We start from the raw sequence: 72,089 nt of genomic DNA, 5'->3' as shown, positions 1-72,089 counted from the left end.
TTCCGAAGCGAAGCGATATATATATATATATAAGTGAAATATGAATCAGATGAGGAGAAAGAACCATCCAGAGAGTTTGAGAAATCCTTCGATCGATACCGTCGTTTCGCCGCCGTTTCTCCGTTCGATGTACGAATCGAGCGATTTTCGCGGCGATTTCTTCAGAATCAAGAGCTCTATTTGTTTTAAGCTTCGTTTCAAGGTAATATCTCGAGAATCGATGCTAAAATTCGAATTTATGGCTGTTTTAGTTTAGGATTAAGAATTTAACGTTTTTAGCTCGATTTAAGCGTTTTTGGAAAAACAAAAATACGGGTTTTGGAGGAAATGAAGTTCTATAGGTGTATGGTGTGTAGGAGCACGACGGGGTGCCCGAAAAATGAGTTTCCAGGGGGCTGCCCTCGGTGTGCGATCGCACGCCGATGTGTGCGGACGCACACTACATTGTGCAGACGTACAGTACCTTTGCGCGCCCGCACAGTGGGTCCATGGGGACCAAAATGGGCTTTTAGCCCTAATAAAGTGAGATTTCAATATTTTCGAATATTAGACCTTAAAAATGATTAAGGACCCCGATAATTCAAAAAGTAAGGTTTTAGCTCGGCGTTTTACTCGAGTAATAAGAATGGAAAATGTTAAGGACGTTATACATTTCTCGAATACGAGAAGCAGAGTTCGATATATCGTGAATACGATAAAGGAACATCGAGTTCACGAATAACATTAATAATGAAACTAAACCCTAGAATTTGAAAGTAATATACGTATAACAATACGAGATTAATGTCCAACCATTAAACGTTAATTAATATGTATCAGACGTGTTAGCGAGCAGAGAGGTCAGTAGACATGGGATAGCGAGGGCATACTATCAGATCGACCACATCATTACTTGGATAGCGGTTACTGTGAGTTGCAATTTACTTTCGTGTGTTATCGAGTAAAGTTATTTTGATATCATATATAAACTGATTATACGCATCGCATTATATATATTTGAATTGCTGATATGCTATATGTTTTGATTGAATTTTGTATACAAGGACCTAGTATACGATCCAACGAAACTAGCTACCTATTGGGTGTCAATAGGCTGTGTGATCACCAGTAAAAGAGTCAGTCTAGTGTGTTTGACTATGAGGTATGATTTGATATTCATGCATGATATGATTTTGAAAGCTGAGATATGAATGCGATACGAGAGTGAACTCGGTTAGAGTGACCTGAGCCCCGTATCTAGTAGGTCGGACCTACCAATAGGTTGGACCCATAACTTTGGAATTAAAAGATATGTCACGACTGACGTGGTTGCACTCTCGGGTCGGACTATTTGGATCAGTATGATTTGAATAATAGTAAATTGAATTATACTTCAGGATTTTAGTTTCGAAAGGATCGAGTACTTGTTCATATGTATTTTTGTATTAATGTTGATTCGAATTGCGATGCTATGTTTTTATAATAATACCGTTAGTAAATGCAAACTTACTCAGTATTTTCCTAAATACTGACCCCTCACTTTTGATGTTTTTCAGGTGCTTAGTGTGTGGATTTAGCTAGAAGCCAGTTTTGAAGTCCAGAAGTCAGCTGCGTATGTATAATTTCCTGAATTCTGTGAGTGCTGCAGTAGTGGTCCCGCGTTGACAGAGTCGTAGCCTAGATAGCAGTACATTTTGAATGTACATATTACTTGCTGTCCTGTTTATATGTTTTTGATAGGCTACATGAAGTATGTTTTGTTCACGGCCCCAGATGCCGGTGATATATTTTATTACTCTAACTTTTGTATATAGTGCCGCGAGGCCAGTTCATACAGGGTACGGTAACTAGAGCCCGCGGGGTTAACAGAACAGTTAGTGTAAATAATTGTGTATAAATGCTATGTATATTTGCTTCTGTTGTGTTGTGTTATTTGTTTATTATTTGCGAAACATTAATAGTGGTTTGAGGCTTGCTACGGGTTCCGGAGCTACCAATCCCGTTCCCTAGCGCCGGTCTCGACTCAATATTTTGGGTCGTGACACTTCCCGGCACTGAAGTGCCCAACAGAACTTTTATCACATCCTTTATCTCATCATATCACAATTCAATCATTTCATCTCTAAACCATTTGATATAATCAATCCTAGGTAAGAAACTGTCAACTTCCTTAATTATTGTCAAAATTTAATTTTTAAACTGCCTCATCAAATATAACCAAATACTAGCAAACATATATTCAACATATCTATATTTCTTAATTTCACAATCACATAGCTTATTATGTATAGTACAATAAAAACAAACATACAATATTATACTCACTCAATCCACTAGCATATAATTAATCATGTACCACAATAAATGACAGTTACATAATAAAAAAAAAATCACATTTAAAAATTAATTAATATACATAAATATAATTAACTATACTTACCTCGATCGCGTAGTAATCTTACCATATGGTGCTATTCGACTATTAACTTTATCCGCGTCTCCTAAAAAAATTTATAACACATACTATTAATTAGAAAAAATAACTAAAAAAGTCAAAAACTTTTATGAAAGTTTCACAAAAGTCCAAACCTTTCCATTTTATCCAATTTGTCCTGAAATGCAGGATTTCATTTTAATTATGTCCAATTAGGCGATTTAGCTTATGTGGCGCTGATGTGTGGCATTGCCACATTAGCGCCATATAGGTGCCACATCGGTAAAATCGCGTAGTTGGACATAATTGAAATGAAATTCTGTATTTCAAGACAAATTGGATAAAAGTTTGTACTTTTGTGAAACTTTCATAAAAGGTATGGACTTTTATGAAACTTTCATAAAAGTTTTGTACCTTTTCAATTGTAAAAACAAATTGGATTATGATAGTGTGCTGAGACTGTGTGACGGCTAGAGTGAATATTGTTTTTGTTTCAACAAAAAATAGGTTACCCTCCTTTATATAAACAAATACTAAATTTAGGATTTTTGTTTATAAAACTTCCAACTTTACCCATTATCCTGTTACCATATTACCACTACCATTATTATTATTATTATGGATGTTACGCATCATTTGAGGAAAAGCTTCAAATGTTTCTGCTTATACTAGATTAACCCAAGAGATTTGACCATTTTCTTATTTTCACGTTTGATATTCACAATTCAAACATTTATCTCTGACCTGGGTTGGTTGTGAGAGATCAGAGACTTTACCAAACTGAATCAATGCACTCTCTAGTTGTCTTACACTGTCGACAACTTGCACGAACTCCATGTCTGTCTAGGTTAATAATCCTATAAATTGAGGTCATAATCCTATCACAAATTCATTTGGATTAACCTTCATATAAGCCAATATAAATCTTTATTAATACTTCTAACCCACGTTGATATTGTCTTTGTATAAATTTTCACATCATTAGCATATAGTTTCGCATATCAGTTAGTTTTGTTGCTAATTGATTAACATTAATATTGGGTTGTTACAGTACGCATGGTTCATGCACAATCCCAGCTTGATCTACTCTGGGTTCTTCTTGATCTCTACCTCGTCCAAGGCCTCTACCTTTTGGCTGGATTAGGTCATATCCACCTTCATTACCTCTAGCCTCCTCTCGAACCTCGTTTACTTGCGTACAACAATACACGCTCGAGCAGTTCTTTCCTCATTCATTTAATATGCAGGAATCTCGATGTGTTCCTTAAAACATAGCATACATAAAATTCATGTTCAAAATCAATATACGTGAGCCAAACTCTGAGAACATTCCATTCCTTTCGATCTTACTTGGCCATGTTACATATCTTAAGTCTCGAGAGTATTCTACTCATCGTAGACTTAGAAAAACTCAAAAACATCTAATCATTCAAATAAATTAATTATAAAGTACATATAGCAAGCCTCATGAGTATATAAATCTAATCAAATTCAAAAGCATATCACTCTTCTGAGTGGACATACTATAAAACATATCATGTCGTACCAAAACGCATTTACATATCCAATCAAATCATAATCATAATTTACACACGTTTTCATAAATATATGTTATGCTTAGGCATAGTGACAGATACAAAAATATTGAAGAGGGGGGCCCATTTTTAAATATTATATTATATAAAAATAAATAAAAAATTACATAAAAAAAAATTAATCTATACAATGGATCATAACATTCCTCTCCTATTTTTCATTTTTTGGAATCGTTGCATTATAGTCTCATTGGTGATGCATGCGAATATATCTTTCTCAATATAAGTTACCAAACAATCATTACATAACCCATCACCCATTCGATTACGTAGGGGACTCTTGATAATATTCATGGCAGAAAAAGCCCTTTCCACTATAGCAGTAGCAACTGGTAAAGTCAAAGACAATTTTATTAATAAATACACCAATGGAAAGACATCATCTTTTCTTGTCGCGACCATCTTTTGAGCAAGATTAGCAATTCCCACCACCTCAGAAACATTTTCATCCAAGCGCATATCAATAATGAAGGTATCCAGCTGACATTCAAGCTCAATTAGAGAAATTGGAGAAAAATCCTTTGGATAGAATCTTGCTAGGCATATCAGCTTATTTTTATCAAACGAAGAAAATCTTCCTTTTGGATCTAAGCATGCCATCGATATAAGCAAATCTGTATTCGCTTCATCAAAACGATTGTTCAACTCATGCAATTGTGTGTCAATCACTGAATAAAATAAATCGGCTTGATAATAATGAAGATTAGTAATTGCCTTAGATCTACGCCGTAACCTACCACGAATTGCATATACATCTTCCATACATAGTATATTTATGTCTTCCACACTGCAAAATTTAGAAACTGTAGATAACAAAATCTCCCAACCATTATCTCTCATCTCTTGTAAATGCAGCTTCGAAACCTTAACAAGATTAACTGCATTTATGATATCTTGATCCTTTTTCTGCAGAACTTGTGACAATTCATGTGTAATCCCTAATATTTTTCTCATAAGGTGTAGAACAAATGCAAATTCAAAACGGTTTATAATGTCTAACAAATCAACTGCTTCGGCCTTTTGTGCATCATCTTTACCATTCTCTCCAATGTATTCAAGAACCTCAATGATAGAAGAAAAAAGATGTATAATGTTCATTAGCGTACCATAATGGGAACTCCAGCGAGTATCTGACGGTCGTTTCAAAGACCGTTGTTGATTAAGACCCCTTCCAGTCTGTATTTCATCATTTTCAATTCCTTGAAGAATCTTCTCTATTTGCTTCTCTCGAAGCATATCCATACACTTACAAGAACCACCAACAACATTGTATAAACGTGCAACAGTATTAAAAAAAGAACTAACACTTACATGCTTTTTAGCAACAACAACAAGTGTAAGTTGAAGTTGGTGAGCAAAACAATGTATATAATAAGCTTGAGAGTTCTCTTTTAGTATCAAACTTTTAAGCCCATTGAATTCACCTCGCATATTACAGGCTCCATCATAGCCTTGACCTCTCAAACTAGATATGCTCAATCCATATTTGGAAAAGAAATAATAAATGCCTTTCTTAAGTGATGCAGCACTTGTATCAGTAACATGCACAAGGCCAAGAAAACGTTCAATAATACATCCACTTTTATTCACATACCGAATAACAATTCCCATTTTCTCTTTAATTGATACATCTCGACATTCATCAACTAGAATCGAAAAAACAATTATTCCCAATGTCTTCAATTATAGCATTTGTTGTCTCAACTGCGGCTGCATTGATGATATCTTTTTGAATATAAGGAGCTGTAAGTTTAAGATTCTCATGAGCATTACTTAAAAAAACTTTATTAATATCCTCATTGCATGAAGCAATAACTTTTAGAAGTTCAATAAAATTCCCTTGATTTAATGAGGTTTCTGTTTCATCATTTCCTCGAAAAGCCAATCCTTGCATCATAAGATAGCGCAAACAAATAATCGAGGCATTCAATCTACAACAATAATCAATCTTTGTTTGTTCAGATTGCTTAGAAAAAGATACCTCAATGTGCTGAGCTTGATTCATTAAATTTTGACAAGTCAACCTACATTTATTGTGATCGCTATCGCAACCTTTCTTTTTTGCGCCAGGAACTGAAACCTTCAGTTACAAAGGCATCATGACCTCTTTCAGTGCGGCCAGCTGAAAAAAGATAGCAATATAAACAAAACGCAGCATCTTTTGCGATACTATATTCCAACCAAGGCCTGAATTCATCAAACCAAGTGACAATAAATTTACGCTTTCGATTTCCATCCGTCTTTTGAGGAAAAATATGTTGTCGCGGTTGACACGATCCTTTTAATAAATATGCTCTACGAACTTGTTTTCTCACGTCAGATGGATAAGCCATTATATTAGGCCGTAATCCAGGATCACTAGGAAGATTATCTAAATCAATATTCATATCAATTTGTATTGGTGAAACAGGAATAGTAGGTTGGTCGTTTGATTCAACTTCAACATTTGATTGCTCTGACTGATTGCTTGATGAAATTGTTTGCTTAACAACAGTTGCTATTCTTCGCTCCATATCTGAAAAATAAAAAATTAGTCAAATAGTTGAGTAAAAAATTAATTTTGTACTAATTAAAATCTAAATACAATAAAATTATATAAGTTTAATTTTGAATAAAATAAAAATTATAAGGTTAATGGTTGATTGAGGTTTTTTTATTAATATTTGTGACTTAGATAAATCTTAGTAAGAAAATAATACAGAATTTCATCTTGTTTTTACCTAATAATAATAATTTTTTAATTTACTACTAGTTCTTAGATAAACAGTATAATTTAAATAAAAAAAATTAGCATACCTGTGCAAGATTCGAAATTGTCCGCTATATATATATATATAGGGATAGTAATATAATACAAATAGGAAAAAGAGGAATTGGCTTGTACCCCACTTAAAATAAATAAAAGAGGAATCGACTTGAACCCCATTTAAAGTAAATAAGTTATAATCAAATAGAAAAATGAGTTTTAGAATTCCGTATTTGATTTTGGAAAGCAATTTTGCTTGGTTCCCACTTTATTTAGATAAGGACAAATTAGGTAAGGATTATTTTTCTTTCAAAATTATTTTTAGGGGTCTCTAGAGATTTTTTGAGGGGGGTCCAATATCCCCCATTGTCTCTAAGGTCCATCTGTCACTGTTTAGGCACACATATAACTCATATCCTAATACCACATATGTAGGAGAGGACGTTTTGTAAAATGTTTGAAAATATGCTTAAAAGACTTGATTGGAAATTCTTGTATCCGCAATAGTTCCTAGGTACTTATCAACTCTTATTTCTATACTCCAATCACAAAAGAACAATGGTCTGGGACACTAAACCATTTTTCTAATACCAACTTTGTCACGATCCAAATTCTTGATTCGAAACTAGGGGTGTGCGTCGGTTCGGTTCGGTTCGAAAGTCAGGATTCAATCACTGACGCACTAATTCATTTGAAAGTTGTAAGCCAAATTACCAAATTTTTAAATAGAAACCAATTAATTTGTAACTGAAATATATTGGTCGATTTGATTTGGTTTCGGTTCGGTACATCGGTTTGGGCCTTATGAATAGGCCTATATCTGAGCCTTTTGCAAAGATAGAAATATAAAATTAACATAACAATTTACATGAAAATACTACATTACAATACAATGTGCAGTACCAAACTGCTAAATGATACAAAAAAATACAAATTGTATCATAATTTCTGCACCCCCCATACAAAATTATACAAATATTCTCTTATCATATACAAAAAATGATATAAAGTTGCTGAATTTATAAAAATTCCCTTTAGGCCTTTATAGAATCACAGTTCACATATATGACACAAATAATCTGTTTCAAAAGGTAAATACTTGGCAAGTAAAAAAATCAGAGTGTAGATTTCAGGCTATCCATATTAACAAGAACAGCCAAATTCTATTTGCTAATTGAACTTCAACTCTTTCAAATCAATTTAAGAATAAGTCATACTTTGGTAGCAGCAGGCATATATGCAGAGATCAGAGCACAAGAGAAAGGAGAGAAGCTGTGTAAAAACATGAAAAAAAATACTTAGAACATAAAAATTGTACTGAATTGAAAAAAATTGAAAAGCAAAGTTAAAAACTGAAATTGGAAAAGAGAAGTTAAAGTTAAAATAGAGGCTCAAAAATATATTTTTCCAGTTATTTGTAAGGCGAACACAATGATATAGTGGCTCAAAAAGGTGCCAATTCATCATATTTTTCCAGTCTCGATTAATGCAGTCTCGAGATAATTCAACCGAGTTAACTAGCATTAATCATTTTCTGATGCAGTTCCGAGATAGTTCAACCGAGTCAAACTAGCATCAGTCAATTTAAAGGATATTCTTTATGACTTCGTATCTTATTAAATATTGTTTGTATTTTATGTATATTTAATTATTATGACTGATGTACACACAGTTCTATCATTGCCCAATAGATAACTTGTTTTATCGGATCTATAGAAGGGTTTTAAAACATTTAAATACAATAAAACAATTCAAATAAAGCACTTTATAAAAAATAATGCAAGTATTAAATATTGACAATATTAATATAAACTTACCACTTACTATCCCTATTTTCCAAACCAAACAACGCTACGGCACGCTCCTCAGGAATACTTAGCAAAGAAATTAATTTATATCACTCAGAATAAGTTGATTATTTTTTAAAAATATAACTCCAATTAATAAATAACATTAATCCAAATGTTATCTATTAGCTATCCAATTTAGCTAAATTAAATTAATTATCGCTAAATCGATAATTAATTTAATCAATCACTTTTCCATAATTTATAATTAATTTTAGCTCAAAGCATTAATTAATTATCTAAATAATTAATGAGCTAACAATTCATTAGCTAAAACTAGTTTTCCAAAACTAGTTAACTAGTCAACTTCGGGATATTAAAACGTTTACTTAAAACAGCCCGTATCTAAACAGACTTGACATTCTTATAGCCCGTAACCCTGTCTATAACTTTCCTTTAGATTCTAAACTGAAATTTTCATCATAAGGTGTCGAAAATAGGTCCTGAAATTGATTCCCCAACACTGAGTATTTATGGCTGCAAAACAACCTATTATTGCTGCTGTTTCAAGCTGCGAAACAGGATACCTATAGTAGTTATACTTTAAAACAAATTCGATATTTATAAACCCTGTAATCCCATCTACAATATCCGTGAAGACTTCAACTAGTTTCGACCTATCGTTTGCTCACAATAAATTTCTAAAGTTGGATCCTTAACATGTTTGAAATCATTTTCTCAAACTTCTTATTTTTGACTCAACTTCAAGCTTTAATATCTTTTGATCTAACTTAACGACTTTATGATTAATTTGCGTACAACTCATCTATGTAATACTGTCTATGTACCTATTCATTTTCGAGTTAAATTTACTACGGTTTGAGGTCCGTTCTTATACGTGAAATAGCCTTCAGAGCTTGATCTTTGTTATTTCCAGATTTTATACTCTCAACTCACTACCTATTTTAATCAACCTAGCCATAATTACTTGTTGAAATCCTAATCCGAGAATCACGTTTCACTCTCCGTATATCCTTTAAGATATACCACTCGAATCTTTTCAAAAATCATCGCTCAAAGTCATCTAAAATTTGGTCGGAAGTTGTCATGTTGGACTGTTCTAGTGCAGTCCTCAAACTCAGTTTCATCACTCCGACAATTACGATACTAACATCAAAAGAATTACGTCATTACCTAAACTCTATCCTACATCCAAAAACTCCATTCTTGGATGATCGGGGACTGCTCAAGAAGTCCCCGTCAAGGACCGAACTCTGCTCATGTGAGCAGAGTTCATTTTACTCGTTGGAGCAGAACTGATTCTGCTATTTAAGCAGAATTTGTTTTGTTCTTTTGAGCAGAATATCGTTTGCCAGTACCCATTCCAACAAGCTTACTTGACGGGTATTCGGTTTCTAAAACATTAATCAACACAACCCTAAAAAACCTCACTCAAACATCAATATTGATATATCTCAGATTTTCAAACATAAAACCAAAGCAGAAAATCATTCACTTGAACTTAGCAAACATCAATTAAATCTCAACCGAATTGAAAATTTTAAGTTATACCTTGAGCTCGTGTGTGTTGGCATTGTAACCGAGCTGAAATTACCGAAATCGGTGGTCAGATGGTTGAGCTTTCCTTGCCGCCGTGGAGTATGTGCAAGGTTGATGGTAATGGTGTTGATGTTTCGGTGAAGTGAAGAAGAAGAAGGTTTGGGATTTTGATTTTTTTTTAATATCTGATTTTGATCTTATTTTAGCTAGAGAAATTTTGAAGAGGTGGAGGAGTTTAGGTGTCATTTTTTTATTGAATTTGTGGGGAAAAAATCCATATAAATGCTTAAACTAGGAACCTCTTACAACCATATCCTTAAGCTTTCAATTCCTCCAATAAGATACCAAATTGATTTGACAATAAAACGGAACCTTGGTGATTATTCTTTATCAATGAATAATGGACTCTGTCGCATTATTTATTTATCTGTATCCAAATAATTTATTTATATCATTTTTCTTTTTCCGATAATCTAATTTTATTTAATTAAAATCCTTTCATCCAAATTTATAAAATTTGCTCTTAGCTTCTTAATTTTATTTTATGAACTTTATCGTAAAATTTATTAATTTGGGACTTACCAATTATTTTATTTTAATTTATCGACCTTTCTTTTGTCCTGTTAAATTCCAATTTATTGAATAATAAATTCCACTTAATTTATTATTTTACGATAATTTTAATAAACTGCTTTTGTCTAACTTTTATTTCTTGAACTTAATTCCGATGTTCTTGATTTATTTCTCGTACTTATGCCTCGTGGCATTTTACTTAATACTTTTAAAAGTATGGGAGCATTATACAAATTCAATTATTTAACCTATAATAAAATTTATTTCACAATGAATTTACCCTTTACATAATTACATTTTTAAAACCCCGATTTTTAAAAACGTTTGATTCATTTTTTTGATACTTTATAATTTTGGAGAATTTCTCAAATCTCCTAATATAATTCAACTCATGTCCATTTTTAATCTAGTATCGTAGTTCTGCTAATTTTTCTTAATCATATTCAATATTTAATTTAACATTTCCAATTAAAACACAACATACGTGGCAAAATCAACATTTTTAAAATTACGGGGTACTGTAATAAAGTCAAGATAACTAAATGTAAGCGAATATAAATCAAACGAGCAACTTTTTAAAGAATAATTTTGAATTGAATCGGTCGACTCGATGGTGGTTGGTGGTAGTGAAAGATTAGTGATTTTATACAGATGGTTGATTTAAAAATAATATGGAATGATATATATTACTACTTGTGAATGACATATAAAATGTTGACATGTGAATGACAGATGATATATTATTAATTTTTTTTTTTATATATTATACACATTAAATAGAAATTACAAAAACTTTTCACTCAGTGGTAGAGCATATAGTGAATTACTTACAAGTCATGGGTTCAATATTAAATGTGAACAATTTTATTTAACTATTTTAAATGTTGACCGACTAGTGTTGAGTGTGTCGGTTGACCGGGCTGGATCTCTGGTGGTTAGCCGCAGCATCTCCGACGACAGTTTGTGGTGGTTGGTGATCGGGCAAACCGAATCGAAGTTGTAAATTTGTATAACCAATAATATATTGACATGTGTAAGATTACAATTATCCTTATTTTGTTATGAATCCATCTTTTTTTATGAGTTATGAGTGATTTGTAAAAAATATTTTTTTGGGAGTGATTTTCATCACATATTTATTTTGTTGGGTAGAAATAAGGAAAGTTTAGGAATACGTAAAAATTATAAATATTAGTAAATCTACCTCAAAAACTGAAAGTTTACAAGCATACCTAAAAAAAATATTTACTTTTTTACCCCGCAATTTATTTTTGGCCTAATTACTCAAAAACCCCCCACCTTTCACTTTGTTTTCGTTTATACCCTGACCTAGGAAAAATGTCATAAATACTACTGACCTTGTCATTATGTTTCGCCCGTACCCTCGAGGTATTAAATTGATCTCTTTTCATTTGAAAAAGAGTTTAAAATAATCCTTCATTTTTAGCATATATTCTAATTACACGTCAATGTTATTAATTATACAAAAACACCTTCTTCTTTAAAAAATTCAACTAATAATAATAATTTAATTTATATTAATTATCAATAATTTGTTAAAAATAAAAAACCGTAAATTTTTTTACATCAGACTAATTAATTTCAACATAATACCGTACTTTAATTTTAAAATCTATTTTCAATTTTTTTTTTAAAAAAAATTAAAAAAAATAGCTCCTCCTCCATGGGAGGAGGAGCTTCTCCTTCCTTCCATGGAGGAAGGAGCTCGCAGCTCCTTCCTCCATGAGGAAGGAGGACGCTGCTCCTTCCTCATGGAGGAAGGAGCTCGCAGCTCCTTCCTCCATGAGGAAGGAGGACGCTGCTCCTTCCTCCATGAGGAAGGAGCACGCTGCTCCTTCCTCCATGTGAGGAAGGAGCAGATCTGCTCCTTCCTCACATGGAGGAAGAAGCAGATCTGCTCCTTCCTCCATGTGAGGAAGGAGCAGTGCGAGCTCCTTCCTCACATGGAGGAAGGAGCAGCTCCTTCCTCCATGGAGGAAGGAGCTTATTTTCGTAAAAATTAAAAAAAAATGAAAAAAATAATATTAGCGGTTTTTTTAAATAGGAGTACGGTAATAAATAGGACTTAATAAAACTATGTTATTTTATTTATTTATTTTATTTAAATTAAAAAATTAATTAATTTTGGGATTTATTTGAACGTTTTTAAAGATGAAGTATTAGTTTGTACATTTTTTAATAGAAAAAGGTATAAAATAACCCTTAAATTTAGTTGTTTTTAAGAAATCATCTTTTTTTTGAAATTTGGGGTACGGGCGAAACATAATGACAAGGTCAGTAGTATTTATGACATTTTTCCTAGGTCAGGGTATAAACGAAATCAAAGTGAAAGGTGGGGGGTTTTTGAGTAATTAAGCCTTTATTTTTTTACTCTGCAGTTTAAAACAGTTTCAAAAAACACAATTTGAAACTTTTTTATAAAAACGTTTCAAATACAGTTTCTAATAGAGTTTCAAACGGTTTGAAATACAGTTTCTAATAGAGTTTCAGACAGTTTATAACGATTTCATAAAAATAGAGTCTCAAACGGTTTCAAATACAGTTTCTAATAGAGTTTTAAACAGAGTATTTTTAAAAAACTGTTTCAATTACAGTTTCAAAAGGTTTCAGTTTTTTTAAAAATTTGACATCTTTAAAACCGTTTGTAATACAATTTTAAAAAAATGGAGTATTTTTACAAATTTTTTCGAGTAAAAAAAATCGGAGTAAGAAAATAGATTTTCAAAAAAAAAAGTAAAAAAATATTTTTTTAAAAAATAGAGTATTTTTATAAATATTTTAAAAAACGGAGTATTTCTTACGATTTCCCTAGGAAGGGAAATAATAGAAGAGGAAATTACAGCATTTACCAAAAAAAATGAAAATAATTACAAAACTACATGTTAACTTTTTTTATTTACAAAAATATTAATAACATTTACAAAAGTACAAAAAAATAAAAAATAATATTAAACATACGGTGTATAGTGTGGGTATAATATCAGTATACTAATAAACTAACATTATATCAACATTATATCAACATTATACCAAAATTATACCGACATTATACATACTGAGATTTTATTTATATTAAATGAAAATTTATCAAAATTACATCAAATCGTATACTAAAAATTAAATTAATAATATACCAAAATTATACCAACAGTATACCAAAAGTGTACACATCAAAATATACTGAAATTTTATTATTATATCAACATTACACCACATCGCATACTAAATATTAACCTAACAATATACTAAAATTATACCAACAATTTACAAATTCTCTAGTCATTACCAACTATAGTGAAAAGTACATATAAAAAAAATATACATGTTATCAATTAGAAAATATATATAAAAATTTATAATCGATATATCAAAAATATACTGAAATTATACCAATAATAAACCAAATATTATTTTTAAATTATCTGATTTACAGTTTTAGTATTCCAAAATTATACCATAATTATACCGACATTATACAAATCGTACTTTTGTAATTAATTTTCATTTTTTGGTATTTTTGTAATTAATTTTAAATCAGTCGTATTTTTGTAAATAAAAAAAGTTTACAGGTACTTTTGTAAATATTTTTAAAATTTTGGGTACTTTTGTCAGCGTCCCATAATAGAAAGAGAAAATTACGTAACAATTACAAAACCGGGCCTTTCTTTCCTAAATACCCACGCCTATTTAAGTTTTCACCACTACCTGAGGAGTTTTACATTTATTGGCTGAGCTGGCTAATTTATTTCTTTTTCTACCCATTTCAATCTCTGCTGCCACGTGTTTTAATTACTGGTGCTTTCAGTTCTAATCTCTATGCACCTCGAAGAAAAAATCCCTAAAAACTTGTTAATTAATCTCTCCTCCATTCACTCATAAAAAATGGCGAGCACTGCTTCTTAAGATCCAAGATTCAACAAAAATCTACAAGAAAAAAAAGAAGAAAACGCATCTGATGAAGACACTGAAGCTCAGATCGCGTAAATTTTCAAGTTTGAAGAAGTCGACTTCTCCACCGGAGAAGAAGAAGAATGACGCTATTCTCGATCTGTATGAATCTTCCTTCTTAGTTTGATAATTTTTACTTTTAAGAAAGAAATTAGGTTTTTTGATTGAATTTAAATTTGAAAGGAAATCGAAGCTGCACCAATTTGATAAGTAAGGAATCAATGGAAGAAAAGAGGAGCAACAAGTATGAAGCTATTGAATCAAAGATTCTTAAGATCTGTGCTAATTATTTAGGTATTGATTTCCTGCAAGTGTCCTATTAGCAATAGATTTTTGCATGATAGTGTTTTTCTGGAATGATGATATAATAAATGAAATTTCTTCAAATTGCAGATCATGACCCAATGGAATACCATTCATGTTGAACAAATTGCTGCATCATCGGTGGCTCACCCATGCTTTTTATGCCATTAATTTATACAACCATACTATTGTTGAGTAGTTGAGATTGTTATTTATATTTTTTGAGCAGTAAAATTGTTGATTTGTTTGCCCCTAAGTTTATGAATTCTTGGATGTTTAATGCAGTGGGAAAACTACACATGTACTGTTTTTTAGATGTATAAGAAATATTTTTGAGATATACTATATGACTTGTTTTTGAGATACTTCTAATACATTGATGATACGTGTTCTTATCTTTTTCAATTATTTTAACAAAACTAATTTTGTAGATACACCATTATATAGTTATTGGTTTAATATATTGTGTATACATTATTATATATATTAGATACATTTATGATGTATACATCGTATATATACATCACCGATATATTGTAGATAAATCGTCGACACATCATAAAATACACCATTAATACATTGTAGATACATGTTTTTTTTATTATTATTATTTCAACGAAATGAATTTCGTAATCATTGGTTACAATTTTTTAGAATCCATTTTCTAACTCAGAATGATTATTTTCGACAAAATAAATTTTAAAATGACTGGTACATGTGCGTATTAGTGATATATAGATGATACATCTCCAATACATAGCAGATACATAGACGATACATGTTTAATTTTTTTGGATTATTTTAACTATTTTTTTTAAATGACCAATACATTATCGATACATCGTAATACATTACCGATACATCATAAATTCACCATCGATATATCATAGATATAGAGGAGAAAAATTAATAATAAAATTTTAATACATTACCGATGTATCGTATATATCTTCCAATACACTGTAAATACATGGTCGATACATCTTAAATACATTATAATTATAAACAATAAATTAAGCTAAAAAGCAAAATTTCGTGCAACATCGAAAAATAAAAGGCCGAAGCAATCATCAAATATTTAATAGGAAAACACGTTATTTAAATACATATATCGAAAACATATTAGAAGCAATTTATATATATAATTTATATATGATAGATACATATACTTTTAATACATAATATTATATATATATATATATATATATATATATATATATATATATATATATATATATATATATATATATATATATATATATATATATATATATATATGTAATGTAATTCATGCGTTTTTAAAGTATGTGATACATATATTTTTAAATTCAAAACATATTATACATATACACATAGATAGTACATAAAATAATACGTGTGTGTGTATATATACACATGTATTTATTTATTTTTGTTTTTTAAAATATGAGAAAATGAATCAGTGACATATTCCAGATACATAACAGATACATAGCTGATACATAGCTGATACATGTTTAAATTATTTTGACATGTTGAGAATCGCTGACACGCGCTGACGCGTGACTGACGCGCGTGTCAGACGCAATTCTGACGCATGTCAGACGCGTTTTTAATCAGTTATGCCACGTTTTTGACTTTTTTTTTGCTTTGTGTGTGCCATGTGTCTCCTATTTAGTGGTTTGGTTAGAATATGTAAACTTTTATCTTTTTTTGGTATCAATGTAAAGTATTAGATTGATGTGTATTTTTGTTATTTTCTATTTAAATAGTAATATTTTTGTGGTTTTCCTAATAGAAATGGAGGAAATTACACAGTATGACTCATTTTCTATAAAGTTATACATTAGTGACTCACTATTTTTTTTTTATGCAGAAATCTCTCACTATTTTTTAAATATTTTCATTTATACCTAATTATAATTTTAGTCCCTTTTTACCCTTCCTCTTTAATAACTGAGCTGAAGAAGAGTTTCTCCAACCTCAGTAACAGATATAAAACAACACCATATCACGTCATCATTTTCTCTGGAATTATACCTAATTGTTTCACGGTGGCCGGAAGTTTCATGATTCCGCCGGAGAAGATCGTGGAAGAGCAATTGGAAGTAGCACTGGCAAAATAAAGAGTCATCAATTAAGAGTCGGACGATCAATAAACTAACGGCCGCCTACGACTGCCGTTTATGGTCCAACAACCGCCGTCGACTGCTGCAAATGGGACGACGCTTGAAGGCTTGTTATTTGTTTCCCGAGAACGACTAGGAATGGTCACTGAAACTCAAAGTTGAAACAACAATGCCAATTGCAGATGCTTGGACACTTGAAATTGATTATACTGATATAACTATTATTAATGTTATTTTAGTTTTTATTAATTTCTCCTACTTCTAAATCAGGTCATTGTTATTGTTAGTTTCATTGCAGTCTTTTGATTTGCTGAGATTTGTGTTGGTATTGCACAGTGGGTTTTTATGTTAGTTCTTTACAATACATTGGCAATTAAGTATATTGTTTTTAGTTTACAGGAATTATTTTACAGGAATGCATTAGCTTGTGATGATAGAGTTCTCTATTATATTTATGATCACCGACTTTAAATTTATATGAGTGTTTAGTCAATAACTCTGGTTTAGTTTTGTGCAGGCCAGAAGTATTTTCCTTTAACAAGTTTCTATACTTCATCCTTGAGTGAAGAGAGAACTTAACTTGAGATAATTGTTTGGTGTTGTCATAGTATTGATAAAGGGGTTTCTTTCTCTCTCTTTTTTTCCTGTTTGAATTAATCTCTTGTTCTATTCAAGTTCAACTCTGGTGAACAAAAGTCTGAAAGTCAGTGATTTATTGTGTTTTTAGGAACCACACCAGCTTTTTGGGTTTATGTGGTGGAGTTGAATTATGATTATACATGATTTAACTTCTACTGAGCTTAATAATGATATGAAGTTTCCTCCTACTTATTTTTTTAATGTAAAATTATTTTAAATTTAATTTTAATTAAATATAAATTCAGTGTTAACTTAGTTTAAATTTAATAAAAATGCAATATTAACTCAATATCAATTCAATATGAACTCAAATTAAATCAATCTAATCAAATTTATTTATTTAAGATTAACACTATTAAAAATAAATTTATTTTTCCGTTTACATCAAACATATTTCAGTTTTTATTTTTCGGTTTAAACATATTAAAGATTTTTTTCTATAATATGTTAAATGTATAGTCTAATAAAAATATAAACTTAAAGTTAAGTAGAAGTCAACTCAATCTAAACTAAATATAAATTGCATTTTTTTTTTAATTTTGTTGTGATAAATTTGTGATTCATTTTTAAGTTAAATTGGTATTTGTTTGCTCATTAAGGTTTCGCTGTCGTTGAAAAACATTTGACATTTGGTTGATATTTAGTTGACATTCGGTTGATTTTTTGATGGTATTTTTTTTGATAATTTCTGATGGTATTTAATTGATCTTTAAAATTTAGTAAACTTATAAAGTAAGAGTTTCAACAGATTAAAGAGAACTCGTGAAATAGTAGCAATATACGCTTATCTTAATTGATGAGGAAAAAAATAGTAATAATAATTTTTGAAATGTGTTGCGAAATAAAATTGAAAAGTCAATTTTTTGATATTTAGTTGATTTTTGGTTGATTTACGGTTGATATTTGGTTGAATTGGTATTTGTTTGCTCATTAAGGTTTCGTTGCCGGTGAAAAACATTTGACATTTGGCTGATATTTAGTTGACATTCGGTTGATTTTCAGTTGACATTCAGTTGATCTTTAGTTGACATTCAGTTGATTTTTTGATGGTATTTTTTTTTTGATAATTTCTGATGGTATTTAGTTGATCTTTAAAATATAATAAACTTATAAAGTAAGAGTTTCAACAGATTAAAGCGAACTCGTCAAAATAGTAGCAATATTCGCTTATCTTCATTGAGGAAGAAAAAAATAGTAATAATAATTTTTGAAATGTGTAGCGAAATAAAATTGAAAAGTCAATTTTTTGATATTTGGTTGATATTTAGTTGATTTTTGGTTGATTTATTGTTGATATTTGGTTGATATTTAGTTGATTTACGGTTACATTTAGTTTATCTTTTAAATTTAAACAAATTATATAAAAAATTCCAGCAAATTAAAGAGATCCATAAAAAAATCAAAATCGACAGTTTTCAGCATTATATAAAACATGATCAAATATCTAAATAAGTAAAAAACACCTCATCTGCTAGTAAATCATGTTGAAAGTCATTTCTCATTTCAAAGCACACATGCCCCCTATTCATTCAAATTTTTTAATTGATAAGAACAGGACTGCAAAACTTTAATTAGTAGAACAAGATATGCCTTTCTTAATTAAAACTAATCGGCTAAAAGAAACAAAAAGCATAGTGGTATCACAAAAAATAACCCAAAGTTAAATGTAATTATTTAATTAATATCCAATTAACAACTGATTATGAATTTATGTTTAGCAGACTTCAAAATCATATTATTGCGGGTGGTGACAATGATAAATATGATTGATCCTCTTGCTGTTGTGTAAACATCTCCTTCATCCTTCAGAGCTCCAAAACCTCACAGTGTGAGTTGGAATGTTGAGTCAGCACAAACGTCGAGCTGGCTTCAGGTCTGTACTCGGGCAATAACCGACCCGATTTATACCTTACTCCATACGCATTACACAACGTTTTAGGACCAAGTGGACCAGTGCGCCTTTGTGGAGTCTTCTCTGAAGAACAATGAACGCACCTCTTAATTCCTCCTCCAACTATCGGAGACGATTATCTATTACTAGCCCCCTTTTTTATTTTGAAATTGCAGTTTCCGGTGAAGAAGATGACCATATCATAGTAATTGCAGTACAAAAGATGATACCAAAAATAGATGTGAATGGAAGAATTGAAAGGCGGAAAGAGAAGGTGTTGTGGGTGATCGGCGGCAGGGGAAGAGGAGGAGGTTAAATTGAAGGCGGAGAGGTCATCATAAGAAAAATCAAGAAGATCGTCTACGAGGAAGTAAGTATCTGGTCCGGTAGGAGTAGAATTAATACCGTGAATATCCATACTTAAGGAAGGGTAATTCTGTCCTATTTTTAATGAAAACCTCCGTGTTTAATGAGTTTATGTATTTATGAAAACTATATTTTTTTTGTGAGAGAATTTTGCATTTATTTATTAGCTGATGTATTTATGAAAAGATTGGGCCTATTTGAGTTATTTCTGTGCTTGGCCCATAGAAATGTGCTCTTTTTATCAGCAAATCCACGACATCTCTAAACTGGGCTGGACTGAGGTTCTTTTAGAAATCAAGCCCAATTGGACATCCCAAATCTAGTTAACCCTAAAAAACCCTAGCAGATATAAGCACCAGATTTATTGAAATACAAAACCCTAGACGGCCAAACCAGAGAGCAAAGCAAAATGGTGAAGTTTCTCAAAACCAACAAAGCCGTCATCCTCCTGCAAGGTCGCTACGCCGGCCGGAAAGCCGTGATCGTCAGATCCTTCGACGACGGAACTCGCGACCGTCCCTACGGCCATTGCCTGGTCGCCGGAATATCCAAGTACCCAGCTAAGGTGATAAAGAAGGACTCAGCCAAGAAGACGGCAAAGAAGTCGCGTGTGAAGGCGTTCATGAAGGTGGTTAACTACAGCCACTTGATGCCGACGAGGTACACTCTCGACGTTGATTTGAAAGACGCCGTTACCCCTGATGCTTTGGTTTCCAAGGATAAGAAGGTGACTGCTGCTAAAGAGATTAAGAAGCGGTTCGAAGAGCGGTTCAAAACTGGGAAGAATCGTTGGTTCTTTTCTAAGCTCAGGTTTTAAATCTGTACTGTGGGGATGTTGTTATGTTATGTTTTTGGTTTATTTTGGTAAAATATTTGATGCCATTTTTATTATTATGTTACAATTTTGAATGGAAACTTTTTTATCTGTTGCATTTGTAGTTTGAATTGAATGGATTTGCAGTTTAGTTTTTCCTTTAATTGTGTAGTATACTGTTAAGTCTTCAATTGATAAGTCGTAATGCGGTTTCCGACATATTTTTTAGTTGGAAATTCCTTTATATGGTATGTTGTATGAGGGAGACTGGATTGCAGACATCAGGTTTTATCCACTGGATATCATAAGATGGGTGTGTATTAAAATCAGGATACGTGAATTTGGATGGTTCAACATTTTCTTAGGCGGATAATTGCTGTTTGAGTGCATTAACTTGGGCTCAATTTGTCGCGCATTAGACACTCTTATTCAAGGAAATCATGCTTGTTTATGACTATTCCGCTATGTGGTTGATTTATGTTTTTTTTCTTCTAGCTGTTCTTTCATTGATTTTTGTTGTTGTTTGTGTTCAAGGAAGTTGTTCATATGAAAGTATTGAGCGAAATGAAAGTATTGATGGTCACTAATGCCTGGTTTTATGAAACTTCTGTCGAGTAGTTTATCTCTTTGTAGAAACTTACATCTCTGTGCTCAACATCAGGCTTGATGTACCTCATCTCTGTGCTCAACATCTTGCCTTTTGTTTTATCAAAGCTTAGTAGTGACCATTCATGGCATTTGTTTTTAATGGTATTTCAAATGGTTCGTAACCTGTCTGAAAATTGCTACATGTTGATCTAATGCCTAGTTTCATACAGCTTTCTCAAACTAGCTTATTGTTTTTTAATTTCTTATTATTATCTGGAAAAAGTTAGGGTTTTCAGCTTGTCGCAATATCACTATAACTTCAATAGATGTCCAGTGACTGACTATTTGTTTTATAGAGAAGGCCAGTGTAGGGATGAATAATTTGCGGTTTCTGACCGCATATTGTAATAGTTTATGTTCTTGCTTGTTAGCAATTGGTAGTTCCAAATTCAATATATTAGGGTTGGTCTGGTCTATCTTTCATCGATACTAAACTTAGTTTAAAACCCCATTTTGTGTTGAATGAGTTTAGTATTAACAGTTTAATTGGAATGTTGCAGCATTTATGCTTCTCTGTATTACTAATGTTTTTCAGCTGCTTGGAATTTTTTTGTTCGAGGGAGAGATTAGACAATGAGTTGCTTTTAGAATTAACATTTTTCAAAGAGCGTGTTTGCTTGTTAGTAGTTAGAAATTGAGAGGTCCTTCCATGGTACATAACAATGATGCAGGATTTGATTTTTTTCCCCTCTGTTTTTCGTTCATATGATTATATTTCTCATCCCTATATTTTGGACAAGCTTATTTTTTTTTTTTTGAATAATGGTAAAATAATTTAAAAACCCTTTTCCCTAATTACAATGCCAAATACTCTTTGAAACCAGTCAAACTACATATATATCTATTTGGAAGGGGAGAAAAGAGAACTGACTCTTTTCAGAAGTTTTGGTTTTTGGGTGAGATATATTGGAATACTTTCTTAGCTTTTGCTGTTGTAATTATACATTTCTAAAACTCAGAATACCACATTTTAAAGATAGGTCTTTATTACAGTTGCCATGAGCTTGTTGACCACGCAGAGCTATTGAACGGGGTTTACTAGTGAGCATGTAAAATAAATTCTGAAGCCTACGATCAATTGATTGCCGTGTTGCTTGATAGTAATACATTCAGGAATAACAACCGAGTCTAGCGAGCCAAAATATAATCATACTTTAAGACCCAAGCAAGGGATATAACGACCTCGACATCAATAAGTCCTGAATATGTGATATAGGAATTTGAGCAATACTAAAATCCGAGCAAAGGACTCCGAGATTCAAGCAAGAGGGCTTGAATATAACAAATGTCTACGGAATCAGAATTGTTTTCAGTCCGTATTAAATAATATATGAATTATTTAGTTCATTTTTGATCCTTCAGCAATTTGAGCTTAACCTCTCTCTAGCTTTATCTTTACTGTAGTCATTTTTAAAAAAATTCCGATGATAAGTTGAGCTAGAGTCTATATCAGATTGTGATCGGTTCCGCCATTATTTCCTCCCATACATATATGTATGCACATTCTTCTAAAAGGAAAGGTTCGCTCAAAAGAACAAGGTTTGCTTAAAGACAAACATTTTTATAAACAGATTTAAAGAACGGGTGTAAATACTCCGTAACATTAGTATATTTTTTTTAATAATTAGAGAGGGGAATGCTTGTGGAAGTATTTGAACTAACGACTTAGCAATTTGTTGTCCAATGGTTATATCATTTGAGTTATATTTTTTTGGTTAAAATTAACATATTTATGGAGAAGTAAATGGTGGATCTCGTACATTATGGGCTAAAACATAAGAAACCACTAGTCCATTGAAGGGTTGAACCACATTTTTCCCAAGTCTAGGGAAAAGCAGACCGAATCTGAGAAAAGCGTCCGGGGCATTGAATCCTCCAAATTCGTCCGTCACAATTACACTTATTAAAACACACATCTAAATGAATCGAGTGTTTATCCCATGCATTAGATGTGCCATGTCATAATTACAACAAGCCAATAGGAATTTGCGATAGAGAATCTTTCATTTATTACTTAATTTTTTTATTATGATTTTTTCCACATGGTTAACGCGCAATCGGTTTGTTGCATGAATGACATGGCGCAACGGTTGCGTGCAATAATTTTTCAAATCATTGTATCCAAGATGAAACTCCATGTTTTAAAATTATCTTCACCCGTGATATTGGTCAATGAAGACTTAATTCTAAATGGATCTAAACACTTAGAGAATTTTACTACAATATCGGATTAGAGACACATTCCAATCATAAATAATAGAGAAAATTATACATATAGACTAAAAGCGGGCCCAAATAACATGAATATCTTTTTCCCCTAAAAATTACATGTTTGCTAAAAAAAAGCCAAAATATTACAATAAATACGCACTATTTGACCAAGTCAGCGTGCGTCAGGCCTTCTGACGCTTTATCTAGTGCACCAAGCTGGTGCACTGAGTATAGCTGACCTGCTAGTGCAGCTTTTGAATTGTTCAAATTTGAACAATTCAAAAGCACACAGGTCTTTTGAATTGTTCAAATTTGGACAATTCAAAAGCCATTAAATATATACTTTTTATTTTATTAAATATATTATTTACATAATTCTTTTCATAAATAATTATTTATGTATTTATTTATTTAAATTATGCTAAAAATTAATTTGTTTTAAATAAATTTTAAAAAATATTAACTTTAATTTAAATTTGAAAAATATAAATAATTGAATTAATTAAAATATATTAATTTTTTTAAATCTTGAATCAAGAAGCGAATTAGATGTAATAATTTAAAATTGAATTAATTTAATTAATTAAAAATTTAAATTGCTATTTTTTTATCAATTTAATTGAATCAACCGATATATATTTAGTTTTTAAAAATTATATTCGATGAATCACCAATACATATCCGATAACTATTCAAAACATTTCCAATACATATTTGATACATATTCGTTTTTCGAAACCTTTTCTTTATTTTTTATATCTTTTTTTAAATTCTATTACTAATATTTTTATACATATTAAAGACTTGTTGAAAATTTAATTGAATCAACCGATGTATATTTGATACATAATATATTAATGAATTTCTGATACATGTTTGATACATCTACAATAAATATTTGATACATATCTAATACATATTTGATACATATTCGTTGTTTGAAACCTTTTCTTTATTTTTATATCTTTTTTTAGGTGTTATTACTGATATTTTTATACATCTCAGAAACTTGTCGAAAATTTTAATACATGTTTTACATATATATATTTCGTATACATATTTGATACACCTCCTATACATACTTAATCAATACATATCTAATACATAACTTATACAGAATAAATATATTTTTAAAATGTATTAAATAGATAAATCGTTAATACATTATTCATACATGATAAATATATTTATTTTTATATGACAAAAAAAGTGTATTTTTTTCTATTTTTATGAGGCGAAAAAAAAATATTTTTTGTATATTTTATATTTTTAAAAATTAATATATTTATATTTTTAAAATTAAAATTAAAATTAAATAAGTAAATAAATATTTGTATTTTGAAATTTATTAAGATATTAGTATTTTAAAATTTAAAGAAATAAATAAATAGGTAAGATGAAAAAAAAAACCATTTATTTTAAATGTGAGTTAAAATTTATATATTAATAAGTAAATTTTATTTGATTTAATAAAAAAAGTAAAAAAAAAATTAATAGCTAGCTGACCCACGCGTTAGTGGAGCATGTGCACCAGCACAGCTGGTGTACATGTTCATGCGTCAGTAGGTATAACATGTAATATTTTAATAAAAAGATATACCACATGTTATTTAAACTAAAAACAATTGTACCGCATGAAATAACTTGTACTTTTTTTGTATACATCTGTAAGTAACCCTAATTAATAGGTATGTTATATCTACCTTTATATAAAAAACTTGAGATATACCTGTTTATCTATACTTCTATACTATATATAAAAGCACGAATGGGGGAGGGGGGACATGCAAATTTATTGAATAATCCTTTTCAGTTTATTACTAAATAAATATTTTATAGTCATTAACTAATTAATAGTTTAATTAATCACTATTGTATTAAAGTCCTAATTAGAATAGTTAGTTAAATTATCTCCAATTTAGTTTTTATTTTTAGTATGTAAAAAATAACTAAATTGTCTCCAAATTAGTACAATTACCTATCTTTTAGTTTGATTTAACTACAAAATTAAAATACTGCATTTGGTCAATATATTATTATTTAAATTTTTATCTTATTATTTTTAAGATATTATTAATAAAATCAAGTTAATTATTTAATTATGTTTAGTATAAAACTAAAAGAAGAATAAATTCAGTATGAAAAAAATTTTAATATCCGAATATATTATATTTACTTTTATAAAAATTATTAACTAATTTAATATTAATTATAAATAAAAAATTGATATAATTATAATAAATTTATTAATATGTAGATTGACGAGTTACGTTACGAGACACGTGCATAGCACGTAATGCGAAACTAGTTTATTAAATTACTCATTATATCTATATAAAGCTTTTATAATTATATTGTCTTGCTCTGAAGTGTAACTTTGACTTTAAAATGTTTATCAGCTTCCGGTCAGCTATCTAACTACACTGTTTTATAGGTCTTGTTCGAGAAGTCAAACTCCATTACTTCACTAGAACGTTTTTTAACTTTTGCTAATTTAATTACTTTTAACACTTTAAATATTCCCAATGACCTATTAATTAAATGGTATAAGCGTTGCGCAACATTCTACTAAGGTCGTGAGTTCAATTTTTTCCATAGGTGCCCCCACTCTCTAATTATATTAAAAAAAATTCAAAAATATTTTTGAATCTATTAAATTAAAATAACACCAAACTTTGTGTTCATCTTGTTGAATGAAAGCATTATTTTTGTGCATCAATATATAGCATGCATGCAGCATTGTTTTTTTTTGTTGTTGACAAATTTAATAAATAATCATTTAATGCTCAATAAAATAAATTAAAAAAGTAAGTAAATAACTGAAACATTGACTTATTAAAATGTAGTGTGTGTGCACCTAAAATATAGTCATAATTCTCGTGGAGGTTGAGCTCATGTGAAGTTGCTGTTTCCTTTTGGATATAAATTAATAAGAAGATTAGTGATTATGTTCTACAAATTAATGGGGATTTTCAAGAAAACATTTTCATTAATTATAACATTATTGATTGGATTATCATCCTCATATGAGCTTGATGAACCAATTGGGTATGGCTATAGAATAAATCGTATTACTGATAAAGTAGCAGGCAAGTTTTTAGCAGCTGAGCTCAGTCTTCTCAAGGCTACTTCTGTTTATGGACCTGATATTCCAAATCTTAATCTTTTTGCCAGGTATGTTTATTTTGATTATGTGATTAATAATATATACAATGTTTTAAATAATGTATTCATCATCTTATTTTTATTTTTTAATAACCCACCACCAACACTACAGATGGAGATTCGAATTTGAGATTCGTATATGTACCTAAAGACTTTTATTAATAGGGATGCATTTTCAGGCAAGCATTATTTATCATGTAAAATTGTAAATTTCTCATCTTATAATTTAAAAGAAAAGAATTATATATGATGATGAATTAATACACTTAATTATATTATGATGCTAAAACATAAAACGTGATCAAGTGAATATATTTTTAGCAATGGTGAAGTCTATTTAGTTGTTTTCTATAATACTTGTATTTATATTCAATTTATAGTGTAAATTATTTACAAGATATTAATTTTATAGTTTTATAGTTTTTTTTTTATAAATTTAATAAATTAACAATTTTAATAATTAATATATTGTTGATTCACTATTTACATTAATTATTAGAAATCTGCAATAGTTGTAGCTTTTGGCCATTTTATCGCCACTTAAAAAATATTTTTGCTTATAGTAATTGACATGCTCTACTAATGCAGCTTCGAATCCAAGGACAGCATACGACTCAGAATCACAGACTCCGACAACCAAAGATGGGAGCTTCCCAACCATATCATCCCCCGGAAAATCCACCGCTCGCCGGTTCCCCGCTCAAACAGACACAACAACCACTCTCCTCCACTCTCAACTCCAGTCCTTTCCAGTCCACACTCAGACCTAGTTTTCACCCTCCACAGCACCTCCCCGTTCGGCTTCTCCATCACCCGAAAATCCACCGGCGATCTTCTCTTCGACGCATCACCCGACTCTTCAAACCCGGCCACTTTGCTCGTCTTCAAGGACCAATATATCCAGCTCACATCCTCACTTCCTCAGAACAGGTCCAATCTCTATGGCCTCGGCGAGCACACTAAGAGCACGTTCAAACTGCAGCCTGATCAGACTCTAACTCTGTGGAACTCTGACACTGCTAGCTCGGCTAAGGATGTGAATCTGTATGGTTCGCATCCGTTTTATATGGACGTGAGATCGGTGCCTGCAGGATCAGCTCATGGAGTTTTGTTGCTGAATAGTAATGGCATGGATGTGGTTTATGATGATGATAGGATTAGTTTTAAGGTAATTGGTGGTGTTATTGATTTGTATTTCTTTGCTGGACCTTCACCTGCCATGGTGATCGAGCAGTATACGAGAGTTATTGGTCGCCCTGCACCTATGCCTTATTGGTCATTTGGTGAGTACCATTCTTCATATTCTATTATTTTGGTTTATTAGCCTATCATGGACTTAGGGGTGTATAGTAAATAACCGAATTAACCGATTCAACCAAACTAAAATTTTAATTCGGTTCCGTTTTCAGTTAATTCGGTTAGATTATGGATCTGAATTTTAAAAATTTTGGTTATTTTGATTCGGTTCAGTTTTCGGTATGGAATTTACAAATTAACCAAACCGAGCGAGTTAATCGAATTATATATAGATATAATGTTATTTTTATAGTTTTTTTACAGTTCAAAATTTTTTTGTACTTTTTTTTAATATTCAAGTTTTTTTTTGTAAATTTTAAGGATTTGGATATTATTTATACCCCTGCAGTAGTATATTAATTATAGTTTATGAATTTAATACTATAGATGATTTATTTAATTTTATGTTATTTAAATTTTCAGAAATTAAATTTAATGAACTTTGGTTATTCGCTTAACCGAAATAACCGACTGAATATTTCGGGTCGGCTACGGTCCAATTTCAAAATAATTCTGTTCCGGTTCTGTTATAGAAAGTTATAATGTTTGGGATTCGGTCCGGTCTGATTTACACCCCTACATGGACGATAGCTTAAGATATAAATTAACTTTATGCTGCCATTTTGCTGCATTACTAAATTGAAATTAGTGATAAAAGTTTGATATCTAATAAGCCTTGTATTTTCCTTGCACAAATTTCTTTTATTATCTTGTATGTCATAAGCATAGTTTTTCTAGCTACTGCAGAGAAGTTCGAATCTGAAACTCTCGGGTTTGAACATTTGTCTCTACCTCTGAACTATACTTACAGGGACTCATAACCTCAGTTTCAATGCAGGAGTGTCCTTGCTTTAGAGTCAAATACGTATACAATGAGTTAAAGGCTATTTGATAAAATGTAGATAAAATGTAGATATTGAATATAGTATTCAGTCTTTGCTTTATTTTACATTTGCAGGGTTTCATCAATGTCGAAATGGGTACAAGAGTGCTGCTGATGTTGCGGAAGTGGTCGATGGATATGCTAGAAATGGCATACCACTTGAAGTTATGTGGACAGATATTGATTACATGGATTCTCATAAGGATTTCACTCTTGATCCTGTTAACTTTCCTGCAAAACAAATGCAAGCTCTCGTTAACAATCTTCACGGAAATGGTCAGAAGTATGTTGTTGTTGTTGATCCTGGTAAGTACCATTCAAACACATACCATTTTCATTTGTACTTCTTACACTTGTGGTAGTAGCTAGGCTCGACAATTTTCCGTGCAACATAAGGTCTAGATTGCACGGAATGAAGCCTGGAGATGGTTAATATGGCGAAACTATAGCTATATTGTAGAACCATCATATGATGCAATATAAAGAAAAGTAATCTGGAATAATTGTGGTGTTTTATGCACAGGTATTGGTATTAATGATACATATGACACATATCTTAGAGGAGTAGATGCTGATGTATATATACAACGCAATGGCGTTCCTTATCAAGGACAGGTTTGGCCTGGAAAAGTTTACTTCCCTGATTTCTTGAACCCAAACACAAAATCCTTCTGGCATGAATCAATCAAAAGGTTTCACGATATGCTACCTGCTGACGGAATCTGGCTCGATATGAATGAGTTATCCAATTTCATAACTTCTGATCCTACTCCGGATTCTACTCTTGATAATCCTCCTTACGAGATCAACAATGCAGGATGTAAAAGTCCAATTAATAACAGGACAATTCCAGCAACTTGTGCACATTATGGAAATGTTCCAGAATATGATGTCCATAATTTGTATGGACTATTGGAATCAAAAACAACTCATGAGGTGTTAGTTGAAATGACTGGTAAAAGGCCATTTGTGCTTACTAGATCCACTTTTGTAAGTTCCGGCAAGTATGCAGCGCATTGGACAGGAGACATTGCTTCAACTTTTGATGATTTAGCTAACTCGATCCCATCCATTTTGAACTTTGGTCTCTTTGGTATACCAATGGTTGGTGCTGATATCTGTGGCTTTGCTGGAAATACTACTGAAGAACTCTGCCGCCGTTGGATTCAGGTAACTTTAATTGCATTTGCTAATAACTTGTAGATTGTGAGACTGAAACCAGAGATTTCTCCCATTTTTTAGGCCTTTAGTAGCATAGAAAGTAAAATCTGATTGTACTAATGATTAGTTTTCCATGTTTTTTTGGTAAATGCAGCTAGGTGCTTTCTACCCCTTTGCAAGAGATCATTCGGACGCAAACTCTGTTCGTCAAGAGCTCTATCTCTGGGATTCAGTTGCTGCATCAGCCAGGAAGGTTCTCAGTCTTCGCTATCAACTCCTTCCGTACTTCTACACATTAATGTTCGAAGCACAAGCGAAAGGAACACCCATTGCAAGGCCTCTATTCTTCTCATTCCCTAAAGATATCAACACCTATGACATCAACTCTCAGTTTCTAATCGGAAAGGGCGTAATGGTATCGCCAATAGTCCAGCCAAACGTAATATCAATGAACGTATACTTCCCTAAAGGAAACTGGTTCAGCCTGTTTAACTACTCTGAATCAGTTATTGTGGAATCAGGAAGATATGTCTTGCTCGACGCGCCTGCTGATCGACCACAAGTTCACGTGCGAGAAGGTACTATTCTGGCTATGCAGAAGGAAGCAATGACTACAAAAGCTGCTCGAATGACGCCTTTTCATCTCTTGGTAGTTGTCGACAGCAACAAACAATACACAACTGGGGAGCTATACTTGGACAGTGGAGATGAAATAATGATGGCAAAAGGAAAGAATTGGAGTATGGTTAGATTTAGATGCGAAAGAGAAGATGGCATTGTTCGCCTTGAATCGAAGGTCGAGAATGGAAGGTACGCGTTGGATCAGAATTTGATCATTGACAGGGTGACTTTCATAGGATTGGAGAAGGATAAAGAACCGAAATCATCGCATAAGGTATACATAACCGAAGGGTCGAATTTGAATGAACTTTCAGTTCCAAAGATTCATGCAGAAAGCAGCGAACATTTTCGGAGCGTTGACATAACAAGACTGTGGTTGCCAATAGGGGGGCAGTTTAACTTGGTGGTAGGAGTTTGATTCTGATTTGAGCTAATGTTATTTATTTTCTAGGTTGTTATATAAATTAGCTGGAATAATTTGTAGATAAGCTGTATTGTTAACAGTTAGTACTTTAAGTTGGAAATTTGTAGATAATCTGCAAATTCCTGACAGGTTTATTAAAATTTCCTGCTCTATTGATGCATTTGAGAAATATATTGTGATATGTTAGTATGTTCAATAACTTCCTGGAATTTTATTTCAGGCCTGATCTAAGCATGTTAACTTGGATTGTGTTAAGCAAGAACCTGTAGTGTTTTGTTTTTAGTACAATTCCATTTGACATACTCCATAAGGGTATCTCATTTGGTTTAACTGAAATTTCACAAATTGACTTAATTGAAAATTTTGGTTTGGTCCGATTAAAATAAATATTAAACCTTTACTATATAGCTTATTCAAATACTACACCATAAAATAATGCAATAGTAGTTTTACTGTGGTAGAAAATACTCAAACTATTATCCTTTACAAACCAGTATTTTAAAAACCGGACTGGACCGGCCTGTCGAACCGTTTAAACCGGAGACCGGCCATTGGTCCAGTCCAAAAATTATTAAAACCAAATTTCCTGTTGGACCTGGTTGGACAGGATTTAATCGGTTATTGAACCTGATGAATTGGTGACCCATAAATTAGAATTAGCGCAAGAAAGATTCCGTCGCTAAATAACTAAAATTCGCCGCTAATTCCATATTTTGTAATTTTTAAAAAATAGCATTGAACCAGTTGAACCAGCCATGAACCGTTAGCTTCACTGGTTCGGTTTTTATAACATTGATTCAAACCTTAAGAGAAGTGGTTGCAGAGATTGGAACTAAGAGTTAAAATTAAAAATCAAATCGCGTTTTATTTTTTTTTACTGATATATTGATCAGTTTGATTAAGCCTGTTGATTTGGTTTTGACCGAATATTGTTCATCCCTAATCATTTGGATGACAGAATGTAGGAACATACTTAATTTATCACTTAAGTTATCACGTAATTAAGTGATATACATCAACATTCGAAGCATTTTAACGGGTTTGCTTGAATATATTAAAACTTGTATTTTATAATTTTTCAATTTTTAAAGATCAAACACATGTCAACAAAAGATCAACCAAATATCAACTAAAAATCAACTCAATGTCAACCATAAATCAACCGGATGTCAACCAAATTTTTTCATTATCTTTGAAGAAATTTATTTATTTAAATGTTAATTATTGTAATTTGTTATCAATCTATACTATACTATAATTTTGAACTCCAAATTAATTTTGACAAGTGGATCGACTATAAATTGTCATGTGCAATTACTCATTTAAAATTAATTTATTATTTTATTAAAAAATCTAATATTTAATATTTTTTAAGTTATAAAATATGAAAAGTTAAAACTTGCAATAATTAAATTTGCTTCATAACTTATAAATATTAATAGCATAGAAAAACTGTTAAGATTCTATAACTTATAAACATGAAAAAAGAAACTCTTCAAATTTTATCGCCATCAAATTTATAAAATTCTATAAGTCTAAATTTGAATTAAATTAAATTACATTAAATTTTTTTATTTTTAATATATAATAATATAAAAAATATTTTATTTCTCATAATTTAAAAATACATCCTATTGAATATTACATATTTTAATTTTAAAAATTAAAAAATTAAAAAATTAAATTATAAGAAGTAAAATACTTTTATTTCATTATATGCTAAAAATATGAATAATTTTAAAACTAAATTTAGTTAATTAAAATTTAGAGTTATAGAATTTTATAAATGTGATGGTTATAAAATTTGAAGAGTTTCTATTTATCTTTATAAGTTATAAAATATAAAAAATATTTTATTTCTCATAATTTAAAAATACATCCTATTGAATATTACATATTTTAAAATAATATTATAAAAATTAAAAAAATTAAATTATGAGAACTAAAATACTTTTATTTCATTATATGCTAAAAATATGAATAATTTTAAAACTAAATTTAGTTAATTAAAATTTAAAGTTATAGAATTTTATAAATGTGATTGTTATAAAATTTGAAGAGTTTCTATTTATGTTTATAAGTTATAAAATATTAAGAATTTTTAAATATTATTAACATTTATAGGTTATGAAACCAAATGTATTAATTTTTTTTTAACTTTTCATATTTTTAAAAATAAGTTTTGTATAACATCTAACTTTTCATATTTTTCAATTAATTACAACTTCTTTGTCTTGAAATATATAAGTGTATATATATATAAATCCATACACACATATTTAATTATAAACAAACATGGTTTTTTAGAGTTTTTTATATCTATGTCTTTCTATTTTTCATATTTGATATTGTCTCATGCAACTTTTTTCCACAATAAAAGAGTTTTTAATCATTTTATAATGAAGTACACTTAGAGTAAGTATCGTCTATCTTTTTGAAATTGTTTAGTTTATGTGTATGGTTGTTGTAGTTGTTGTATTTTAATTTATTTTAGTGACATGTGACCTAACTAGCTAAAAAATTCAAAGAAACGATAATTGAATACTATTGGAATATATATATTTTAGACATGAACCATACAATCGTAATTATATGATTTCAATGATAATGTTGATTTTATGAGGTTCATCAAAATAATTTAACATAAAAGATTTTACGTTTTGCATTGAATTGATTTAAGGTTGACAATTATTTTCCATCAACTGTTTTTTTATTCATTTATATGACATATCTCTTATTTTTTTAATTATATTTAAAAAAACAGTACGTTAATAAAAAAAATTGATTATAAATTTTAAATGTTTAATTATAATATCATTATTTATATGTTATGAAATATGAAATATGAAATATTTTTGAAATTAAATAAAAGTAATTCAAATTTAATCTTATTAAATTTTTTATTGTTTTGGTTATCAAATTTAATGAATTTTAGTTAAAATTTAATGAAATTTCCTTAAAGTTTATGAGTAGTTCTAATTTATGTTTAAAAAGTATAAAATATGACGAATTTTATTTATGTATTAAATGAAAATTGAAGAATTTTTATTATATTTAAAACTTATGAAATTTATCATGTATATAAATTATGATATAGAAAATATTTTTTAAAATTATTAAAATTACCCGCGCAACGCGCGAGCATCGACCTAGTTACATATAAATTTGAAATAAAGAAATTGATCTTTACATGTAAAATGTCAACCGCAATGGTCGGTCAACAGTTGTGGTAAGAAAATAAAAAAATTAAATAAAATATCATTTTGCGCTAAGTGGGATTGGACTTCAAAACTTCTTCCTCGACACAGTTCAAAACTATTATTATCATTTTTTTCATTTCATAAATTTCAACAAGTTCACTTAAATTTGTTGAAGCCATTATTTTATGATTTTACCAAATTTTAAAGATCAACTAAAAATCAATTAAATGTCAACTTTAAATCAATCGAATGTTAACTAAAGATCAACTAAAAATCAACTAAATGTCAACTTTAAATCAATCGAAGGTAACCAAATATCAACCAAATATCAGCAAAAGACATACATTAGCGCAAGAATGTCACATATTTGAGAACACAATTTACCACTTAGGTTATTGAACGAGAAATCAAACCTTCAAGCTTAGTACAATTCACAAATTGAAATAGGAATATGACCAGAAAGACTATTATGAGTCACTAGTAATAGTTGACTTGAATTGAAGCAAGATCTCCTTCTCAGTTGTTGGTGAAATAGTATAGGTGAATCCAAGAAACAAGATATTAAGATTAAAAGAGTACGAGAGACACAAATATGATAAAACCTTGTCATGCTCACACTATACAAATTTACAATTTTACAAATTACAATAGATTGGATGACTGTTTAGATTTATATGAATATATAATTGTATAATCAAGAATAGCCAAACAACCATGTAAAAGGGCGCATAAAAACTAAGCAAGTATTATATGTTAACTGCAATTCAATAAGGACCAAAATCAAGAATAAATGAACAAGTTGTTCCTATTTGTTTTCTCATAAATTACCCGTTTGCTTTCTCATAAATTCTAACCTAACCATTGCTCAACATCCTTCAACATTTTCTCATGCTCTTGGTGCATTTCATCCATTTGCAACACCATTTTACACAAACTCGTCTCTTTCTCGGCGATGTTTCTGCTTCCCTGCTCCTTATCCGCCAACCGACCTCCATTCCACCCTCTCCATATCTGTAATACCCCAAAAAAATTAATTATCTAATTGGACCACGTGTCCAGTTTTGAGTTGTCAGAGTGGCAATATCGGAAGGATTTCCGAGAAACTAAGGTAAATAAAATTCTAGTAGGTCTGTTTCGGGAAAGTAATTATGCTGAAATTAATATTATATGTCAGTTCTAAAGTTGGAATTGGAATTAAAAGGAAAAATGTCAAGAAAAGGAACAAAATGAAGTTTAAGGACTAAAGTGGTAATTTAGTCACTACGTCTCAAAAATGGAAATTTATAAGTTTTGACGGGAAAATATTAATATTGGGGTTCGTATTGTTTATTGGATATAAATAATACGTATACGAATTGATTAATTGATTGATTTAATTAAAGGAAAAGAAAGTTTAATAGATAACTGATAACAAATGAATAAAGAAAGGATCAAAGTGGTATGTTAACCATATTATAAATAAGAAATCATATGAAATGAAGAAGAGAAGAAGAAGGATCCAGAGGTTACCAAAAATTTCATCGATCAACTTCGTTCTTTCACGGTTTTTTCGTTCGGCGTCCGTTTCAGATGATTTTTGCGGAAAACTCTTCGGAATTGAAAGCTCTATCAATCCTAAGCTTCATTTCAAGGCAATATTTTGGATTAGGTTGGTTAAATTGAAGGTTATGGGCTATTTCGATGAAAAAAGCTACGTTTGAATCGAAACGCCGAAAACATGTCGTTTTTCATCATTTTCGTATGGATTCTTGATGAGTTTTGAGTCTACATGGATTGGGTATGTGATATAAGGAGTTTGGAGTGATTTGGGGCCTCGGAAACGGTCTAGAGACGTCAAAAATGTCGTACCTGAAGGGGCACGACGTGCTGAATTTCAGCACGTCGTGCTGGTGCACGACGTGCACCACCAGGGGACACGACGTGCACCACCAGGGGTGCATGATGTGCACCAGGAAGGGAACGAAGTGCCCTACTTCGACCGTGACCTCCGGGGTACTTCCGGGAGGGAAATTAGCTCCCGATAGCTTGACATGGGTTTGGAACTCAGTCAAATGTTTTGAAATGGATATAAAACATTATAGAAATGAATGTTAATATGATAAGTAAGACTTCGATTAAGAAAGTTATATAATTCGCGAGTACGAGGAGCAGTACTCGATAAGTCATAAGTACGACTAAGGATCATCGAGTTTACGAGCACGCTAGAAATGGAATCCAAACAACTTAAACTTAGAACTTAAAAGTACTATATAAACATGAAACCATGTCTGATTATTAAACGTTAATTAGTTTGCATCAGACGCGTTAGTGAGCAGTGAGGTCACCAAACGTGGGCTAGTGCGAGCATACTAACACATAGACCACATCATAGACTGGATAGCGGTCATAGTGAGTCGCACTTTACTTTCGTGTATCATATATTAAAGTTATTAATATCATAGTTTATATATACGTGTATTGTTTATACGCATAACATTAGATATGATTTGATTAAATGTTATATGTTTCTATCAAGTTTATATACGAGAGACTAGTATGCGATCCGAAGAAACTAGTTACCTATTGGGTGTCTATAGGCTGTGTGATCACCAGTATCGAGTCAGTCTTGTAACATCCCGTATTTTTCCGACTAGTTTCGTTAGGCCTAAACGGTACTTTGGGTTCGTTTGAGTGGTTCGACCACTTCGGTTCGCGGTTCGAATGTTCCAAACCTTTTAAAATGTGTTTTAAGGTGTATTAGAAGTAACCTTGGAGTTTGAAACGTTTTCGATTTCATTTTCAAAATCTCAATTTTTCATCGGAGGCAGTAGCTTTTCACGGGCGCGATGATTCATTCATCACGGGCGCGATTCATGTTTCGCGGGCGCGAAGGATGTGTAGCGGGCGTAATGTATGTATCGTTCATGTTTCACGGGCGCGATGGAAGTGTAGCGGGCGCGACTCGTGCACTGTTCAGTTCGCTGATTTCTATAAATAGACCCCTTAAGCGACCTAAATTCATTTCTCTCGTTTTCTAAAACCCTAGAACGGCCTATACTCTCTGAAATTCATATCCTAGCTATTCCTAATCCATTGGTGATCATTAGTAAGTATTCTAATCATTTCCTTAAGGTTTAATTAGTGTTTTATCATATAATTGAGTTGTGTGATCTTTAGCTATCGTATGGTTTATTTGTAGGCTGATTTTGGAATTATATTCTCTGGGTTTTCCATTGATTGTTGTCCTTAATCTATCTCAAGAGGTTAGTGGATTAATCCCTTATATTTGTGTGTTGTGATTGTTGTGGCTCGATTTGAAATCGATACTTTGGGTGGTTTGTGATTATATTCTGTTTTGTGATTGTTTATAATCTGAGATTTCATTCTATGGTGTTGTGATTGTTATACCTTGGATGATTATTCTAGATGGCTTTGAGATTGGTGGTTTCGATTAATGGCATGAAAGAATTGGTTTATAAATGAATTTAAATTCTGTTTTTCTTATGATATAAAATCTGGAAATTTTGTTAAGTTAATCTAAGGTTGTTTTATAACTATCAATACATTGGATGGATTGGAATGTTTGTTTTGAATTAAAAACTTATCAAATTTCTAGTTATTTTGGATTATAAATTCTGTTTTCAAACTTTATTAAAATCTGGAAATTTTATAAATATGAATCATAGGTTGTTAGATGTCTAATGTTACTTTAAATGGTTTGGGTAAATTGCCTAATTGATTTAGTATAACAAATGGATTAAGTATTTGAGTTAAAACTGTTTTGAGTAATTAATTAAAAGCTGGAAATTTATTTGTGATGTCAAAGAAGGTTGATTTCAACAACTATACTTTGGGTGATTTGAGACAAATGTTTAAAGATAATTTATATGTTTAATATGGATTTCTAAAGGGTTGAATCAATGTTTTGAAATGATTGTATTAATGGGAATCATTTACAAAAGATGAGTTTGGTATTTCAAAGGTTAATTGGTATTTTATGGTTAATGATTTTAATCAAAGATTGTGGCTTTGTTAAATGCCTACTTAGGGTGGTTTGATCTTGTTTTAAAGAACGGGAAACTTTGTTTATAAAATGGTTTGAACTTATTTCAAGGATGTTATTATTATCTTAGGTTGTGGATTAACTTGTTTAAACAATATGAGGCATATAAGGTGTTATACGTTATATAAGGTTTTGATTGAGTGATTTTATTCTCAAGTTGATACTTGTTAATTGTTGAATCATTTTAATTCTATTTAAGGTGACATATTTGATTATACTTTGGGTGTACTTGTCAAGTGTTGGCAAGGTAATTGATTTGTTACTTTGGTGTTCGTGGTAGTATTAAGTTAGGTATGAGTTCTTATTTAAAAATACTTTGGTTTCATTTAAGGATTTATTTAAGACTTTGGTTTTAAACTTTGGTTTATGGATGGGTCGGGTTAGACGTGGTCTTCCGACATGTGTTGTTGAGCTATACTGCAGTTGAGGCTAACACACTACTTTGGGAAATCTCTTTATATTAAATAAAGTATTTAAGCTATGAAAGGACTTTGGTTTTGTTTTAAAGATAAGAACTCACCTAAGCTTAATTTGCCTAACTTGTTATATGGTATACTTTGGTTATGATAATACGTTGGTTATGTTTGATTACTTTGGTTGTGTTTGGTTGTGTTTGAGATACTAGTCCTATGTGGTGTCTAGTAATCTTAGAGTTAGGGGTTGAATGGATTTTAACTTATACCTTGTTTTAGACCCGTCGTCTGTTCGTGCTTCGGAGTCCGCTCAGGGTTAGCTGTTTGCCAAGATATTCACGTGGATACGCAAGCAGTGAGTTTATAGTGTTATTTACCGCTTTATTAAGTACCGCAAATTATTTTAGTATATCAAATGTTTGTGAACTGTTTTAAGGATTATGGATCTGGATTGAAACGAGCTACTCGATAGGCTTGTATCGAGACTGTGTGCACCGGTAAGTACTTTGGGATCGGCAGACTAATGTCTAGCCTACTTTGGGATCGACGAGGATTTGTTCCCGTCTACTTTGGGATTTGGTGATGATACGTCACACCTACTTTGGGATTTCATTTCAATACTGTCTTCCATAATCAAATATATATATTAGTATAAAAGGATTTGTTTTAAGGTTTTAATCTTAATAAATGTAAATAACATTATGAACTCATCTCAGTATATCTGACCCCGTTGCTTTCCAAACTTTTCCAGGTTTATGATTTTGAGAGCGTTGGTCATCTCCGATCTTTTGGTTCCTCGGAGGTCTTTTTATATTATCAGACTAGTCAACTGTTTCACTTCTTAGACCGCAGTAGAGCTAGTTGTCTTTATTATTATACTTTGGTTTTTCGTTGTGGTACGACTGTTATGTTATTTATACGTTGACATGTTACATTGGATTATTGATTTATGAGGCATGTTTCTAGTTTCAGAATATTATCAATTGGTTGTAATAGAATTGTTATATAAGTTGTTAGACTTAGGTTGGAGTCTCGGTTGCGCCCGAGCATTGGTTTTCTTGCAGGTTTATTTTGATTATATGGTTTTCCGCGAGGCTTGCTACGGGTTTTGGTACGACCATACCCATACCCTAGTGCCGGTCGCGATCCATGAAATTGGGTCGTGACAAAGTTGGTATCAGAGCTTTAGTTTCGAACTAAGGCCAAATTTTTGCATGTTATGTGTTTACTGCTTTAAGGCATGTTAAGTGTTACTGTTATGTCTTAGGGTCTACTGCGGAAATTAGGATTCAAGTTTTGTCTTTTGAAACGTCATCATTTGTTTTCAAAACTTTCTACCTTCACCTTTAGGGATGTTGAGTCGGTCTTACGTGTTACTAATGTTACTTTTGAAGTTTATGCTTACTTTGGAATATTATTGTTATTACTTTGGTTGCAATTTTGATGTTTGAGCTAATTAAATTTACTTTGGGTGTTGCCTTGAGGGCTTTGTTTTGAGAATTGTTTGTTTCATTCTCAGGAATGAATACTCGTAGGCGTGCTGCAGCTCAGGCTGAGGCTGAGGCTGATGACGCTATGTCGATTGAGATTGACCAGCATGAACCAGAGGTTCAAGTTGGTGGGGGTCGTGCAGGCGGAGTTCCGGCCGGCCGAGGCCTAGCCGGCAGAGGTCAGGCTGGCAGAGGTCGGGGAGGCAGAGGTAGGGGACGAGGTGGTGCAGGCATTCATCTCGATCCATTCGATTTCACGACGTTTTTGGCTGGGATCACTGCACTTCAGAATAATCAGGTGCAACTGCAGGCAGGACAGATTGCCATGCAGAACCAGTATGCTATGCTGGGTCAGATTGTTCAGCAACAGGCACCTCAGGCTGGTGGTAATGCAGTTGGTGGTGGCGGGACCACTGACAAGGATTTGGTGTTGGCTTATGCGAGGCTTAAGTCGACAGAGTTTTCGGGCGATGGCGATGCCCTAGATTTTCTGGAGGAAGTTGAGCGAAATGCTCAGAGGTTGCAGGCTTCGGAGAGGCAGACTGTTATGTTGGTGGAGATGTCCTTGAAGGGCTCCGCAAGTGATTGGTTTCGTAGTGCCATTCGTGCTGTGATGGCTACTATTTCTTGGGAGGATTTTGTGACTCGGTTCAAGAACTTTTACTTACCTTTTTCAGTGACCGAAGGTCATAGAGACAGATTGCTGGTTTTGAAAAGGGGAGATAGGTCGGTGAACGAGTACACTACTGAATTTGTGAGGCTGTGTCGTTTTGCCCCAGAACTGCTGACTGAACAGCAAAGGGTGAATGACAGGTACGTGAAGGGTTTAGGCGCTGATTTTATTAGCCTTCTGACTGAGTCGAACAAGGAGTTTTCGGATGTAGTAGACAGTGCTCGTCGAATGGAGACTAGTTTACTGCACTTTGGAAAAATGTCTGAGACCAAAAAGGCGAGCGGTGTTGCGCAGGGTAGTGTGCAGCAGAGTGGTAGCAGCAGCTATCATTCCAAGTCTTCTCAGTTCAAGAGTAAGAAAGGAGGTGAGCGGAGGGGATACCAACCGTATTCCCATGGTGCTAGTTACAGCAGTGGTAGCCGTAGTTCTGGGCAGGGTAGCAGTGGAGCATCCAGTGTTCCTTTCTGTCAGAACTGTAGGCGCAGGCACTTTGGAGCTTGTGCAGTAGCACCGGGTAGCTGCTATGCTTGTGGCCAACCGGGCCATTTCGCGAGAGAGTGTCAGACATCTGGGCAGCGAGTGTCGTCGGCTAGTGTTGCTCAGCCGTCTTTTCAGCAGCAGAGAACTGCTTTTACTCCTTCGGCAGGGTATTCCCAACCTGCCGCTTCGTTTGGTGGCCAGCGGGGCCGTGGTTCAGGAGGACGTGGTTTTGGTGGCCGTGGAAACGGTGGTAGAGGCTCGGGTAGTTACAGTTCTTCTCAGGCACCGCAGCAAGGGCAGGGTCAGGCTAGAGTGTTTGCTCTGACTCCTCAGGATGCTCGTGCATCAAACGCAGTGGTGCAAGGTACTATTCCCATTTCATTTGTAGATGCATTGGTTTTATTCGATGCGGGTGCAACCCATTCTTTTGTTTCGTCGAGTTTTGCTGCTAAGTTGGGTGTGACACCATCTAGGTTGTTAGAGCCTTTATCTGTATCTACGCCTTTGTCTGACTGTGTTGTGGTGGATGTGGTGTATCCTTCTTGTTCTGTGATTATTCATGGTAGAGACCTTAGGGCTGATTTGATTGTTCTTGATGTGTTATCTTTTGATGTCATCTTGGGGATGGATTGGCTTTCACGCCATTTTGCTTCTATCGACTGTCGAGGGAAGTCGGTATTGTTCGGGATTCCTGGTGAGACGCCTTTTTCCTTCCAAGGGGAGGAGACGGAAACACCTAAGAATCTAATTTCAGCGATCAAGGCCAAGCGTATGATGGGCAAGGGTTGCCAGGCTTTCTTAGCGGTGGTTCGTGATTTAGAAGGTGGCTGTGGTGATGTGCATAGTGTTCCGATAGTGAATGAGTTCACTGATGTGTTTCCAGAGGAGTTACCTGGATTACCACCTGATCGAGACATTGAGTTCTGTATCGATGTTGCTCCTGGAACAGCTCCTATTTCGATACCTCCGTATCGAATGGCTCCTGCTGAGCTGAAAGAGTTGAAAGAGCAGTTACAGGAATTGCTGGATTGTGGTTTTATCAGACCAAGTACTTCCCCGTGGGGTGCTCCGGTGTTGTTGTCAAGAAGAAGGATGGGTCTTTTCGGTTGTGTATTGATTACAGACAGTTGAACAAAGTTACTATCAAGAATAGATACCCTCTTCCTCGCATTGATGATTTGTTCGATCAATTGCAAGGGGCGAAATGTTTTTCCAAGATTGACTTGAGATCCGGATATCATCAACTTCGGATTCGAGACGTCGATGTGCCTAAGACTGCTTTCAGAACGCGTTATGGGCATTTCGAATTTCTGGTCATGTCTTTTGGGTTGACTAACGCACCAGCAGCGTTTATGGATATGATGAACCGGGTGTTCAAGCCTTTTCTGGACCAGTTTGTCATTGTGTTTATTGATGACATATTGATTTACTCTCGGAGTGAGGAGGAGCATGCTTTTCACTTGAGAACAATACTGCAGACTTTGCGTGAGCATCAACTGTATGCTAAGTTCTCGAAGTGTGAATTCTGGCTGGATCATGTTACTTTCTTAGGACACGTGGTGTCTAAGGATGGAATCAAGGTTGATCCGAAGAAAATTGAGGCAGTCATGGATTGGCAGAGGCCGAGATCAGTTACCGAGATCAGAAGTTTTCTTGGGTTAGCTGGCTACTATCGTCGGTTCGTGCAAGATTTCTCCAGAATATCTGCACCGATGACTAAACTGACACAGAAAGGTGTTAAGTTTGAGTGGACTGATAAGTGTGAGGCGAGCTTCGAGAAGCTCAAAGAGATTTTAACTACAGCTCCTGTGTTGGCTTTGCCATCTGGCATCGAGGGATTCACTGTGTATTGTGATGCTTCTCGTATCGGTTTGGGTTGTGTTCTGATGCAACATGGTAAGGTGATTGCCTATGCTTCTCGCCAGCTGAAGAAGCATGAGGTGAATTATCCTACTCATGATCTGGAGTTGGCAGCTGTGGTTTTTGCTCTCAAGATTTGGAGGCATTATTTGTACGGTGCGACTTGCGAGATCTTTACTGATCATAAGAGTCTGAAGTACATCTTTGATCAGCGGGAGTTGAATCTAAGGCAGCGGAGATGGTTGGAGTTACTGAAAGACTACGATTGTTCTATTCAGTACCATCCGGGTAAGGCTAATGTGGTAGCCGATGCGTTGAGTCGCAAATCTTCGGGCAGTTTGGCCCATATTTCTGAGGTTGGGCGGAGACCCATGGTTCGTGAGTGGCATAGTCTGTTAGCTTCGGGATACCGATTTCAGGTTTTGCAGAAAGGTTGTTTGTTGGCACAGTTGCGAGTGCAACCAGTTTTGATTGATAGGATCAAAGCTTCACAAGCTGAGGATCCACAATTGAAACGGATTATGGATGAGATCCATCTGAATAGAAATTCCGAGTTTGTTCTGGCGGATGGAATTCTCAGGTACGGTTCTCGACTGTGTGTTCCAGATTCGGATGGTTTGAGAGACCAGATTCTGGAGGAAGCGCACAAGTCAGCTTACAGTGTTCATCCGGGTTCTACCAAGATGTATCATGATCTCAAAGGTACGTACTGGTGGAGCGGTATGAAAAAGGATGTTGCAGAGTTTGTGTCTAAGTGTTTGACTTGCCAGCAAGTAAAGTTAGAACATCAGAGACCGTTTGGATATCTGCAACCGCTACCTATTCCAGAGTGGAAATGGGAGCGGATCGCTATGGATTTTGTGGTTGGTTTACCACGTACCCGGCAGGGGTATGATTCGATTTGGGTGATAGTTGACCGTTTGACCAAGTCAGCTCACTTCTTACCGATCAAGGTTTCATATCAGGCTTCGAAGTTGGCACAATTGTACATCGATCGGATTGTTAGTCTCCATGGTGTACCAGTGTCGATAGTTTCGGACAGAGGTTCAGTTTTCACCTCTCGATTTTGGAAGGCGATGCAGGAATCTTTGGGCACGAGGTTGGATTTCAGTACTGCATTTCATCCTCAGACTGACGGTCAGTCTGAGAGGACGATTCAGACTTTGGAGGATATGCTCAGAATGTGTGTTCTGGATTTTCAGGGTAGCTGGGATACTCATTTGCCTTTGATTGAGTTTTCCTATAATAACAGTTACCACGCTAGTATCGAGATGGCACCATATGAGGCATTGTATGGGCGCAAATGTCGATCTCCTATTTGTTGGGAAGAGGTCGGCGAGCGTAAACTTTCTGGAGCTGAGATCATCCAGATTACCTCTGAGAAGGTACCTTTGATCAAGCGTAGGCTTGAGACTGCTTTCAGTCGGCACAAAAGTTATGCTGATCTTAAGCGGAAGGATTTCGAGTTTCAAGTTGGCGATTTTGTGTTTCTTCGAGTTTCGCCTATGAAGGGCGTTGTGCGTTTTGGTGTTAAGGGAAAGTTGGCACCGAGGTTCGTTGGTCCTTATGAGATCATAGAGAGAGTTGGATCAGTTGCTTATCGTTTGGCTTTGCCGCCAGATATGTCGTTGGTGCATCCGGTATTCCATATCTCAATGTTGCGGAAGTGCGTTTCGGATCCTTCGCAAGTGATAGTACCACAGAGTGTCGAGATTGACCAAGAGCTGTCTTATGAGGAACAGCCTGTCGAAATTGTTGATACGCAAGTGCGTAAGTTGCGGAACAAGGAGATTCCGATGGTCAAGGTTCTGTGGCGAAATCACTCGGTCGAAGAATGCACTTGGGAGACGGAGTCCGATATGCGTGATCGTTATCCTTTCCTTTTTCTTTGAGGTACGTTGGGTTTGTGGTTGTTTTGTGTTTTGAGTTGTGTTACTACTTTGGGAAATTGATTGTGTTATACCTTGGGCATGTTTTATATGAGTTACTTTGGTGTGTTTACTTGAGTTTGGGCTTAGTTTCGTTGTTTTAAAATCGAGGACGATTTTGTTTTTAAGTTGGGGAGAATATAACATCCCGTATTTTTCCGACTAGTTTCGTTAGGCCTAAACGGTACTTTGGGTTCGTTTGAGTGGTTCGACCACTTCGATTCGCGGTTCGAATGTTCCAAACCTTTTAAAATGTGTTTTAAGGTGTATTAGAAGTAACCTTGGAGTTTGAAACGTTTTCGATTTCATTTTCAAAATCTCAATTTTTCATCGGAGGCAGTAGCTTTTCACGGGCGCGATGATTCATTCATCACGGGCGCGATTCATGTTTCGCGGGCGCGAAGGATGTGTAGCGGGCGCAATGTATGTATCGTTCATGTTTCACGGGCGCGATGGAAGTGTAGCGGGCGCGACTCGTGCACTGTTCAGTTCGCTGATTTCTATAAATAGACCCCTTAAGCGACCTAAATTCATTTCTCTCGTTTTCTAAAACCCTAGAACGGCCTATACTCTCTGAAATTCATATCCTAGCTATTCCTAATCCATTGGTGATCATTAGTAAGTATTCTAATCATTTCCTTAAGGTTTAATTAGTGTTTTATCATATAATTGAGTTGTGTGATCTTTAGCTATCGTATGGTTTGTTTGTAGGCTGATTTTGGAATTATATTCTCTGGGTTTTCCATTGATTGTTGTCCTTAATCTATCTCAAGAGGTTAGTGGATTAATCCCTTATATTTGTGTGTTGTGATTATTGTGGCTCGATTTGAAATCGATACTTTGGGTGGTTTGTGATTATATTCTGTTTTGTGATTGTTTATAATCTGAGATTTCATTCTATGGTGTTGTGATTGTTATACCTTGGATGATTATTCTAGATGGCTTTGAGATTGGTGGTTTCGATTAATGACATGAAAGAATTGGTTTATAAATGAATTTAAATTCTGTTTTTCTTATGATATAAAATCTGGAAATTTTGTTAAGTTAATCTAAGGTTGTTTTATAACTATCAATACATTGGGTGGATTGGAATGTTTGTTTTGAATTAAAAACTTATCAAATTTCTAGTTATTTTGGATTATAAATTCTGTTTTCAAACTTTATTAAAATCTGGAAATTTTATAAATATGAATCATAGGTTGTTAGATGTCTAATGTTACTTTAAATGGTTTGGGTAAATTGCCTAATTGATTTAGTATAACAAATGGATTAAGTATTTGAGTTAAAACTGTTTTGAGTAATTAATTAAAAGCTGGAAATTTATTTGTGATGTCAAAGAAGGTTGATTTCAACAACTATACTTTGGGTGATTTGAGACAAATGTTTAAAGATAATTTATATGTTTAATATGGATTTCTAAAGGGTTGAATCAATGTTTTGAAATGATTGTATTAATGGGAATCATTTACAAAAGATGAGTTTGGTATTTCAAAGGTTAATTGGTATTTTATGGTTAATGATTTTAATCAAAGATTGTGGCTTTGTTAAATGCCTACTTAGGGTGGTTTGATCTTGTTTTAAAGAACGGGAAACTTTGTTTATAAAATGGTTTGAACTTATTTCAAGGATGTTATTATTATCTTAGGTTGTGGATTAACTTGTTTAAACAATATGAGGCATATAAGGTGTTATACGTTATATAAGGTTTTGATTGAGTGATTTTATTCTCAAGTTGATACTTGTTAATTGTTGAATCATTTTAATTCTATTTAAGGTGACATATTTGATTATACTTTGGGTGTACTTGTCAAGTGTTGGCAAGGTAATTGATTTGTTACTTTGGTGTTCCTGGTAGTATTAAGTTAGGTATGAGTTCTTATTTAAAAATACTTTGGTTTCATTTAAGGATTTATTTAAGACTTTGGTTTTAAACTTTAGTTTATGGATGGGTCGGGTTAGACGTGGTCTTCCGACATGTGTTGTTGAGCTATACTGCAGTTGAGGCTAACACACTACTTTGGGAAATCTCTTTATTTTAAATAAAGTATTTAAGCTATGAAAGGACTTTGGTTTTGTTTTAAAGATAAGAACTCACCTAAGCTTAATTTGCCTAACTTGTTATATGGTATACTTTGGTTATGATAATACGTTGGTTATGTTTGATTACTTTGGTTGTGTTTGGTTGTGTTTGAGATACTAGTCCTATGTGGTGTCTAGTAATCTTAGAGTTAGGGGTTGAATGGATTTTAACTTATACCTTGTTTTAGACCCGTCGTCTGTTCGTGCTTCGGAGTCCGCTCAGGGTTAGCTGTTTGCCAAGATATTCACGTGGATAGGCAAGCAGTGAGTTTATAGTGTTATTTACCGCTTTATTAAGTACCGCAAATTATTTTAGTATATCAAATGTTTGTGAACTGTTTTAAGGATTATGGATCTGGATTGAAACGAGCTACTCGATAGGCTTGTATCGAGACTGTGTGCACCGGTAAGTACTTTGGGATCGGCAGACTAATGTCTAGCCTACTTTGGGATCGACGAGGATTTGTTCCCGTCTACTTTGGGATTTGGTGATGATACGTCACACCTACTTTGGGATTTCATTTCAATACTGTCTTCCATAATCAAATATATATATTAGTATAAAAGGATTTGTTTTAAGGTTTTAATCTTAATAAATGTAAATAACATTATGAACTCATCTCAGTATATCTGACCCCGTTGCTTTCCAAACTTTTCCAGGTTTATGATTTTGAGAGCGTTGGTCATCTCCGATCTTTTGGTTCCTCGGAGGTCTTTTTATATTATCAGACTAGTCAACTGTTTCACTTCTTAGACCGCAGTAGAGCTAGTTGTCTTTATTATTATACTTTGGTTTGTCGTTGTGGTACGACTGTTATGTTATTTATACGTTGACATGTTACATTGGATTATTGATTTATGAGGCATGTTTCTAGTTTCGGAATATTATCAATTGGTTGTAATAGAATTGTTATATAAGTTGTTAGACTTAGGTTGGAGTCTCGGTTGCCCCCGAGCATTGGTTTTCTTGCAGGTTTATTTTGATTATATGGTTTTCCGCGAGGCTTGCTACGGGTTTTGGTACGACCATACCCATACCCTAGTGCCGGTCGCGATCCATGAAATTGGGTCGTGACAAGTCTAGTGTGTTTGCATATGATAAATTATTTGATATACATTTATGATATGAATATGAATATGAATACAAATTTCAAAGTTGGGCAATGAATTCCATACGAGTGAGCACTCGGTTACGGTGTAACCTGGAGTCCCCGTATCTAGTGAGTTGGACTCACACTTTGGGATTAAAAGATTGGTCGCGATCGAGGTGCTAGGGTGTGAACACTTCTGGGTCGGACCATTTTGAATCAGTGTGATTTAAATATTTGCAAGTCGTGTCATATTTTAGGATATTAGTTTCGAACGGATCAAGTACCCATTTATATGAATTACGTTCATATTATTGTTTACTGTTAGTAAAATGCAAACTCACTCAGTATTTTTCCAAATATTGACCCCTCACTTTTGATGTCTTTCAGGTGCTTAGCGTATGTGCCTAGTTAGAAGCTAGTCTTGAGATCCGGAAGTCAGCTACGTATGTATAGTTCTTTGACTTCCGTAGTGCTACAATAGTGGTCCTGTATCGACAGAGTTGTAGCCTAGACAACAATACATTTTGATTATATATATTACTTGCTATCTTGTTTGTATTTTTGTAGGCTATGTGTTTTATATTTTGTTCACGGCACCAGATGCTGGTGATATGTCTGATACACTAACTTATGTATATAGTACCTCGAGCCCAGTTCGTACAGGGTACGGTAACTAGAGCCCGCGAGGTTATCCGAACAGTTAGTGTAAATATTTGATTATATGTTATATGTATATATTAGCTTCCGTATGTGAATGTATTGTATTGTATTTGCAAAAAATTAATAGTGGTTTTAGGCTTGCTACGGGTTTCGGAGCTACCACTCGCGTTCCCTAGCGCCAGTTGCGGCTCAATAATTTGGGTCGTGACAACCTCCACCGGTCACGGCGTGAGAACGATCTCCTCCAGCTGTTTGGATAGCTCTGATTCCAAGAATTTTGGGTCGGTTAAGTGCGATAATTGAGAGGCGAGTTGTAGCGATTAGCCTGAGGAAGGATCAGAAGGCGAGTGAGGCGCTGGTTGTTCGATGTCGACGATAGCCATCATACCTTCGCCAAACCGGACTGTCGTGTCCCTAACGTCTCTCAGAACAAACTTTTCTCCTTCGGTGGTGGACTTTTACCTCTCCTCATTCATTATTGTGTCTATTTAAGGCAGGGTAATAATGTCTTATTTAAAACTGAAACCTTCGTGTCTTATGTTTTGAGGTACTGTTAGCACATTTTCACTCACTAATTTGTAGTAACTCGACAAGTCGAGTATCGATCCCACGGAGATAAGAGGTTTAAAGTGAACGAACACAGATTTTGAATTTCAATTCGGAAAGCAAACGAGCAATAGGATTTAGATTAATAACTATGGAATTTAAACACTAATTACCGAACAATTAAACTACTAAACCAGCAAATTATAAACTAAGCAAGAAATTAACAAGCTAAACGATCAAATACTAAATGGTTTTAACAAATAGGTAAAAGGCGCTTAGAGGTTGCTAATTAGGTTTGAAAACGTTCCTAGGTAACCGGGGTTGATTGAGTAATTGGTTCGGGTCAAGTCTTTCTAAAATGCCTAATCCGCTCTCTCGAGTCCGCAATTAGAACTAATTGTAATTAAATTAATACACCGAAATCTAAATCGCTCTTGCGTAATTAGATTTCGATTTTACTAATTTAATCCAATCACGAAGCTAAGCTATAACCGATTAAGCCCTAAACCGCTCTCGCGTGATTAAGCCCTAATTAAGTGATTTGCTAATTCCGGATAATTAAATGACTCTCGCCTAATTAATTAACCTTTAAACCTAGGATTAGGAGATCAATCTATCCTAGGCATTAAGCATACAAATCACTACAAACCTTGAACCCAAACAAACCCTAGTCAACTAATCACAATCAAACTTCATTAACAATCCTAAACAAGGGGGTTTAGCTACTAAACACAAGCATGCTAACAACAACTAATAAACAAGAAGTAGGAATAAACATGGTGTAGAGAATGATTACCTTATAATGATTGAAGACCCAAAGCATAAAATAGATAATGAAGAACAATAATAAAAGGAGGAACAATAATGTTCTATTTATTAAACACTAGAATCCACAATAAACCTTGATAAAACTAAGAACAAAGGGAATTTAAAAAGCTGAGAATAGTAAACTAAGATGGGGGCTACAAACTTCTAATAATAGTGCATAACCCTAAAAATAGAAAAAGGGGATCCTTTTATAGTTCAAGGACAAAAAAGGAATAAAATACACTATATGACAAGTCTAAATGAGGTAGCCACTTAAAATAGACCACAGATTTGTCCACATGTGCCTTTTCAGCTTCAAATCACGTGTCTTCATTAATGAGGTGTTTCTTTCGAAATGAATTGGTTTCTATTGAAATAGGCTTAGTTGAAAAGTCCATTGGAAGCATTTCTGACATGGTTTCTATCGAAACCACCTCTGTCTCGATCGAGACAGGTTTTTCTGAGGAGGTTTCGATAGATACAGGCTCTGACTTGATCAGTTCTGCTTCTTCTAATCTTGATTGCTCCAAGTACGCTCCAAATTGCTCGATTCTCGCCAATATGTACCTGAAATACTTTGACATGAAAATGAGCAATAAAACACCTTCGATAGACACTACCATAACATAACCTCAACATAGACTAGCATAATAGGTGTAATTCTACACCTATTAAACCTCCTCACACTTACCCTTTGCTCGTCCCGAGCAAGAATTGAATCTTACTATCAATCACACACTTAACAACCTTGGCGACTATAATAAACATAAAAAAAAAAAAATTCCCAATCAATGAAGATCTAAATGCAACTCACTAACAATAAAAATCAAAAATGGTGCAAACAAATGACGAATGCAATTATAATAACATAGTCCAATGACATTGAGAATACTATCGATATGGCATCATGTCAACAATCTCAAGTTACCATCATCTACGGGACATGCACACATTGGTCCAAAAAGAAACGGCAAATCATGGCATATTGTTCATAAGCATCAAGCAAAAGCTATTAAATCTCACAAGATGTCACTCCAACACACAAGTGTTTCAGGTATCCATATAAAGCTCACAAAACATGCAAATTCACCATAAACTTGCTCTTAGTCCCGAACTCCACTACTTAGTTCGGTAATCAACAACTATCATAAGGACTTGTACAAGGGTTGTAATTTGGTTAGGGGTTTGGGATTGGTAAATTTGGATACTTGGCTAAAACTTGACTTGAACAACTAACTTACCATACACTTTCCATCTAGCTCGGAATTTTCCACACTTGTGAACTTTTCATTTTTTTTATTGCCTTTATTCAAATTTTTTTCTTTTCTTATTTTCTTTCTTTATTCCTTCTTACTTCTTTTCTTTTGATTTTCTTTTGATTTTTTTTTCTTTTCTCAAGGCTAATTTTTTTTCTTTTTTAGAGCGCTTGTTCACTTTTTCTTTCTTTTTCATCAAGCTAGTATCACATTTTTCTCAACTTAAGTTATTCAAGTGAAATTTGGGTGTTTAAAGAGGTAAAATGTTGAAGGGTAAGGGTGTGTAATTTGGGTAATTCAAAGAAAGGTTTAGGCTCAAATGGTGTAATCTAAGGGTAAAGGGTAGACTTTTGAAGTGGTCTAATTCAAAATGGGATATTCCTTATGCCATAATCATTTAGCTATTAACAATCAACCATATAGTCTTGAACGGACACTGATCAAGTTCTAGGAATTTTAGCACGCAAACGACACTCACCAACGACAATTAGGCTCAAACCAACGCTCAAATAAAAGTGGTGTCATGCTAAATACTTAAATCCTATGAACACATGCCAATCATGCCTAAAGTTTCAAATTTGACACAATTTTTACAGTTTAAAATACATCATGCATCTGTATTAAGTAGCAACGAGAAATGTCAAAATCACAACAACCAACACATTGAATTCACCCTATTCTCATTGAAGCATGTCATACAAATTGCATTTCATTAGGAAAGCATCTCATTTGATTGATCAAACTAGAAAACACATTTGATAACTTTGTTGATCGGGAAACACATTGGTTGATGAATTTTCAAAAGTACACCAAGACCACTAATCATGCTTACAACAAAACAAAGCCAAAGATTTAGTGCTAGAGGTGACTCAAAACAACCTAAGATAACTAGACTCCTACGACACAAACATAAAGCGATAAAAACAAAAGATAGAGCGAGATACAATTTCACAACCCTCCTCACATTATTTCTAGCTTCGTCCCTAAGCAAGAAATATAAAAAAGAAAAATTGTATGAGTTTGAGTTAGAGAAATGCAAATCTTGTTTAATCATCCGCAAAATAAAATAAATGAAACACAAAAATAAATAACAAAAAAAAATACAAGAAAAGAAATAGAACCTCTCGGGATTGCCTCCCGAGTGCGCTTTAGTTGGAGTCCAAAGCTAGTCTCTTCGCGTAAGGTTGTTAAAAATACAACCTAACATGTGGAAGCCGTCTTGGTAGCATCTTCTCCCTCTTTTTCCTTGTTGGCTCTTTCAAATAAAGCTCATGTGACATGAAGTATGCTTGTACTCTAAAATAATGAACATGAGGAGTATGAAGCATCTTCATATACTTGGTATTATTTATGTCATACTCGGAATCAAACCCCTCCAAGAATGGATCTTTATAATCAAAGGATTTGTTGAATTCCTCGTAGAGTACCGTAATACCAAATTTCTCCTCACTTTCATCATTTACGCTCTTGGGACAAGTAAGTGGCTTGAAATTTGGAACTTCAAGTTCAACATCCTCACACTTTTCTCTTTCGATCTCTATGTGAACCATTGTGTGAGAATGTTCTACTAAAGCACCATCATCTTTCAAATCTATGGCCATAACATGTTGCGTTGGAGTAGCTTCAATTTCGGCTAGTAATCCTCTTGTGTTGTCTGGCGCTCTCTTGAGTCGACTCGGAAAAGGCACTTTTGGTACATAAGGAGGTGGAGGTGGTGGTCTAGTATAAGGAGCTTCAATCTCATTTACCACTTCCTCACTAGCACATAACTCACTATAACTTGGCTCATCCTCAATCACCACAGGCCTCTTGCCATGAGGGTCATTAAGAGGTTTTCCGCTTATAAGATCAATGTCTTTGAGTTTCACTCTCGGATTAGACTCTATTGTAGATGATACGCTACCTTGTGCTCCACCTTGTAGAAAAAGTGCCCTTTGAGCAATTTGGATCTCAAGACGGCGATTAGTGGTGTCCTAATATTCCTCACTTTGTCTCGCCTCCTCTTCCATTCTTTCCTCTCTTTGTCTCGCCTCCTCTTCTATCCTTTCTAATCTTTCAAGCACCTTGTCAAGGTTACTCCCCTCATCAAACATTCCATTTTGCTGAAATTCATGTGATTGTTGTGGTCCATTGTTAGAGTTGGAATTGAAGTCCCATTGATTTTGATATGGGTGATAGCTTGAATTGAAGTTCAAGTTTTCATTGAGGTTCTCCTAGTTGTTGTCCCAACCATAATTCGGAGGGTTATCCCACTCCGGATCATACATGTCGGAATAAAGGTCATTATCTTGCCATTGATCACCCATATAATTGACATGGTCATTCCAACTTGAATAGAGTGTGGGACACTCGGCTCCGGTATGATTAAAATCCCCACAAATCTCACAATTTGAATCCCATGCCATTACTCTTTCCCAAATATATTCACCATAAAAATAATATTAAAGATAAACCAACAACTACACAAATTTCTGCACAACCACAAACAAGAATACCAAGCGTAAACCACGAAAAAAGCAAAAATGAACAATAAAATTAAAAAAATAAAACAATAAAAATAGAAAATAATGCTAACTCAACCGAATTTTAAAATACTTTCAATCAATTAAACGCAACCTCATCCCCGGCAACGGCGCCAAAAACTTGTTAGCACATTTTCACTCACTAACTTGTAGTAACTCGACAAGTCGAGTATCGATCCCACGGAGATAAGAGGTTTAAAGTGAACGAATACGGATTTTGAATTTCAATTCGGAAAGCAAATGAGCAATAGGATTTAGATTAATAACTATGAAATTTAAACACTAATTACCGAACAATTAAACTAATAAACCAATAAATTATAAACTAAGCAAGCAGTTAACAAGCTAAACGATCAAATACTAAATGGTTTTAACAAATAGGTAAAAGGCGCTTAGAGGTTGCTAATTAGGTTTGAAAACGTTCCTAGGTAACCAGGGTTGATTGAGTAATTGGTTCGGGTCAACTCTTTCTAAAATGCCTAATCCGCTCTCTCGAGTCCGCAATTAGAACTAATTGTAATTAAATTAATACACCGAAATCTAAATCGCTCTCGCGTAATTAGATTTCGATTTTACTAATTTAATCCAATCACGAAGCTAAGCTATAACCGATTAAGCCCTAAACCGCTCTCGCGTGATTAAGCCCTAATTAAGTGATTTGCTAATTCCGGATAATTAAATGACTCTCGCCTAATTAATTAATCTTTAAACCTAGGATTAGGAGATCAATCTATCCTAGGCATTAAGCATACAAATCACTACAAACCTTGAACCCAAACAAACCCTAGTCAACTAATCACAATCAAACTTCATTAACAACCCCTAAATAAGGGGGTTTAGCTACTAAACACAAGCATGCTAACAACAACTAATAAACAAGAAGTAGGAATAAACATGGTGTAGAGAATGATTACCTTATAATGATTGAAGACCCAAAGCATAAAATAGATAATGAAGAACAATAATAAAAGGAGGAACAATAATCTTCTATTGATTAAACACTAGAATCCACAATAAAGCTTGATAAAACTAAGAACAAAGGGAATTTACAAAGCTGAGAATAGTAAACTAAGATGGGGGCTACAAAATTCTAATAATAGTGGATAACCCTAAAAATAGAAAAAGGGGATCCTTTTATAGTTCAAGGACAAAAAGGGAATAAAATACACTATATGACAAGTCTAAATGAGGTAGCCAATCAAAATAGACCACAGATTTGTCCACATGTGCCTTTTCAGCTTCAAATCATGTGTCTTCATTAATGAGGTGTTTCTTTCGAAATGAAGTGGTTTCTATAGAAATAGGCTAGCTAAAAAGTCCCCTGGAAGCATTTCTGACATGGTTTCTATCGAAACCACCCATGTCTCAATCGAGACAGGTGTTTCTGAGGAGGTTTCTGAGGAGGTTCGATAGAAACATGCTCTGACTTGATCAGTTCTGCTTCTTCTAATCCTGATTGCTCCAATTACGCTCCAAATTCCCCGATTCTATCCAATATGTACCTGAAACACTTCGACATGAAAATGAGCAATAAAACACCTTCAATAGATACTATCATAGCATAATTACCTCAAAATAGACTAGTATAATAGGTGTAATTCTACACCTATCAGGTATTTATGAAAATCATTTATTTTTTTGAGTAATTTCCGCATTTATTAATTAGGTGATGTATTTATGTAGACCTGGCAATTCGTGTCTGCGGGTTATAAACTGGTCAAACCCGTTTAGACACGAACACGATTAGGCTAAACACGAACACGACACGATTATTAATCGGGTTTGATATACAAAACTCAAACACAACACAGATATTACGCAGGTTACACGACACGACACATATAATCACGTTTATTTAAGCGTGTTAATGGATCAACCCGTTTAAAGTGACACGTTTAAACCCATTTAATTATTGAACTACTTTTTTTTAATCTATTTAATATAATACTAAAAGAATTATTACTATATTTTGAGATAAATATTATTTTAATTATATATAATATAATTTTTTTTATTAAAATTAAGAATTCAATAACATTTAAATTATAAAAATAAATAATTTTTAATTAAAAATACTTAACCGTGTTTAAACGGGTTTAAACGGGTTAGGAGTGTATAACCCATTTAAACCCGAAATTAATCGTGTTATAAACGGGTTGACCCGTTTATGACCCAAACCCATTTACGTCAAAATCAAACCCGTTTAACTTCGTGTCATGTCGTATTATTTTATCGCGTCGTGTCTAAAATTGCCAGGTCTATATTTATGCAAAGAGTGGGGCCATTTGGGTTATTTATGTGCTTAGCTCTAGATTTAATGTAGATTGGGCCTAGCGCAAGTGTAAGATTGTTAGTGATATACACTAGGTTAATCATGTTTAACCATGTAATGACTTTATTTTTTAGGATGCACACACTGACGCAAGAGTCACGATATATACCTACTAATACATATTAATTGACAATTCTTAAAAACAAATTGAGTTAAAAAAATCCATATCAAACCAACATTTGATTAATTGTTCTTTTGTTAAATTTAACTAATTGAAATTTTAAAATTGTTATTTATTGTTTAAATAATAAATTTATTTATTTATTTAATATTAGATATAATTCTCATTTGATTAATATTGTAATTTTTTTATTTTTTTATGAGATATTATATATAATTTATAATCTTGCATATTCAATCTACATATGATAAGAAACTAAGACCATATAACTATATGCGCATTAGTATATTTGAGTCTTTAGGTTGAACGCGTGTGGAGGGTCACATTCAATTTTTTTGAGATTGTTTTACAAATACCAATGAAAATATTTACAAAGATACTACTTGCATTTTTTTAACAGAAATATAAAAAATAATTACAAAAGTACAAATTTTTAAAAAATAATTACAAAAATACAATTTTTATATAAAAATTTATATATAAAAATGCAGTTTTGTATATAATCCGTATATAATACGAATTATATACGTTTTTTTATTGAAAAACAGATCTGAGAATGAGAATATCTCTGAAAACGGAAAATATGAAGATGAAGATAAAGCCAAATTTTATATAAAATCCGTAAATAATCCATATTATATACAATAAAAAAAAACAAATTCAGATCTGAAAATATAAGATCTGATATTTTCAGATTCGATTTCATGTTTAATCGACAAAGGAGGAGCAGAGAAGGATGGAGCGGCAGCGGGCGGAGCGGAGAGTCAGGCGGCATGGAAAGAGAGTGGCGGCAGCGTGGGAGGAGAGCGGCGGCGGCGTTAGGTGAAAGCGGCGGTGGCGGTAGAATGATGGTGGATGTGTGTTAATGGAAGAAAATAAAAAAATAATTAGGATTTTGAGAGATGTAGAAGATGGAGAAGATGAAGTGTAAAAAAGGAAATAATTTTTGTTAATAAAAGAAAGGGATTACTATACTTTTGGTGTTTCAACTTTTTACGAAATGACAATATTGTGTTTGAACTTAATTTTGTCACAATACGGTGTTGCAACTTGTTGAATAGTTACAATATGGTGTGTTTGCCAGTTTCAGACTTTAGCTAGTTTTCAAACTTTTTTTATTATTTCAGTTTTAGTCCTTAAACTTTTACTTTTTCAAAGGCCTAATCACTCAAAAACCCCTCACCTTTAGACTTTTTTTCAATTCCACCCCGACGTTGAAAAATTGTCAATTTTACCCACTTTTGAATTTTCCGTTTTCAATTGTACCCCAATTTTTTAATTTTGTTAATTTTTTTACTTAAATGATGAAATCATTCAATTAACTAAGTTTAAAGATGAAATTAAATTCTTTTTTCTTCAAAATAGTACAAATAAGTCCTTTATTATTAAAAACTAACTAAAAACCATAATCAAATTAACACTATTATAAATTCTTAATTAATTTAACTAAATTTAAATAAATTTTAAAAACATACAATTAATATATGCTAGACATGGAGGATGTTTTTAAATTTTTTTCAAGTCAAAAAGACGTTAATTTAATATTTCAGGGTACAATTGAAACACAAAAATGCAAAATAGGGTAAAATTGACAAATTTTCAACGTCAGGGTATAATTGAAAAGGGGCTAAAAGGTCGGGTTTTTTTAAGATATTAGGCCTTTTTCAAAACAGTCCAGAAATTTCTAACAATCTACTAGACTCTGATACCATCAATTGTGAGCCTACTCCTACAATAAGAGTTACTCAAAGATCTTTAATTTTTTGTCTATTATTTCTAGACTCCTTCAGCTTCTCATACTCATGAAAGTATCGAGAGCTAGCAACAAAACCTAACGGTTCTCTGTTCTTAAGAAAATAATTCTCAAATTCACTATGTTTAAGAGTCAATTCTTCTAAATGCTTAGAAAAACTTTCTACAGATTTGTTTACAGTTTCTAAAGTCACACTTAGAGAATTAAGACGATCAATAATAGAATATAATAACCCTATTACTGGTTCCTTACCTACTCCGTGGTCTAAATGAAAACAATCAGGATAAGGGCAATTACCATTCATCAAGCTTTAAGTAAAAACTTCAGATAAATAAAACAATTTATTCATCTAAAAATATATACCTTCAATGAACAGGGTCCACTAAGCTTCCGCAATTGCTTCCACTTCCTCTACGCTCGTCACCAGCAGCTAGAAGGATCTTCTGTGTTATGAATGCCCGCTTCTCTTCAATTGATTATGAGACTTATGAAACACTCCTTCACCAGAGCAGACCGTTGTAAAATAAACAAGGTATATAGTAGCAAAAACTCTCAGACAATTATATGAAAGCACTCTGATTTATTTATGATCCCTTTGTTCATAGAACTTAAGGGTATTTATAGAGAATACAAAGACTAGCTGGTGCCTCTAGTACTGTTTTCCAGCTCAAAAGACTCAATAATTGAAAGCAATAATTTAGACAGTTGGTGTCTCTGGTCCCATTTTCCAGCTGTAGTACAATAACTCACAATAATGCAATATAAAAGATAAGATTCCTACTACAGCACTAAAGATATGGCACATATATTAAGACACATGGGTCATATTATGGGTAGTGCTTTGTAGGATAGTGGCTGCCTCAATTGTACATATTGAGGGTGACATCATGGATGACGCTTTTGTCATGCCACTTGTGAGTGAGTGACAGGCAGGTCCCAATTCATTTCGTCTAGTTCCTGCCTTGCTTTCTCAAAGAGCCGTTCTTTATATTCAGCTACTTTCTTTCAAATCTTAAATTTTTTTGATTTGAAATTTAAGCTAGCATCTCTGTTAACTAGCTTCAAGAGTAATGTTTTTGCCTCTTCTCGTCCAGAGATAAATCTTGCATTATTGATAACTTCAAGATCTTTGGACCAGATGGTTATGAACATTCTTCCATCTCCGAGAATAATGTAGTTAGAATTATTAACTATATTCTCCAAAACAGACTTGAGGAACTCAATATGAAGAGCTTTGTTTGTGAGCTTTGACTCTTTATATATTTTCCACCTTAACTTTTGATTTTGACTATTAACTTTCTGGGGTTCCACAAGCTCTCTATTGGTGATAGGATGAAGATCCTAAATTTGATAAGGATATCGGACCTTACCATCCTCTTCATATTCCATCATTGTACTTACAATTTGAAATGTAACAAACCTAGATGTTTGTTTAACATAACTTAAAGCTGTCTGCACAATTCCTGGAAATACTGACCGGGGAGTTTCTAAATCCACTTCTAAAATTGAAGTTAGACCTGCTTCTGTGAATTTTAGACTTTCCACCGCCATGTCTGCTTCAATTTGCAAAGCGGACCATCCATGTGACTGCCAATGAATGTATGGTTGTAACATAGAACATTCCTTGAGAGAACGATCTATCGAATCAACTATTTTCCTTTTAATAGTGTATCTTACATCTGGGGGTAAATATTGATTCATTCTTTCAAGAAGTTGTTTCCTCTCAGAAATATGTGCAAGAAAATCTTCTTCTCGCGCTGAACGGAAACCAAGTTGTTTTTCCAATTTTAAAATGTATTGAACAACTTCATCTGCAAAGTGTGATATTTGCTGAAAATCTTTATTTTGGATTCCTCCTTTTAGACATGCACACAGATTAGATCCGTCTTTTGAAAGATTAAGACTTTCGTCTTCATAATAATTCCAGGTTTGTTCAACCTCAGGATTTTCTAATGATGCAAGAAATCCTCCAAGATCAATATCTTCAGATTCGATTTTTGAATCTTTTTCTTTCTGAGAATGTGATGGTTTTTCCACAGAATATTTGACTTTAAAGTCATATTTTCCAGAGGGTTCGCCTAACGTATCCCACTCAGGACCATTATCCAGAAGATCATCATTATCTGAATATTCTTCTCCAGAATTATTAACAAATTCTTCCTCATTACGAGTTTGATTTGGAACCTTTATAGGTTCACTCACACTTTTACTAGCCTCGTGACCTGAAATGTCACCTTGCAGTATTTCAGCGTTATCTTTTTGAGAAGAAAGCTGATTATCATAGTCTTCTTACATTTTTTGTACCATTCTTCTCGCAGTTTTTCAGCTCTTTCTTTAGTCAAGCCAAATTTTGCAGCTCCTTCGGCTGGATGATCTCTCTTTGGCGTTTGAGAAACCAATGGCTTCTTATTCTTGTTCAGTTGAACCAAGGATTTTTCCCTTCGTTCCTGTTGGGGAACCAAAGGTTTTTCTTTTACCTTTTCATAAATCTTTTTTGGGTTTATCAGTTCTTTTGAACTCGCAACTTCATTTCCCTTAGGGCATTCTGAAGTAAAATGACCAGGTTGCTTGCACCGCCAACAAAGACTATCTTTTGAAGCCTTTGTTTTCTTGTTCGTCCTTTTAGGACCAGAGCCTACACTCTCGTTCTCTTCATTTCCTCGCTTCATAGGGCACTTCTTTCTTGTATGCCCTTCCTTCTTGCAAATCCAACATAGCTTGTTTTTGGCAGCAAGATCCATCTGCAATATCAGAAAGTTCACGAGAAAGAGAATCAACTATTACATTTTTATCAGATGCAATATATTCAATATCAAACTTGTAATAACTAAACCATTCTTGCAACCTCAAGAGTCTAGTTTGTCTAGCCTCTTTGAAGTTCAGACTCCTAAACCTTTTGACATAAGTAGAATCTGTTCTAAGAATCAACCTTTTCGGTGCTAAGAAAAGATAAAAAGCTTTCATACCGTTTTTAGCTTCTAATACTTCTTTTTCATGAATTGGATAATTTAGTTCTGCACCTTTAAATGTTCCAGACCAATACTTACAAATAGGTTTAGGTTTTCGTCCTTTGATTCTAAGGACTGCACCCCAACTTTTTTCTGAAGCATCCGTCTCTAAGACTAACTCATCTGTATCAGAGGGTAAATTTAAACATGGCAAATTTTTCATCTTTTCTTTTACCTGTTGTACAACTAGAGTGTCTTCTTCATCCCAATACCAAGGAGTTTTATCAGAAGATTTCTTAGATATCCTTCCTAAGTATTTGGACAAATCTTTCACGAATTGTCTAGCATAGTTAGCAAGTCCACAAAATCTTTGTACTTGCTTCCTATCTTCTAATTCATCAGGAAAATTGATAAGTTTTTCAGAGATATGACTTTGTAGCCATATCTTTCCTTTTGCAATCTCTATCCCTAGAAATTTTATCTTTTTTTAAACCATTCTATCTTTCTTTCAGATAGAATCATACCTTCCTTTTGAAGGATGTCAGTCACTTGTTCAAGGTGACTCATGTGTTCAGCTTTATTATTGCTAAAAACTAACACATCGTCTATATAGACCACACAAAACTTCTTTAATGCCTTAAAAGCATTATCCATTTTTCGTTGAATATGCCTGAGGCATTTTTCAAACCGAATGGCATTACTAACCATTCATACATTCCTTGAGGAGCATTGAACGCTGTTAATGGTATAGAATCTTCCTCCATTTTTACCTGCCAATAACCGCTTTTTAAATCAAATTTAGAAAAAAATGGATGGTTGTTTAAGACTTAACCTGTTAATTACATCTCCTGTTGTAGGAAATTTATAGCCATCATCTTTGGTCATTTGATTCACCTGACGATAGTCTATAACCATTCGTGCTTTTCCACGCACCTGCTCTGCATGATTAATTACCATAAAAGCTGGACTAGAATGTGGACTTTCACTATTTCTAATCAAACCTTTTTCGAGCAATTCAGGAATTTATTTATCAAATTCTTCTACCATTTCTTCAGAATATGTTATATTTTTTGATCTGATGATAGTATGAGGATTTTTCAGTTCTAGTTTGGCTTTTATACCATTTAGAACCCATAACTTTAATGGATCTTCACTAAAGTTATCAACTAACTTGTTTAGAAACTTATCCTATTTGTTTCCTGCAAGTTGTATGCTTCTTGTAATAGGTTTTTCTATTACATCTTGCGTTTGACACAAATTTTCATACCAATTGGTATCATTTGGAATTTCCGATCCAAATAAACAATCTACCCATGACTCACCACGCTGTGCTCGCACTCTGTAAGCTGGTTCACAAGGTAGAGATCCACAAAATTCAGAAACTTTTACGGGATAAAAACCGAATTTCAATTTTGATTGTGGACTCGTAAGAGTTATGATTTTGACACCTGCAATTGAGATAAATACATCATCTTTCACAAAAGGACGATTTTCTTTTTGCCCTTTTAGGAAAGCATTTCCTAAAATCTTATTAATAATGAATTGTTTTTCATTAATGATAACAGGAACCTTTTCAGCATAATGTGTTACTAGATTTACCTCACCTCCTGCCATACGTAAAACAATAGGTTCGGCCAATGACTTCCACCATTCATCTGGTAATGCATTGGGTCTTGCACTACTGATTGTTGCTCCTGTGTCTATTAACGCATCTAAACAATAATCATAATAACATGAAAATTTGAATGTTAGTGAAATATAAGTGCTCAAATTGGTTTTTTCTAGGCTAAAGATCTTTTGTGATGCCATTGGAATAGGTGATATCATATTTCAAATATCTTCAAAAAGCATTGACCGTTGTTGCGAAATAGTTTGGATTTTCGAACAACCTCAGGAAGTATTATTGCTTGTCTCATTAATCTTACACTTTCTTGACCTTCCTCTTCATCTGCATAAATAGGTAGACTTATTTCTTTGTAGCCTATAATTCTCCTATTATCAGATGATTGTCCATCTTCTTCTCTTATTGATGTTCTAGGAATTTCTACCCTATTTTCAGTTGCACTAGACACTGATCTTCTAGGTATTTGGTCTAATGTTGTAGCATTAAACATGTTCCTAGAGGATAATGATCTCCTGAGAATAGGATAAGAGATTCTAAAAGCTCTCATAGGCTCTTCTACATTAAGAATGATGTCTTTTCCCCTTTAGGTTATATGAGAAGATCCTATTTGCCTGGAAGATTCAGCTGGTTTTGTAAGCACCCAACTCTTGAGCCAACTTAGTTCTACATGATTTATCTCTTTCCTATTGAATTGCTTATAGTTATCTGAACCTTCTTCGAACAATTCTGTTACTTTAGAAATGTTCCTCACTCCTGGATTAGTCGTGTTAATAAGTCTAAAGACAATTCTAGTGTGATACGCCAAATACTTGGCCTGAGAACTCATTCTATTCATCTTAGTGGATTTAATCCCAAGAGTCAAAGAATTTCCCAAACATTTATCGCTTAAATCCATCAAATAATTTGGATAGGCTTGAAACCAGACTGGACCATTTGCTAGGTTAGTCTGAACACCTGATATTAGCTGGTCTTTAAATTCTTTCCATCTTTTGTCTAAGACTGCTGCTATCACAGGACTGTCCGCTGAGAGATTAAACAAAGGGACTAATCCTACTTGCACTAGACCAACATGGATGTATATATATTCACCTTTAGACTTATTCATCATTTCTCTAATTTTGGCAAGTGTAATTAGAGACACATCCAATATTTCTAATTCTGTGCTAGAAACTTGAGCTGTGGATTCAGACTGGGAGACATCGTTTGGCAGTTTCCATTCTAGACAGTTTCTAGATGGATCCTCGTACTGAAAGGATTTTTCATGCACCAGGGTAGTATCTAATGGTACTAACTCATCATCCATGTCAGCTCCTGAAGTGTTCATCATGAGTATTTTAGCTGTCCATAAATCAGATTCATCATTATCAGTTTCATATTCAGAAACTACTTCATAAATTGAACCTACTTCAGAGTCTATATCAGAAAATTCTTCTTCATCTATTGGCTCATATGCTAGACTCTCATTTTCGAAGAATACTCTTCTAAGATTACTTCTTTTTCTAATAAACCTACCTGGTCTATCAGACTTCCTCTTTTCCTCTCTATCCCTTCTCGATATTCTTCTCTTTCTATATACTTTGAAATTTTTCTTTTTTGAAGAATATCCAGTCCTAGATTTTTCTTCTGTTCCAGAAGAACATCCATACCTTCCTAGAACATACTTAATCTGAGAACAATAACTCTTGTTTAAATAAGGAAGACGTTTTGCATCTTGCCTTACTTGGAGTTCAGTGCATGCTTTTCTCATAGCATACCTCACTGCTTGTATCCTCCCTCCTAAACCATCAACTATTTTGTCTTCATTTAGGAGAAGTTGAAATGCATTCTTTGCTACTTCCGGCCAAGGATCCGGGAGTTTAGCAAAAAATAATTCTGACATGTAATTTTGGGCCGCCAAGTCTAAATTATAATAATATTTTTGAAATTCACAAGCAAAGTTATCAAAATAGCACATGTCACAGATTTGTAGTTTCATTAAAGCCATTAAAGATTGCTCTTTTTCTAATGACTCTGTTGACAACGAAAAACCACAAAATTCTCTTTTCAAGGCGTCTACCACTATAGCTAGTACTCCATATGCAAACACTTCTTTATCAATTTCCTCTTTTATTGGAGTATGAGCTATTAATGATTCCCAATATTTTTTAGCATTACCAACCATGGTGGCTTTGCACAATTCGTAGGTACCTCCAGGAGTGTAACCACCTGATTTGACTGTAAATCTGATCATAGTAATCCACTCATCTATTTTTTCGGACGCATGTTTTTCACAATGTAAGTTGAGAAATGCCGCCGGGCTAATTACCGGTCTCAAAGGGTTATCCCTAGGTACAAATTCTTCTTTTGTCCTATGTGGATAATTAGGTTTGTACATTGTTCTCTTCGTAGAGACTAACTCATTAAAAGTTCTGTCATCTATATGCATATGAGCTTCTTCTACCAAACCTAAGGATTTTCTAAGATCTTGTGCCATATTATTATTATTCATGTTGGCTTCTTTAGTTGATGGATCTGCAATAAAAGGAACAAATTTTTCTTTTCTTAATTGAAGAATTTCTTTTTCAGTTATTAGTCCTTTTATCTTTTTTAAACCTTTTTCCCTTTCAATTGCATCTAACCTTTCATTTACCAGTTTTCCTACTTCATTTGTTAAAGTAGATCTTTCTTCTAGTGAATCACCTAAAATTCCTTTTACATGAAAATGTTCAAGGAATTGGTGCACTTCACTTTACACGTTGTGTAGAGAAGTCAATCCTGATGGATTACTAGAGTCTGAACTCTCGACTGGATTACCCATTAAACTAGCTTAATTAAGCCTAATTTAATTAATTATCATTCAAATAGTGTTAATTACACTATTTCAGAAATTTATTTTCTTCTTAGTTGAAAATATGGACTAAATTGAAAATATTTTTTCTTTTTGTACTTATCAGTACTGCTGCTTGAAAACTATAGGAACTAAACTTGCCTTTTTTTGATAGTTAAAAATCTGGTTGGTAACCTTCAATCTGGTGGTGACCTGCTAAAAACACCAGTTCGTAACTTTTAAACAAGTTCACACACTAACTTGTAATAAAATTTTGTTTAAACTATTCTGTTATTTTTAAAAAAGTTCACACACCAAAATTATATTAAACCCATAAAAGAAATAAGGTGGTATATTTGGAAATATAAAAAATGGCCCAATGCCTCAAAAAACCCGACCTTTTAGCTCATTTTCAATCCTACCCTGACGTTGAAAACTGGTCAATTTTACCCTATTTTGTATTTCGTGTTTCAATTGTACCCTAAAATATTAAATTGAAGTTTTTTTCATTTAAAAAATATTAAAAAAACGTTCTCCATGTCTAGCATATATTAATTATATATGTTGAAAATTTATTTAAATTTAGTTAAATTAATTAAGAATTTAAATTAGATTTAATTTGACTATTGTTTTTAGTTAGTTTTAAAAAATAAAGAATTTATTTGTATTTTTCTTAATGAAATAAATTTAATTTAATTTTTAAATTTAGTTAATTAAATGATTTTATCATTTAAATAGAATAATTGTAAACAATTAAAAAATTAGGATACAATTGAAACGAGAAAATGAAAAATAGGGTCAAAATTGACCAGTTTTCAACGTCAGGGTAGAATTAAAAAGAGGCTAAAAGGTCGGAATTTTTTGATATATTAGACTTATAAAAAGCATTTTTATAAAGAGAAAATATGAGATAGCATGTTTATAAATATCTTATCTTATTATGTTATAGAATATAATTTTTTTTTTCAATTCTCCTCAAATAAGATAGTAATAAATAGTCAAATACAATACCTTTTTTTAATTGATATATTTTGAATTACATTTAAGTTGGGATAAAGAAGTATATTTTATGATTCATGTGAGCAGAAAATTGTTAAATCATTTTGTCCATGTAAAACCATTTGCAAATGGTCCAAAACACATCTATATCTTCTTTGAACAGTTTATATATATTATATACTAACAGAAAACGTTAACAGTGGTTTACGTAAAGGGCTAAATAGTAGTGTAACTTTAAACTATAAACTTTTTCCGATTTGTTTAAAAGGAAATATGTATTTTGTATTATGAATTAGAAAAAAATAGTCAATATTTTCTCTGTTCTATTTTAATTAATTTTTATTTATTTTTAAATGTCTTATTATAATTAACAATTTTTTTTTATAGAATATTTTTCACACTAACTATTTTTTACTTCTTAAATTAATACATTTTAAAAGATTCTTTAAAAAATGTGATACATTTAATATAATATAAAAACATAATAAAATTATTAAATCATTTTAAATTATATATACTGAGAATTTTCAGAATTAAAATGAAACAGAGAAAGTGTAGTTTTTTTTTCATTTTACTTCTATTAATGGTAATTTTATAAATTGTATTTATTATTAAAAACAATTATAAAGAGAAAAAGGACAAAATATATTATTATCAAACCAGTTTTATTATTGCAATACAAAAGTTCATGTTTTTAATTTAATTATTAATTTTTAATTAAATAAAAGAATACAATTTAATTATGTAAAAATATGAGATGATATGAGTTGGTTGATAAAAATGATAAAATAATGAGTTGGTAGGTAAAAATGATAAAATAATGAGTTGGTAGGTAAAAATAATATAATGATGGGTTTTGTACATTAAATAGTTGTGTGTGAAATATTTTGTAGGATAAATTATTTTTAGAGATAATCTTGTAAAATAAATTTCTGTTGAGAATATAATGAGATATTGGAGAAAATTAAATAATTTTAGCTAGTATCATTATGAGTCAGTATAGATTTGTCAACCTGATCAAATAGCAAAACTGCATAAAATTCACCAATCTATTAAAAAAAAGAAGAGTTAACCTCGTAACAATTCTAACAAGAGTCTTCTTTCTGGCTTATTATCCCTTTTTTTTCCTATGGCTCACTCTCGTCACTAGCCATCACCCTAGTTTGAATCGTTTATGATGAAATTTTTATTTTTAGGTTTTCAATTGAATTCATTCAAAGATATAATCCAGTTAAACAATTCAAGTTGAAACTATCAGATCTCCAGATTGTATTTTGATATAGTGCACTTTGAATCTAATGCCCAATTGAAGAAATGCAGATCAGTTGTTTCTAGAAGACATTGTGATGCTTTATCAACAATTTGCAATTTTTGATTTCATATTGCTATCATCGGGAATCCTTATCTCATTAATTCGTACAGGAGGATTGCAGCTTTTGTTCATATATTTGCTTCTTAATGTATTCACAAAAAGTTCTATGTTTGAATTGTAATACTTTTTCTAATGCTGCAATAAAGTCCTTTTTTCTTCTAAAAAGGAGTAGGAATCGCCAAATATTCTCTCAAGTTTTATATAAAGAGTTTAAGGTCTATCTAAAAACACAATTACGTTCAATACGTTAAACTGCTGCTTAAAGCCTAAAGTTATTTTAACATCGAAGAATTAATCGGACAACCACCATTCGATTAGCTATCTATCCTGTTTTGCAAGTTTAATCAGTGAATCAGAAAGCAGACTACATTAAATACCATTATATTTAATAATATATTTTAAAGTAATTAGCTCAATTTACAATTAACATGGTTGGGAAAACTACCTAAAAATCTCTCCCAAAATACATTAAAAATTGACCGAATAATTAATTGAAGGACATGAGAATCTTGTATAATTGAATACAACAAGAAGAACATGACAACAATTATACGTTGACCCTTTGACATGGGTACTAAAATAAAAAGGAAACTAATACGTTGCATTTAAATTATTCTCAACTTTATCTTTTAAAAAAAAATTCCACTTCAAAGAGAAAACAATAGAATTTTAATTTCATTTAAAAAAATAGAATTTTAATTTATTAATAATTGAGATTTAAAATCTAGACTTGTGTTTCTGAAAATGATATTAATATAATAAGATCTTATTGGCTTGAGTTATACAATGTAGTAATAATTACATTTACCAGAATAGTATTTTTATATTTAGTGTAAAAATGATAGATTTCCATCTAAATAGATGGATATATCATATAATCATATAAGGGATCAAAATTCAAAACTTTAATAACACTCAAAATGTAAAAAATTAATAAGGTCACTGTGGTATTGAGGAGCGTAGGTACACATCTATGGTGGCCAGTCTCCCACTACAGCTAGAACTGCGCATTGATCGGTTAAGTTTACTGAAACCGACCAATAAAAATTTATTAGATTATCAATTGGATCAAATCATATATCGAATTATAGATTCAGGCTATATCAAACTGAACCAAAAGGTATAGTTCGATTAAAAATCAAAATTTTCATTTTTATTTCTCTATTTTAAAATTAATTTAAATATTTTAAAATGTATTGGCTAATAAAATTTATGTATATTTATGGGCATATTTATCTGTTGTATGAAATTTATTAGTTTATGTGTCAACTATTATTAGGAAATAAAGACTAAAAAATATGAAAGTATAAATTTATATTAACTTTTTGAAAAAATAAATAAATTATTTTCTAATTTGGTTTTCCGGTTATTTTGATTTTCAAAATAATTAAACCGAACATCAAACTTATATATAGTTATAAATTGAACCAAACCATATTCACTAAATAACCGAATCATAATTTTAATTTAATTTAGTGTGGTTTATGATCTCGTTTGGTTAATGAACATCATTATGTTCTCAGACTTGTGATTGTTTTTATCCTTTTCTTTAATCATAGCCTTTTCTATCTTGTCATTTCTTGTGCGTAAGTTTAGAGTTTGGATTTTACCACTTTTGTGACTTTTTTTATATACATTTATTCATAATGCGATAAAAAAAATATACATTTATTCATAAAAAATAATATTTTCTTTTCTTTCGCTCTCTCTTCTTCATTGTTGGTTTTTTTAATAATATTATTATGTTTTTCTTGTGTGTTTCTAATTATTAATATCAAACTCCTTGCATTATTCCGTTTATCCAATATTATTGAAAAGATATTGAGCATTATTTTGCTAAAATGGTCACTTAGTTATATTTTTTATTATAATAAGAGGTCATAGTAATTTGGTCAGTTAGATTTGATTATAAAAATAATACCGAGTATATCACGAATTATAAAAAAGTACCAAACTATATCTTTTGTTGGAAATGATACTGACTTATATTTTCTTTTTTAAAATTTGGCATACCATATAAGTAGAATCGCTGCTTTTTTGCATTTGTTTGGCCACACTGACCTGTTGTAACAAAACTTATTACAGAGTGACTTTTTTTAAACAAAGTGAAACTTAATACCCTCATGATTGAAAATTAATTTATCTCTAAATTTTTTTGACTCGGTTGACTAACATCAAAATAGACGGAGGGACGAAATTATTGACGGAAACAAAAGTAAAATATCATATCATTTGATATTTGATTTTTAAACAGAAGAGATTAAAGTGTTAATTATGATATTTATGGAGCCTTTAGAGTAATTTACTCTTATTTTTATAATCAGTCTTTTAGTTTTTTTTTTTTTTTTGAGGAATAATCAGTCTTTTAGTTAGTCTGTAGTAATATGAATGTAAATAAAAATCACGTCAACAATATAAAAGTGCGCGTTGAATAGCAAGTACAAGAAAATAAGACTAGATCAACATATGAATTAATATTTAATGTTCAATTAGGTATCCAATTTACCTATAAATCTGTTGTCTCTGAACAAAAAGAACACAGTTGATAGAAAAAGAGAGAAATTTCAAGATTTGGTGGTCATGGCTCAAGTGGGCAGTAGCAGCTTCGCACCAAAAACCCTAATCCATTTGCCAAACTTCAAGTCAGACCAAAGAAAGCCTTCTTTTATGTATGCTAATGTTTCATTCTGCCTTTTATATTGTTATCTATATTGCTATTTTTTTTTATCATTTTGAAGAAGCGGAACTAAATAACAAGATGAAAGAACATCTCTTAACGTCGGAAATATTTATTTTGAGCAGATAAAATGTAATAAGCGCTAGGCAGCAAACTGTTAGGTCGTGGATTCGTTTTCTAAAACATTTTCTGATCAAACATCGTGCATGAGAACAGTTGGTCTCTAGCTAAAATCATGCATATAATTATAATGGTGTATAAATATAGAATGACATTTTCTATTTCTATGTAAACAGAAAAAGTTCCGGTAGAGATCGCGGAAAGCCGATTTCAGGAACAACTCCTCCAGAAATTAATAGAGTTGCGAGAGTTATTATGATAAGAAAAATTGAGTTGAAACAACAAAATATCAAAAAATCCAATAACTTAGACGTTATTGAAAATAAGAAGACTGACGATTCCAATCTTCTGAAGAGTGATGCTACTATTGATTTAATTTTAATTAAGTCTTCTCTGTAAGCAAGTTAAATAATGAGGGAGAAATAGACCATTGTAATTTGTTGATTAAATAATGATGTTTTTGTTTTCGTCCTCTTTGATCCAAGAAAATGATCAAATTGTTCACTCATTATTTATTTTAATAAATCTGGGACAATAGACACTAAAAATATCCAAACTATCATTATATTTTATTTTGGTAACCAAATTTTAATTTTGTTCATTTATTTACTAAATTTTAAAATTACTTCAATAGAGGTTTTTAGGTAAAATAAGACGACACAGAATTTTGTAACCAAATTGAAAATAAATAAATAAATAAAGTATGTGTCACTCACGATACAAAATCACAAATCGTGGCTGGCGCTAGAATTTAAGAGTGGTATCTCCGAAAGTTGTATCTAGCCTTGCGGATAAACTTACAACACAATAAACCTGCGTAAAACCAATGCTCCGGGGAAACTGAGACTCCAACTTAAATCTAGCAGTATATATAAACAATTTATATAGCCAAAATACTCGGCACAATCCGAGACTCCAACAACATGCGAATAATATAAATAATCCAAATCCAAAATATAACATGCCAATATCAATATAAAAACAGTTTCACCAATCCGACAAACAAAATTATCGATAAGAAATAAAGGTAATCTAGTTCTACTGTGGTCTAAGAGTATAAAACAGTTTGACTAGTGTTACTAAAATCAAATAACCTCCAAAGAATGAAAGTCGTCAG

The 72,089-nt window shown here is 32.6% G+C and overlaps 4 protein-coding genes and 2 long non-coding RNA genes across 6 annotated transcripts; 4 read left to right on the top strand and 2 right to left on the bottom strand.

The window, feature by feature from the left end:
* Positions 1-4,143: 4,143 nt before the first annotated feature.
* LOC126672671 (uncharacterized) lies at positions 4,144-5,619 on the bottom strand. The gene has a single exon (XM_050366625.1). It carries the CDS (start codon positions 5,617-5,619, stop codon positions 4,144-4,146), a length of 1,476 nt encoding a protein of 491 aa, XP_050222582.1.
* An 8,827-nt stretch (positions 5,620-14,446) lies between these two features.
* Positions 14,447-15,311, top strand: LOC126674766 (uncharacterized). Its single transcript, XR_007639619.2, has 3 exons — positions 14,447-14,745; positions 14,827-14,937; positions 15,037-15,311. It is a non-coding gene; the product is annotated as an uncharacterized LOC126674766 (long non-coding RNA).
* A 4,995-nt stretch (positions 15,312-20,306) lies between these two features.
* LOC126671150 (60S ribosomal protein L27) lies at positions 20,307-20,928 on the top strand. Its single transcript, XM_050364867.2, has one exon. The coding sequence runs from the start codon at positions 20,360-20,362 to the stop codon at positions 20,765-20,767; it is 408 nt and encodes a 135-aa protein (XP_050220824.1). The 5' UTR covers positions 20,307-20,359; the 3' UTR covers positions 20,768-20,928.
* Positions 20,929-26,564: 5,636 nt separating this feature from the next.
* LOC126675372 (alpha-glucosidase-like) lies at positions 26,565-31,342 on the top strand. The gene is made up of 5 exons (XM_050370006.2): positions 26,565-26,797; positions 27,377-28,071; positions 29,043-29,273; positions 29,491-30,137; positions 30,283-31,342. Exons 1-5 carry the CDS (start codon positions 26,571-26,573, stop codon positions 31,165-31,167), a joined length of 2,685 nt encoding a protein of 894 aa, XP_050225963.1. The 5' UTR covers positions 26,565-26,570; the 3' UTR covers positions 31,168-31,342.
* Positions 31,343-55,185: 23,843 nt separating this feature from the next.
* On the bottom strand, positions 55,186-58,992 carry LOC126675048 (uncharacterized). Its single transcript, XR_007639677.2, has 2 exons — positions 58,790-58,992; positions 55,186-55,722 (listed from the first exon to the last, which is right to left on the bottom strand). It is a non-coding gene; the product is annotated as an uncharacterized LOC126675048 (long non-coding RNA).
* Positions 58,993-70,649: 11,657 nt separating this feature from the next.
* Positions 70,650-71,443, top strand: LOC126674971 (uncharacterized). The gene is made up of 2 exons (XM_050369533.2): positions 70,650-70,844; positions 71,149-71,443. Exons 1-2 carry the CDS (start codon positions 70,756-70,758, stop codon positions 71,369-71,371), a joined length of 312 nt encoding a protein of 103 aa, XP_050225490.1. The 5' UTR covers positions 70,650-70,755; the 3' UTR covers positions 71,372-71,443.
* Positions 71,444-72,089: the final 646 nt, after the last annotated feature.

Source organism: Mercurialis annua, linkage group LG3, assembly GCF_937616625.2.
Source record: "Mercurialis annua linkage group LG3, ddMerAnnu1.2, whole genome shotgun sequence".
Lineage (NCBI taxonomy): Eukaryota > Viridiplantae > Streptophyta > Magnoliopsida > Malpighiales > Euphorbiaceae > Mercurialis > Mercurialis annua.
Note: the sequence above shows the minus strand (reverse complement) of the source record. Positions and strands in the feature narration are given on the sequence as shown.

Coding starts and splice junctions, on each gene's coding strand:
- LOC126672671 (XM_050366625.1), bottom strand. CDS start 5,619: ATGGGAATTGTTATTCGGTATGTGAATAAAAGTGGATGTATTATTGAA.
- LOC126671150 (XM_050364867.2), top strand. CDS start 20,360: ATGGTGAAGTTTCTCAAAACCAACAAAGCCGTCATCCTCCTGCAAGGT.
- LOC126675372 (XM_050370006.2), top strand. CDS start 26,571: ATGTTCTACAAATTAATGGGGATTTTCAAGAAAACATTTTCATTAATT. Junction 26,798..27,376: donor AATCTTAATCTTTTTGCCAG/GTATGTTTATTT, acceptor CTACTAATGCAG/CTTCGAATCCAAGGACAGCA. Junction 30,138..30,282: donor TCTGCCGCCGTTGGATTCAG/GTAACTTTAATT, acceptor TGGTAAATGCAG/CTAGGTGCTTTCTACCCCTT.
- LOC126674971 (XM_050369533.2), top strand. CDS start 70,756: ATGGCTCAAGTGGGCAGTAGCAGCTTCGCACCAAAAACCCTAATCCAT. Junction 70,845..71,148: donor CAAAGAAAGCCTTCTTTTAT/GTATGCTAATGT, acceptor CTATGTAAACAG/AAAAAGTTCCGGTAGAGATC.